Raw genomic sequence first — 72,089 nt, forward strand, 5'->3', positions numbered from 1 at the left:
ACTAATGGCTCATCAGGTCGAAGTGCGCCATTACTAGTTCTAACTAGTAATGGCGCACGAGGCAGACAGTGCGCCATTACTATAAAAAAAATTATTCTTTTTTTTGCAAAACTACTAATGGCGCACCGTTTCATAGTGCGCCATTACTAGTTTAAACTAGTAATGGCGCACTATTACCCGGTGCGCCATTAGTATATATTTTTTTTACTTTTTTGCAAAACTACTAATGGCGCACCACCTGCAAGTGCACCATTAGTAACCAGGGTTACTAATGGCGCATTTGCTGGTGGTGCGCCATTAGTAACCTGGGACCCCAACAAGATATTTTGGACAGCCCCACACCTACCCACTCACTTTCCCCACTTCATTCCCTCCACCTCCTTCTCCAAGATTTCAGCTGCCTCCTCCTCCTCACCTCATTTCCACCATAGATTCATCAAAATTAAGTGGTGAAATTACCTTTTTTGATAGGTAAGTAAGGGGAAAGCTATCTTCATGATGTAGATCTACTTTTTTTTCTCCCTAACTCGCTCCAACAATGTGCACATGCACTTTTTGTGGCCTAGCTAGATCTATGTATGTATGTGGTGTTGCATATATGTTTTGTTGGGGAACGTAGCAGAAATTCAAAATTTTCCTACGTGTCACCAACATCTATCTATGCAGAAACTAGCAACGAGGGGAAGAAGAGTGCATCTACATACCCTTGTAGATCGCTATGCGGAAGCGTTCAAGAGAACGGGGTTGAAGGAGTCGTACTCGTCGTGATCAAAATCACCGGAGATCCTAGTGCCGAACGGATGGCACCTCCGCGTTCAACACACGTACAGCCCGATGACGTCTCCCATGACTTGATCCAGCAAGGAGGGAGGGAGAGGTTGAGGAAGACTCCATCCAGCAGCAGCACAACGGCGTGGTGGTGGTGGAGGAGCATGGTACTCCAGCAGGGCTTCGCCAAGCACCGGAAGAGACGAGGAGGAGAGAGGTAGGGCTGCGCCAGGGAGAGATCAAATCGTCATGTGTTGGGCAGCCCTACCCTCAACTGTTTATAGGAGGAGGGTGTGCCCTCTCTAGGGTTCCCACCCCTAGAGGGGAGGCAGCCCTAGATGGGTTTGAGGGGGGCGGCCAAGAGGGGGAGAGGGGGGCGCGCCCTAGGGTGGGCCTTAGGCCCATCTGCGCCTAGGGTTTCCCCCTTCTCCTCCTAGCTGCACCTTGGGCCTTGTGGGAGGCGCACCAGCCCACTCAGGGCCTGGTCCCTTCTCACTCTTGGCCCATGCAAGCCTCCGGGGCTTGTGGCCCCACTTGGTGGACCCCCGGGACCCTCCCGGTGGTCCCGGTACGTTACCGATAAAACTCGAAACTTTTCCGGTGACCAAAACAGGACTTCCCATATATAAATCTTTACCTCCGGACCATTCTGGAACTCCTCGTGACGTCTGGGATCTCATCCGGGACTCCGAACAACATTCGGTAACCACATACAAACTTCCTTTATAACCCTTAGCGTCATCGAACCTTAAGTGTGTAGACCCTACGGGTTCGGGAACCATGCAGACATGACCGAGACGTTCTCCGGTCAATAACCAACAGCGGGATCTGGATACCCATGTTGGTTCCCACATGTTCCACGATGATCTCATCGGATGAACCACGATGTCGAGGATTCGATCAATCCCGTATACAATTCCCTTTGTCTAGCGGTACGATACTTGCCCGAGATTCGATCGTCGGTATCCCAATACCTTGTTCAATCTCGTTACTGGAAAGTCTCTTTACTCGTTCCATAACACATCATCCCGTGATAAACTCCTTGGTCACATTGTGCACATTATGATGATGTCCTACCGAGTGGGCCCAAAGATACCTCTCCGTTTACACGGAGTGACAAATCCCAGTCTCGATTCGTGCCAACCCAACAGACACTTTCGGAGATACCTGTAGTGTACCTTTATAGCCACCCAGTTACGTTGTGACGTTTGGCACACCCAAAGTATTCCTACGGTATCCGGGAGTTGCACAATCTCATGGTCTAAGGAAATGATACTTGACATTAGAAAAAGCTTTAGCATATGAACTACACGATCTTTGTGCTAGGCTTAAAATTGGGTCTTGTCCATCACATCATTCTCCCAATGATGTGATCCCGTTATCAACGACATCCAATGTCCATGGTTAGGAAACCGTAACCATCTATTGATCAATGAGCTAGTCAACTAGAGGCTTACTAGGGACATGGTGTTGTCTATGTATCCACACATGTATCTGAGTTTCCTATCAATATAATTCTAGCATGGATAATAAACGATTATCATGAACAAGGAAATATAATAATAACTAATTTATTATTGCCTCTAGGGCATATTTCCAACAGTCTCCCACTTGCACTAGAGTCAATAATCTAGTTCACATCGTCATGTGATTAACACTCACTGGTCACATCGCCATGTGACCAACATCCAAAGAGTTTACTAGTGTCACTAAACTAGTTCACATCATCATGTGATTAAGACTCAATGAGTTCTGGGTTTGATCATGTTTTGCTTGTGAGAGAGCTTTTAGTCAACGGTTCTGCAATATTCAGATCTGTATGTACTTCGCAAATCTCTAGGTCATATTATAAATGCTGCTTCCACGCTCCACTTGGAGCTATTCCAAATGGTTGCTCCACTATACGTATCCGGTTTGCTACTCAGAGTCATTCGGATAGGTGTTAAAGCTTGCATCGATGTAACCCTTTACGCCGAACTCTTTATCACCTCCATAATCGAGAAACATGTCCTTATTACTCCAAGGACAATTTTTGACCGCTATCTAGTGATCCACTCCTGGAGCACCTTTGTACTCTCTTGCCAGACATGTGGCAAGGCACACATCAGGAGCGGTACTCAGCATGGCATACCGTATAGAGCCTATGACAAAAGCATAGGGGACGACATTCGTCCTTTCTCTTTCTTCTGCCGTGGTCGAGCTTTAAGTCTTAACTTCATACCTTACAACTCAGGCAAGAACTCCTTCTTTGACTGATCCATCTTGAACACCTTCAAGATCATGTCAAGGTATGTGCTTATTTGAAAGTACCATTAAGCGTTTTGATCTATCCTTATAGATATTGATGCTCAATGTTCAAGTAGCTTAATCCAGGCTTTCCATTGAAAAACACTTTCCAAATAACCCTATATGCTTTCCAGAAATTCTACATCATTTCTGATCCACAATATGTCAACAACATATACTCATCAGAAATTCTATAGTGCTCCCACTCACTTCTTTGGAAATACAAGTTTCTCATAAACTTTGTATACACCCAAAATCTTTGATCATCTCATCAAAGCATACATTCCAACTCCGAGATGCTTACTCCAGTCCTTAGAAGGATTCCTAGAGCTTTGCATACTTATTAGCATCTTTCAGGATTGACAAAACCTTCCAGTTGTATCACATACAACCTTTCCTCAAGAAAATCGTCGAGGAAACAATGTTTTGACATCCTATCTGCAAGATTTCATAAATAATGCAGTAATCGCTAATATAATTCCAACAGACTCTTAGCATCGCTACGAGTGAGAAAGTCTCATCGTAGTCAACTCCTTGAACTTGTCGGAAAACATCTTAATGACAAGTCGAGCTTTCTTAATGGTGATACTTATCATCATTGTCCGTCTTCCTTCTAAATCCATATGTACTCAATAGCCTTACGACCATCGAGCCGTTCTACCAAAGTCTACACTTTGTTTTCATACATGGATCCTCTCTCAAATTTTATGGCCTCGAGCCATTTATCGGAATCCGGGCCCACCATCGCTTCTCCATTGCTCGTAGGTTCATTGTTGTCTAGCAACATGACTTCCAAGACAGGATTACATACCACTCTGAAGTAGTACACATCCTTGTCATCCTGCGAGGTTTGGGAGTGACTTTATCCGAAGTCTCATGAACAATATCATAAGCTTCCACTTCAATTGGTGTAGGTGCCACAGGAACAACTTCCTGTGCCCTGCCACACACTAGTTGAAGAGACGGTTCAACAACCTCATCAAGTCTCCACCATCCTCCCACTCAATTCTTTCGAGAGAAACTTTTCCTCGAGAAAGGACCCGATTCTAGAAACAATCCCTTATTGCTTTCGGATCTGAGACAGGAGGTATACCCAACTCTTTTTGGTGTCCTATGAAGATGCATTTATCCGCTTTGGGTTTGAGCTTATCTGCCTGAAACTTTTTCACATAAGCGTCGCAGCCCCAAACTTTTAAGAAATGACAGCTTAGGTTTCTCTAAACCATAGTTCATACGGTGTCATCTCATCGGAATTACATGGTGCCCTATTTAAAGTGAATGCAGTTGTCTCTAATGCCTAACCCATAAACTATTGTGGTAATTCGATAAGAGACATCATGGTATGCATCATATCCAATAGGGTGCAGTTATGATGTTCGGACACACCATCACACTATGGTGTTCCAGGCTGTATTAGTTGTGAAACAATTTCCACAATGTCTTAATTCTGTGCCAAACTCGTAATTCAGATATTCATCTCTATGATCATATCATAGATCTTCTATCCTCTTGTCACGACGATCTTTCAACTTCACCCTGAATTACTTGAACCTTTCAATAATTCAGACTCGTGATTCATCAAGTAAATATACTCAACATCTACTCAAATCATCTGTGAAGTAAGAACATAACGATATCCACTACATGCCTCAGCACTCATTGGACTGCACACATCAAAATGTATTACTTCCAACAAGTTGCTTTCTAGTTCCATTTGACTGAAAACGAGGCTTTCAGTCATCTTGCCCATGTGGTATGATTTGCATGTCTCAAGTGATTCAAAATCAAGTGAGTCCAAATGGTCCATTTGCATGGAGTTCCTTCATGCATATACACCAATAGACATGGTTCTCATGTCTCAAACTTTTCAAAAAACCGAGTGAGCCCAAAGATCCATCAACATGGAGCTTCTTCATGCGTTTTATACCGATATGACTTACGTGGCAGTGCCACAAGTAGGTGGTACTAACATTACTATCTTATATCTTTTGGCATGAACATGTGTATCACTACGATCGAGATTCAATAAACCATTCGTTTTTGGTGTAAGACCATTGAAGGTATTATTCAAATAAACAGAGTAACCATTATTCTCCTTAAATGAATAACCGTATTGCGATAGACATAATCCAATCATGTCTATGCTCAACGCAAACACCAATCTTGATGGTAGAGGGAGCGTACGATATTTGATCAACCTTGGAAATACTTCCAACACATATCGTCATCTCACCTTTTAGCTAGTCTCCGTTTATTCTGTAGGTTTTGTTTCGAGTTACTAACACTTAGTAACCGAACTGGTATCTAATACCCTGGTGCTACTAGGAGTACTAGTAAAGTACACATTAACATAATGCATATCCAATATACTTCTATTGACAGCCTTCTCATCTACCAAGTATCTAGGGTAATTCTGCTCCAGTGGCTGTTCCCCTTATTACAAAAGCACTTAGTCTCGGGTTTGGGTTCAACTTTGGGTTTGTTCACTAGAGCAGCAGCTGATTTGCTGATTCATGAAGTATCCCTTCTTGCCCTTGCCCTTCTTGAAACTAGTGGTTTCACCAACCATCAACAATTGATGCTCCTTCTTGATTTCTACTTTTGCGGTGTCAAACATCGCGAATATCTCAAGGCTCATCATATATGTCCCCGATACATTATAGTTCATCACGAAGCTCTAGCAGCTTGGTGGAAATGACTTCGGAGAAACATCACTATCTCATCTGGAAGATCAACTCCCACTTGATTCAAATGATTGTTGTACTCAGACAATCTGAGCACAAGCTCAACAATTGAACTTTTCTCCTTAGTTTGCAGGCTAAGAAAATCGTCGGAGGTCTCATACCTCTTGACGTGGGCACGAGCCTGAAATCCCAATTTTAGCCCTCGAAACATCTCATATGTTTCGCGACGTTTCAAAACGTCTTCGGTGCCTCAACTCTAAACCGTTTATCTGAACTATCACGTAGTTATCAAAATGTGTATGTCAGATGTTCGCAACATCCACAGATGACGTTCGAGGTTCAGCACACTGAGCGGTGCATTAAGGACATAAGCCTTCTATGAAGAAATGAGGACAATACTCAGTTTACGGACCTAGTCCGCATAATTGCTACTATCAACTTTCAACTAAATTTTCTCTAGGAACATATCTAAACAGTAGAACTGAAGCGCGAGCTACGACATAATTTGCGAAGACCTTTTGACTATGTTCAGGATAATTAAGTTCATCTTATGAACTCCCACTCAGATAGACATCCCTCTAGTCATCTAAGTGATTACATGATCCGAGTCAACTAGGCCGTGTCCGATCATCACGTGAGATGGACTAGTCAACATCGGTGAATATCTTCATGTTGATCATATCTACCATGCGACTCATGCTCGACCTTTCGGTCTCTTGTGTTCCGAGGCCATGTCTGTACATGCTAGGCTCGTCAAGTCAACCTAAGTGTTTCGCGTGTGTAAATCTGTCTTACACCCGTTGTATGTGAACGCTAGAATCTATCACACCCGATCATCACATGGTGCTTCGAAACAACAAACTGTCGCAACGGTGCACAGTTAGGGGGAACACTTTCTTGAAATTATTATGAGGGATCATCTTATTTACTACCGTCGTTCTAAGTAAACAAGATGCATAAACATGATAACCATCACATGCAATCAAATAATAGTGACATGATATGGCCAATATCATATAGCTCCTTTGATCTCCATCTTGGGGCTCCATGATCATCTTGTCACCGGCATGACACCATGATCTCCATCATCATGATCTCCATCATCGTGTCTCCATGAAGTTGCTCGCCAACTATTACTTCTACTACTATGGCTACCGGTTAGCAATAAAGTAAAGTAATTACATGGCGTTGTTCAATGACACGCAGGTCATACAATAAATAAAGACAACTCCTATGGCTCCTACCGGTTGTCATACTCATCGACATGCAAGTCGTGATTCCTATTACAAGAACATGATCAATCTCATACATCACATATATCATGCATCACATCCTTTTGGCCATATCACATCACATAGCATACCCTGCAAAAACAAGTTAGACGTCCTCTAATTGCTGTTTGCATTTTTTACGTGGTTGCTGTGGGTTTCTAGAAAGAACGTTTCTTACCTACGCAAAAACCACAATGTGCTATGCCAATTGCTATTTACCCTTCATAAGGACCCTTTTCATTGAATCCGATCCGACTAAAGTGGGAGAGACAGACACCCACTAGCCACCTTATGCAACTAGTGCATGTCAGTCGGTGGAACCAGTCTCACGTAAGAGTATGTGTAAGGTCGGTCCGGGCCGCTTCATCCCACAATACCGTCGAAACAAGATTGGACTAGTAACGGTAAGCATATTGAACAAAATCAACGCCCACAACTACTTTGTGTTCTACTCGTGCATAGAATCTATGCAATAGACCTAGCTCATGATGCCACTGTTGGGGAACGTAGCAGAAATTCAAAATTTTCCTACGTGTCACCAAGATCTATCTATGGAGAAACTAGCAACGAGGGGAAGAAGAGTGTATCTACATACCCTTGTAGATCGCTATGCGGAAGCATTCAAGAGAACAGGGTTGAAGGAGTCGTACTCGTCGTGATCCAAATCACTGGAGATCCTAGTGCCGAACGGACGGCACCTCCGCATTCAACACACGTACAGCCCAGTGACGTCTCCCATGCCTTGATCTAGCAAGGAGAGAGGGAGAGGTTGAGGAAGACTCCATCCAGCGGCAGCACAACGGCGTGGTGGTGGTGGAGGAGCGTGGTACTCCAGCAGGGCTTCGCCAAGCACCGCAAGAGACGAGGAGGAGAGAGGTAGGGCTGCGCCAGGGAGAGATCAAATCGTCATGTGTTGGGCAGCCCCAAACCTCAACTATTTATAGGAGGAGGGGAGGAGGGTGTGCCCCCTCTAGGGTTCCCACCCCTAGAGGGGCGGCAGCCCTAGATGGGTTTGAGGGGGGCGGCCAAGAGGGGGAGAGGGGGGCGCGCCCTAGGGTGGGCCTTAGGCCCATCTGCGCCTAGGGTTTCCCCCTTCTCCTCCTAGCTGCGCCTTGGGCCTTGTGGGAGGCGCACCAGCCCACTCAGGGGCTGGTCCCTTCCCACTCTTGGCCCATGCAAGCCTCCGGGGCTTGTGGCCCCACTTGGTGGACCCCGGGACCCTCCCGGTGGTCCCGGTACGTTACCGATAAAACCTGAAACTTTTTCGGTGACCAAAACAGGACTTCCCATATATAAATCTTTACCTCCGGACCATTCCGGAACTCCTCGTGATGTCCGGGATCTCATGCGGGACTCCGAACAACATTCGGTAACCACATACAAACTTCCTTTATAACCCTTAGCGTCATCGAACCTTAAGTGTGTAGACCCTACGGGTTCGGGAACCATGCAGACATGACCGAGACGTTCTCCGGTCAATAACCAACAGCGGGATCTGGATACCCATGTTGGTTCCCACATGTTCCACGATGATCTCATCGGATGAACCACGATGTCGAGGATTCGATCAATCCCGGATACAATTCCCTTTGTCTAGCGGTACGATACTTGCCCGAGATTCGATCGTCGGTATCCCGATACCTTGTTCAATCTCGTTACTGGCAAGTCTCTTTACTCGTTCGGTAACACATCATCCCGTGATCAACTCCTTGGTCACATTGTGCACATTATGATGATGTCCTACCGAGTGGGCCCAGAGATACCTCTCCGTTACACGGAGTGACAAATCCCAGTCTCGATTCGTGCCAACCCAACAGACACTTTCGGAGATACCTGTAGTGTACCTTTATAGCCACCCAGTTACGTTGTGACATTTGGCACACCCAAAGTATTGCTACGGTATCCGGGAGTTGCACAATCTCATGGTCTAAGGAAATGATACTTGACATTAGAAAAAGCTTTAGCATACGAACTACACGATCTTTGTGCTAGGCTTAGGATTGGGTCTTGTCCATCACATCATTCTCCCAATGATGTGATCCCGTTATCAATGACATCCAATGTCCATGGTCAGGAAACCGTAACCATCTATTGATCAACGAGCTAGTCAACTAGAGGCTTACTAGGGACATGGTGTTGTCTATGTATCCACACATGTATCTGAGTTTCCTATCAATACAATTCTAGCATGGATAATAAACGATTATCATGAACAAGGAAATATAATAATAAATAATTTATTATTGCCTCTAGGGCATATTTCCAACATGTTTGTGTTTGAAGGTACCGGTATTTGAAATGCGATAGTTGCCAATATTTTGCCGGAATGTTTTGATTCATTTCCGTTTTGGCGAGAATTTTGGCACTATGCATTCTTTCTGGTCCTATTTTTAGGGAAGGTCATGCCAAATTTTTTCTTGGTTCTGAAATATCGTTTTGCTCTACCCCGCAGGTGACCATGATCCGCATGATGACTGAAGGTGTCGTGAATAGGGTTTTGAGCTCCGTGAAGGCCGAGATGTTTCAAAAGAACGAGACAGAGATAAGATGTCCGTGTGGAAGATGCAAGCTGAAGAGCCTTATTGCGGACCCGGATTCCGGGCAGGTGCGGGATCACCTGCTCTTGCGTGGTTTCATGGATGGCTATCGGTGGTAAGGCGATGAAGATGACTATGAAGTCGTCCATGGGGGCCGGGCAAGAAATGAGGAAGGGCAACAAGACAAGTACCACCGCGTCGAGGGCGGGCGAGAACACGAAGAATCTCCAGGACATGATCACGACAGTGATGTTGTACACAGTCATCATGTAGAAGATGTCGTACATGATGATGAGGAAGATCAAGACGAAGGGCATGATCATGAAGATGAAGATGCCGGAGCAGACGATGATGGAGGCTGGGTGCAGGACCCTCATATTCAAGAGCTGCTTCTCAAGCAGACGGATAACGCAAGAGCTGCCGCCCGAGAGAAAGCCAAGTTGGATCAACTGGAGATAGACGCGGTTACTCCATTGTATTAAGGATGCAGGTCCGAGGATACCCGCCCGAAAGTAACACTCATGGCTTTGGAGATGAAGGTAAAACACAAAATGACCGACGCATGCTTCAACAAGAACATGTCATTCTGGCACGAACGTCTTCCCAAGGGGAACAAGTGCCCGACCAGTTTCGAGGAGGCGAAGAAAATCGTGTGTCCTCTGGATTTACTGCACGTGAAATACCATGTGTGCATGAACAATTGTATCATTTATCGGGACGAGCACGCGGAGTCTACCATATGTCCGGTGTGCGGCGTCACTCGATACAAGAAGAGGAAGAAAGCTCCTCGAAAATCGGTGTGGTACTTTCCGATCACTCCTCATCTCCAGCGGTATTTTACGGACCCTAAGGTAGCAAAGCTCCTGCGTTGGCACGCGGATAGGGAGGAGAAGAAGCGGGAAGATGACGGAAATGATCCGGAGATAAATAAAAAAGACAAGATGCTGAGTCACCCTAAGGATGCGAGCCAGTGGCAAGCGTTGAACTTCGAATACCCAGAATTTGGGAAGGATCCAAGGAACATCGTGCTGGGCGCGAGCACCGATGGAGTCAATCCGTTTGGCAGCCAGAGAAGCACACATAGCACCTGGCCTGTGTTTGTGTGGATGTACAACCTTCCCCCCTGGTTGTGCATGAAGAGGAAGTACATTCACATGAGTATGCTAATTGAAGGGCCGAAACAACCAGGGAACGACATCAATCTGTATCTGGGGCTGCTGAAGGAGGAGCTAGACACGCTGTGGAAAACGCCAGCCAATACGTGGGACGCCGCAGAGAAAGAATATTTCCCTATGAGAGCCGCACTGCTCACGATGGTGCACGACTATCTCGGTTACGGATATCTCCCGGGGCAGGTAGTCCACGGATTTTCTAGATGCGTAAGGTGCATGGATGACACAACGTATCGCCAGCTAGATAGAGATCCCGGGTCTTCGAAAACCGTGTTCATGGGACATCGAAGGTGGCTTCGCGACGATGACCCGTGGAGGAAACGCAAGGATCTGTTCGATGGTGAAAGCGAACCCCGAAAACGCCCGTGTACGAGGAGCGGCGAGGAAATAGACGAGTTGTTGAAAAATTGGAAAGACTGCCCACTGCCGAGAAAGAAGCAAAAGGCGCCAGAGCCGGGAAAGAAGCGAAAGGCGCCAGAGCCACTGCTGAAGGTATGGAAAAGGAGGTCTGTTTTCTAGGACTTGTCGTACTAGAAGATCCACCGTGTGCCTCACAACCTTGATGTCATGCATATCACGAAGAACGTGTGCGAGAGTCTGCTTGGTACCCTGCTCAACATGCCAGAGAGAACCAAAGATGGGCCGAAAGCAAGGGCAGACTTGAAATCAATGGGCATCAGGCAGGAGCTTCACGCTAATGATGATGATGATGATGATGATGAGGCGAAGCAGGACACAAAAAGTCGTCGCAAAGGCAAAAAGGCCAAGAAGACCGGAAATGACTACCCTCCCGCGTGCTTCACTCTAAGTCAGGAGGAGATCGAGCAGTTTTTCACCTACCTCCTAGGAGTAAAACTTCCTTACGGTTACACGGGGAAGATAAGCAGATACCTAGACCCAGCGAAGCAGAAGTTCAGCGGGATGAAGTCTCATGACTGTCACGTGCTGATGACGCAGATACTTCCAGTTGCAATCCGTGGGATCATGGATGCGCACGTCAGTGAAATGCTATTTGGCCTATGCAACTTTTTCGACGTCATCTCTCAGAAGTCGATTGGCGTGAGGCAACTCAGAAGGCTACAGGAAGAGATCATGGTGATACTATGCGAGCTTGAGATGTACTTCCCGCCCGCATTCTTCGATGTTATGGTGCATCTGCTGGTCCATATCATGGAGGATATCATCCAACTCGGGCCGACGTTCCTGCACAGCATGATGCCGTTCGAAAGGATGAATGGTGTCGTCAAAGGATACGTTCGCAACATGTCACGTCCAGAGGGAAGTATATCCAGGGGCTTTCTGACCGAAGAGTGCATCTCCTACTGCACGAATTATCTAGGCATTGAGAACCCCGTTGGTCTGCCCGTCAACAGGCACCTCGGCAAGCTCGCTGGATGGGGTCACCGTGAGGGTCGCCGCGAAATGCATGTCGACTTCGAGGGTCGACTCGCCGACTTTGAAAGAGCAAACCTAGTCGCGCTACAACACATAGACGTGGTCGATCCTTGGGTGGTAGAGCACAAAACCTTTATTGAGAAGATGTACAATGACCGAGGCCAACAGAGGACGGACGGAGATATACTCAAAGAGCACAACTCATGTTTCACGTGTTGGTTCAAGCAGAAGCTTCTGTCGTACCCTTTACATGAGGATTCTTCCGCAGAAGAACAACTCATATTCGCCTTGTCACAGGGCGCCGAGCACAACCTGATGACCTATGAGGCGTACGATATCAACGGCTACACATTCTACACCGAGGACAAGGACATGAAGAGCGATGGTTATCAGAACTCCGGGGTAACGATGGAATCCTACACCGGTAACGACAAGGACAGATACTATGGAAGGATCGAGGAGATCTGGGAGCTGAGCTACGCTGGAGAGAAGGTCCCGATGTTCCGTGTCAGATGGCCAAGAGCGTCCTAAAAGAAGACCGGTATTTCACCACCATGGTTATACCCGAAGCCAAATCCAATACCGCGGGCGCAAACGTCACCGCGAAAAATGAGCCATGGGTACTGGCTTCCCAAGTGGACCAATGCTTCTTCATTACCGACCCGTCAAAGCCCAGTCGTGTTGTCGTGAGGAGAGGCAAAAGGAAGATCATCGGAATGGATGGAGTAGCCAATGAGCAAGACTTCGACAAGTACGGCAACCCAAAGATCGAACATGACGACGACGATGAAGTAGCAGCACACACCACAAGAAGAAGCAGGACCACCCTACCTAAAGGACGTCCGTTCCATAAAAGAACTCCATTTGCGAAAAAGAAGGGCAAGAAGATTGTGAACAGATAGCTAGCTAAGATCGATTGTATTTAAATCGTAGTCTTCATTTCTCGATTGTATTTCATGGGCACTTCTTGATATCATGAATATTTTTAAATTTCATGGGAACTTTTTGAATTCATGAGGACACTTGATCTCGATCCCCCTCCATCTCGATCTCGATTCCCCCTCCATCTCGATCTCGATCCCCCTCCATCTCGATCCCACCCCACCCTCCCCCGCTAGCTCCACCGCCGCCGACAACCCACCGCAACCCTCCCCCGCTCCACCGCCGCCGACGAGCACCCGCCCCCCCGCACCCTCCCCCGCTCCATCGCCACCAACGGGCACCCCCCGCACCCTCCCCCGCTCCACTGCCGCCGCCGATGATATTTTCAAGTAACAAATTTGAACATATTTTTTAAAAAAATTATTATTGTTTTTATAAAAAAATATTACTGTTATGATTTAAACAAGTTTGAACATATTTAAACACAAATAAATATAAAAAACAGCATTTAAAATGCATAAAAAATATTGGGGAGCCTGGGAATCAAACCCAGGACCTCTTGGTGTGTGTGCTGCGTGCTGACCAGTCGGGCTAGTGGGTGGGTTCTGTTGTAGATAGGGTTAGGTTGTAGATATGGCTAGTGGGCTAGATTAAAACAAAATTCTAATGGCGCACCGAGGGGTGGTGCGCCATTAGAATAGTCGTACTTATGGCGCACGAGGGGGTGGTGCGCCATTAGAAAGCTTCCCCCCACACTAAATCCCCAATCTCTCTAATCTCTCCCATGCCTCATCGATCTCACCCGCTGCCCCCCGTGTTTGCCGTCCCCCTCGCCGCCCCCTCGCCTCCTTCATCGTCCCCGAGCAGCATGGCCAGTCCGGACCAGGGAGGAGTGCCCCGACGGGCTGGGAAGCTGCTGCTGCCAAGTGACTCTCGGGCCGGGAGGACCGCCGCCGCAGATCGAGGAGGACCGACACCGTAGATCGAGGACCGCCGCACCGACCAACCTCCTTGCTCACGCCACCTGAACCCTCCCGCCTCTCCCCGACGCCAGCGCGCTAGCCAGTAGGTGAGTGAGGCGACCCTACCCCAATCCCATCTCCTCCCACCGGCAATCCCCATATCCTCGGCACCAGCCGGCGGCATGGTTCTTAGTGGAGCGCCATCGATGGTTCTTTATACAGATAGTGGAACTGCATGACCCATATTTGATTCTCATATTTGATTCCCTGAGATTGAACTGTACTAAGAATTTTTCCCATTGAAATTCAGTACTGTGAAATCTGAAGAAAATTTCAGTGACAAGTATCTTGTTGTCTCTTAATAAGAAATCTGAAGAGAATTGTATTGTGAAAGCATGGAACTGCATTTTCTTTGTTTAGCTATGTTGGATGGATGCCCAGGGCCTCTTTTGCTTCATGCAACAATATTCCAGTGAATTTGGATTCATGCAACAATATGAAACATGTAAGAAGTCCATAATGATAGATGTAACATGTAAGAAGTCCATAATTGATTAATGGATCTGTTAGTTTGATAGTTTTTTTAGTGTTGCACCTTTTCCTTCTACAACTTGCAGATGTGCACACGGTTTTTTTGTGTTCAGTTTAGGAGTTGGTCCTTGGGAAGCATAAATAAAACATTATTGGCAAGTGCAGTCTTGTTACTCCTAGGTATCTACAAATGAGTAGATGAATATTTGTTACTCCAAGAATGTGAACACTTGGTCCATATTCATTTGCAGTGAACATACATTTTCACTGTTCTTATATTATTTGCTTGATGTCAGATTATGCTATGAGGATATTAGTCTAAGCCCAGTCTTGGATGCATTGTTTTATCCTGCGGTGGTTAAACCGGTTCTGAAAATTATCTAGTTTGACCTGTACTTGTCCAGCTATCATAATCTATTCTTTGACCATGGCAGTAGCTGGCATTTTGTTATGATAATTTCAGTATATATCTTACTGTCCTTTGCTGATCTCGTTGTATTTTCAATTCACAGGCAACTCTCCGACGAAGTCTCCTCCAGGTAATATATGTCTCATGCTTTCTAAAGAGTACTAGTATACTGACTAAACTATCCACTTGCTATGCTTAGCTGCTCTGTTGTCTGAATCGTGACACTTTGCCAGCTGAAACTTGCCTATCACACTGTCGCTGCATTGCTCAACTAAAAACACAAATATTTGTAGTTTTTGCCTGTCATAATGCAACTAAGCATACTAGTCTCAACTAAGCATACTAGTTTTTTGTAGTGAGACAGTAAGATAGTGAGACAGTAAGAAGGAAACTTCCCAGATTATGTAGAAAGAAAATACTTGGTTTGACAGCAAGTACCATGACATGAATCAAAAAACATATACGGTGGGAAAAATAAAATGGCAGAAACCTGGGAGGTTCTGGTTTGCTGTATCTCCACCAGTTTGGGTTGGTGAATGTGGATGATTTTTTTATCCTGTGAACTCATTGTACTGCTACAAGAATTTGGTATCATCATGGTGTAATTTTGTTAACATTCTGGTTTTGTTAGATAGTGGCTACACTAATCTAGAGTGATACAATTTTCCTTCCCATTTGGTATCATCATGTTCAGTGTATACAGTTATAACATCATGTGGGTTTTTTAAGTCTGTTTACAGCTCATGTGGGTTTTAACATCATGTGGGTTGGTGAATGTGGATGATTTTTTTATCCTGTGAACTTGAATGTTGCAATGCTGTTTTCTTCAGAGGCTACTGTCAAAAACTTGAGCTACTGTCTTGCAAAGATGATGATCATCTTGCTAGTTTGCTGGGTTTTGTCTCCGACCATTGTGTCGTGATGAATTTGCAGGTACCCCGAGTTGCCCTTGAGTTTGCCGGAATGTCGATTAACTTCCGTTCCGGCAAATTCGGGTACTCCATATGTCCTATTTTCAGCAAAGGTCATGCTAAAATTTTCCGTGAATTTTAGCATGACTTTGCTAAAAATAGGACATATGGGGTACTTGCGACTAATGCATGGGCCGGGGTATCTTAGTACTTAGTTAAGTAGGATCAACTGCCCTGCCATTCTTGCTGCATTAAACCATAGGTGGCAATAGAGCCAAGTTATTAGGCCCAACTTAGAATTCTCCTTAGCATCGATAAACCCTAGATGATAAACCCAACATAGGTGGCAATAGAGCCAAGTGATTAGTGCCAAGTGATTAGGCCCAACCTAGGGTGCCTCGGCATCGATAAACCCTAAATGATGAAAACTTAACTTGGCTGCCCCGGATGCCTCGGTGTCGATGAGAACCTAAATGATGTACGCTTAGGCTTTTAGGGTGCCTCGGCGTCGACAAACCCTAAATGATGAAAGCTTAGGCTTTTAGGGTGCCTCGGTGTCGACAAACCCTAAATGATGAGACCATGATCTTGTTCCTTGACAATAACCAACTTTTTGACCAAACTTTTTTCCTATTTAGAGCGAAACATGGCCCACAACGATGAGGCCGGTGGTTCGGGCGGCAAGCAATTCTGGGAGCTGTCCCAGGAGATGGAGGAACAACCTCACCGCTATGAGGACGCCGCGGAAGACACCGATCCTGATTACACAACCCCTAGTGGCGTCGGGGATGACACCACTGATGGTGCCGCCGAGGATGCCACCACTGATGATGGCGGCGCACACACAGATGGCAGCCAACCGAAGAAGCAAAGGAAGGACCGGCGCCCGAATGCGCTCCGCACCCTCAAGGAGGAATTCACTCAAGTGGACTCCGACGGGAATCCAACGGAGCCCAAACATATAGTCAAGGGGTACTCGGTTCAGCTCGGGTGCATTCTCCGGAGCACCGTCTCGATCAACACCGAGAACCTTAGGCATAAGGACCGAGGGAATTTGCGCAACCTCCTCTTCACGAAGCTGCACGAACGATACAAGTTCCCCGCCGAATTTGAAAACACACGCCTCTCAGGGAATAAAGTGAACAGTGCCGCCCTCACGAAGATGAGCACGGCCCTGTCTACTTGGAGAAGCGCGGTGAAGAGAATGATTGATAAAGGTGATAGTTATGAGAAGATCAAGGCGAAATATCCTTTGATGAGCGAAGATGAGTACAAGGAGTTCAAGATCAAGTGCGAGAGCAGTGCAACCTCCGAATCAAGTCAGTGGGGGAAAGAAATGCGGGAGTTGAACTTAGGGGAACACAAACTCGGTCCCGGCGGTTACAGAGTGGCGGAGCCTATATGGGACAAGGAGGACGCGGAGCGTGCCGAGCAAGGCCTACCGCCCCGCTTCGAGAAATACAGCGGTGACAAGCAGACCAGGAACTATGTCAGGGCCCGGTACAAGGAGGACCCGATAACAAAGGAGCTTACCACGGATCCGAAGACCAGGGCGCTTGAGCTTCTTCTGGTAAGGAATACACCCCCGCGTAATTAGCTCCATATGGTTGCACTCTAATTAATCCCCAATATTTCTAAATGGTTCACGTTCCTTTCGCAGGACACTGAAAGCAGTAGCGCGGGGTCGTCTAAGAGCTCCCCTTTCGACACCCCATTAAATAGGGCGTTGAACGTAATGAAAAACAAGGATAAGCTCACTAAGCCGACGTCAGCTGGTCGTGTGGCCGGCAAAGGCCTGTCCACAAAATGGGGGTCATACTATACCGCTGGTGTGCGGAAGGAGAAAAAGACCAGCTCGAAAGCCAGACGCGCGAGGTTGAAGAACTCAAGGCACAAGTGGCGCGGATTCCGGAGCTTGTCCAAGAGCAAGTGCAACAACAACTTGGAACGACGCTCAACGACATGGTGCCTACATTGATTCATGGGCTGACGACGTGGATTGCGGGCGGCCAACAGGGTCCTCCCCCGGTTCCCAGCTTCACGGTCAGCAACTCGCACAGCGCGCAGGCGGCGCCATTGGTGTCTCCGGCGGCGGCGCCATTGGTGTCTCCGGCGGAGGCGGTATTCGTGTCTCGGGCGCCGGCACGGGCATTGGAGCTTAATACACCCGAGTGTACGCCGGCCGGCACCTCGCCAACAAGCGTCCCCTCCGTCAGTTGCACGCCCGCCGTTGGCGGTGCCTCGACATTAGCCGAGCTCGATGGCATCATGGTAACTAAGCCTCTCGACCGATGACTTCATCTCCTTGCCTTTGACTGGGCATCCCTGACGCCATGTACATGTTTTCGCAGGGCACCGCCGACGTTCCGTGCACTCTTCTGCACTTCGTGGGCGCTGAGTTGGTCGATGTCGCCAAGGGCAGAATCGTTCAACCGGGCAACCCCATGTTCCACGGTAATCCGATGCCACCCACAATGTATAGGGTTGAAGTGGTTCGGGTGCTGCCAGGCTGCGACGAGCTGTTACCTCCGATTCGACCCGCTGGGGCCGACGAAGAAGATGAGATGACCCTCAGCGCCTGCGTAAACTGGCCCCTGCTTTGGCCGAAGAGCCAGATTCGTTTGGGGGCGAGGGACACCACCCCACAGACAAGACCGCCAGTCGTGCCGGCGCCAAGCCATGGCAAGAACGCCGCAACGCTACCGGACCTGCCGGACATCCCTATGGCACAGGATCCGGACAGCCCTATGGCACAGGATCCGGACGGCGACGACAACGACGACGGTACATTTACCAACGTTGATAAGTACTTTGCCGAACATGGGTACGCTGACGAGTTCTGCGGGCCTCTTTCTCAAGAACCCAACCAAGACCACCGCGATCTAGCTGGTACGGCGGAGAAATCCAATTGCAACAGGCGTCGTCTGGCGTTCAGTTCTCAGGACACGCCTCCAGCTCCCGCCTTCACCGAGCCTCAGATAGCTGAGGTGCGAAATATTATCAGCCCCAACACGCTCAAGAAGGCGGTCTGTGAGCAGAACTCGGTCCCATTACAGGAGATCAAGAAGAAGGGACGGAAACGAAAGACTAACAAGGGCGCCGGTGCGAGCCAGCCGGCACCGAGTTCGATCCGTGCTCAGGACGGGCCACCTTCACCTAAGGATATCTCGAGGAGGGTGCATGTGGCGGGTAGGGCGATGCTACCGCCAAATATGCTGAATGCTGCAACCGGTGCTATGCGGAGTCTGCACGACAGTGTTCTTTCTTTGGAGAAGCGGCGTCTCAGAGAGAAGGATGTGGCATACCCGGTTTTCGTGGCCAAGGTGCCAGAGGGCAAGGGCTTTGTGGATGGCGACATCGGGGGTACGATCGTCCTGCGGTTTGATGACATCTTTGCTATGTTTAACCTTCATCCGCTGCACTACACCTTCGTTCGGCTGTTTTCGCTGAGTATGGAGATGCGGATCATTAGAGACAAGACCCCGGACATCGTGATAGTCGACCCCTTCTACATGCGTGCCAAGCACTTGAGCAGCGCTGGGGACCGCCAAGTTGCGAGTTCACACCTCGAAGGCGTCATTCTGGCAAACCCAGATAAGGATAACTTCCTTGTGGCTTACTTTCCCGAGTAAGTCATCCCTTAACCGCCCCGTAACATATGATTTCTTAGATTTCGATCGTTCTTTTTTTTCTAACATTCCGTGTTCTGTGCAGTGACACACATTGCACACTCATCCTCTTAAGCCCGAAATATTCCATGGCCACGTATTTCGACCCGAACCGTAACTCCAACATAGACTACACAAATGTCAAGAAAGTTCTTGATGATGTTCTCCCCGGCTACACCAAATCTGGAGGCACCTTCACCAGGGCAGTTCGTAAGTACGGCAAGCACATGTTCTCACACAATACGAAGTTCTGCTGCGTCAAGCAGCCGCCTGGCGGTCAGAAGGATGCCTACTACGCCCTCCATCACATGCGGGCGATCGTAAGGGACCATCATCAACTTCTGCTACCAGATAATCTCAAAGATTGGGCCGCGAGCTTGTCGGCAGTCCAGGACGCGGACCTCAGACAAGAATTCTTTCACATCCAGTCGGAGTTTGCGGACATCATCCATCAAGATGTCCTTCATACCTCGGGGCAGTTCTTCCTCAGATATCAACCGTCCAACAGTGAGATAGATGAAACGCTACAAATGCAGGGTGACAACGACCGCGATTTCATGACCATCACGATAGACGGCGGCTTCATCCACGCTCCTGTCCGATGAGTCGAGTCGAAAGTAGTGATGTGTAGTTCTGAAACATTGATTGGCTCATGTTGTAATTATACTTTAATGAATTCGTATGTCTCTTTGGTTTGGACAGTCGTTCAACTTAGATGTAATCGATGCTATTTATTAGTAGGACCATGAATCGTGCTATTAATGTCTTGCTTTTCTCTTCCAATCCTTTTGTTGCATACTTACATATTGCTTATGTATTGTCTGTTGTTTGGCTTGTGCATAGAGATGCCGTCGTATGTCGTGTACAAGGGTAAGGTTCCCGGAGTCTACGACGACTGGGAGGAGTGTCGGAGACAGGTTCACCGTTTCAGCGGTAACAGTTACAAAGGGTACACCACTAGGGCGGAGGCCGAATGTAGATACGCCCGCTATCTAGCGGGAGAGAGGAGGGAGCGTTGGAGGAACCGGATGAAGACCAGTTTGATCGCGATGATGCTCATCGTGATGACCACAGCTCTCTTCTATGTGATGGTAGTTTAGATGATCGATATCGACTTGTAATGTGAAGGCAAACTCGATACTCGCGGTCTTGAGACTTGTAATGTTTTATCTTTGTTCGGTCTTTTGAATTCGGAGACTAATATGATGAATTGTATTCGGAGACTAATCTTCTATTGTATTCGATGAATCTGATGTTGCTGTGTGCTGCTGTCTATATTCTGTCCAATAATATATTTTGTAACCTGTGCAAAAATCAGAAAAGCAAAAAAAAAAACCTAATATTCATACTAATGGCGCACCACACAAGACACTAATGGCGCACTGTGATCATCACACTAATGGCGCATTAACTGCTGGTGCGCCATTAGAATGCCAAAGCACATGGGTACATATGGCCCCCTGGGAGGCATTCTAATGGCGCACTGCAGGCTATACTAATGGCGCACTACGTGGTGCGCCATTAGAACACCAGATACTAATGGCGCACCGGTGGTGCGCCATTAGAATTTAATTCTAATGGCGTGATGCCAGTGGCGCACCGGTAGTGCGCCATTAGAAGGCAAATTCGGTGCGCCACTAGCATGCCTTTTCCTAGTAGTGTAATAAAGATCTTCGTAGAATATGTAGGAACCAATATGAGCATCTAGGTTCCACTATTAGTTATTGACTGGAAGTGAGTCTTGGTCATGTCTACATAGTTCTCGAACCCGTAGGGTCCACATGGTTAACGTTCGATGACGATCGGTATTATGAGTTTATGTGTTTTGATGTACCGAAGGTAGTTCCGAGTCCCGGATGTGATCACGGACATGACGAGGAGTCTCGAAATGGTCGAGACATAAAGATTGATATATTGGAAGGCTATGTTTGGACACCGGAATGGTTCCGTATGAGTTCGGGCATTTACCGGAGTACCGGGAGGTTATCGGAATCCCCAGGGGCTTAATGGGCCTACATGGGCTTTATTGGAAGAGAGAGGAGAAGGCCAAGAGGAGGGGCGCCCTGTAACACCCCGGATATGACTTACCCAATTTGTAATACAACTCTTGCCGTTTCCGGCCTTAAGTTATTTTATTTTCTCGGGTTCGGGTCTTTGTCTCCGTGTGTTGTTATCGTTGTCATGCATCTCATATCATGTCATCATGTGCATTGCATTTGCATACGTGTTCATCTCATGCATTCGAGCATTTTCCTCGTTGTCCGTTTTGCATTCCGGCGCTTCGTTCTCCTCCGGTGGTCATTTCTACCTTTCTTTCGTGTGTGGGGATTAAACATTTCTGGATTGGACAGAGACTTGCCAAGCGGCCTTGGTTTACTACCGGTAGACCGCCTATCAAGTTTCGTACCATTTGGACTTCGTTTGATACTCCAACGGTTAACCGAGGGACCGAAAAGGCCTCGTGTGTGTTGCAGCCCAACACCCTTCCAATTTGGCCCCAAACCCACCTAAACCTTCTCCATCATCTAGAGCGTTCGATCACGATCGCGTGGCCGTAAACCGCACCTCATTTGGACTCTCCTAGCTCCCTCTATGGCTATAAATAGAACCCCCCCCCCCCGAAATCCGGATCTCCTTCTCCCCCGAAACCCTAAAATCGCCCCGCCGCCGACGGACATGTCCGCCGCCTAAATCGGACACATCGTCGCTGCCGCCCGCAGCCAACCGGGGGCCGCCACGTGGCGCGCCGCCACCCGCAGCCACGCCGGCCCGCGCGGTCCGCCGCGAGCCCCCGTGGCCCAGAGGAGCCGCCGTCGCCCGCGCCCTTCTCCTCCCCGACGCCCCTCGCCGTGCCGCCGCCTCCACCCGTCTCCGGCGCCGACCCGCTCCGGCTACCACCTCGTCGCTGGGCCACCTCAGCCACCGCTCCGGCGACCTCACCAGCCGGTGCCGCGAGACGCCGCGCCGCCACCTCGCCTCTTGCCGGCGCCGCCAAGTCCGGTGCCGCGCCACCCGCCGCCGTCCGGCGACCCCCCTCGGCTTCCGCGCCACTCCGGCGACACCCCCCTCCGGCGTCTACAGCTCTGGCGAGCTTAGATCCGCCGCCACCTCGGTTTCCGTGCAAAACCCTAGATCTGTTTTCAGAGGGTATATTTTTTCCTAAGTCCCCGTTTTCCCAGAACCATATGCTCATGTTCATGGCATCGTAACTCCTCATCCGTAACTCCGTTTTGGGCATATAGCATATCAAAATGTTCGCCTCAGAGAGTACATCATTTCATTACATTGCATCATTTTCATTTGAGTTCATCTTGATGCCCGAAATGCTGTTCGAAGGGTGCTAGTTGAGATAATTGTCAGATCTGCTGCTCCATTTAGATATTTGTCATTTTTTGCCATGATTATTGTGTGCGTGATATGTCCATCAGCTCTACATGTGTTTTGTTAAGGGTTTTGCCATCTATCCAGAGGTGCAACCCATGTATTTTTGTGATGTGTGTGGTGACTAGCACAAGCTTGCAAAGTGAGGCACTTGGTAATGCTGATTTCAGGGACTTAGCATTTTCACTAAGTCCTTAAGCTGTTTGTTTCATATGGCCATATGTTCATATTGTTTCCTAGTGATCCGTGCATCTTTTGAGGATGATCAGTAAAGATGTTTTGTTAATCTTGTAGTTCTCTATCCATCCATATCTTTGTTTGCAATTATGGAGCACCCTAGCTTGAGTCAATCGAGCTCTATTTTTGCTACTTCGTGAATCTGGGCAGATTGTCTACTTGTTAGCGATTTTGCCTAGGATGTTGTAGTTGGTCCGTGCATGCTATGCTATTGTTCTTGCCATGTCTAGCTTGAATTTTGTGTATTCTTGATGGGTGTATGCTTAGCTTGTCATGACTTGCTTTGTAGTGAGTGCATCGAGCTTGTAAACATGCCTACTTGATATCTGTTTCAGCATGTTCCAGTTTTCACAAAGTCTGAGAACTGATTATGCTTTTGCTATGTTCACATGCTTGCTAATATGTTTTCTGATCCCTTTTGGCTCATGGTCACTAAGGGACTTTTGTTAAGCTTTTTGAGTAGCTCCATGCCATGTTTTACTTTGCCATGTTCAGGTCCTGTAGCATGTAGTTTTGTTGCTCCAAAGAGTGCTACCTGATCTGAAATTTCAGACAAGTGCTAATTTCACCAAGTCTGAAATCTGTTTACCATATGCATTTTTGTCATGCTTGTTTGAACCTGTTAATGGATGATTTGGCCGTAGCTCAGTGCTAGAATTTTGTTAAGCATCTTGAATGCATCCCTTCCATGTATTTTGTTGTCATGTTTGAGTGTTGTAGCATGTTCATCTCATTGCATTTAGATGGCTACTTGCTGTAAATCGCAGACCATGGTCATATTTGAATCGCTAGCCATTTCCAAACCGTAACTCCGATTCCGGCGTTCTTTATATCGTTTTCAAGCGATTTCATCTCATCTTTCCAGTGGCACACTTGGATTTCCAAGTTGAGGCTATGTTCATGCATCCCTTGTCAAATCTTGCATATGCATCCCGCATTGCATCCCGCATAGCATACCATCTTTGAATCATATTGTTTGAGCTTTGCACGTGGTTGATTGTGTTCCGTCTATTTGTTTGTCTTGTTTGGGTAGAGCCAGGAGACGAGTTCGCTAACGAGGAGCCCGTTGAGTTTGATTTCAAGGATCCAGTCAACTCTTGACAACTTTGCAGACAAGATGATCATAGCCTCGAAATCACTACTATCTTTGCTATGCTAGATGCTCGCTCTTTTGCTATGCCAATGCTACGATGCCTACCACTTGCTTTCAAGCCTCCCAAATTTCCATGTCAAACCTCTAACCCACCATGTCCTAGCAAACCGTTGATTGGCTATGTTACCGCTTTGCTCAGCCCCTCTTATAGTGTTGCTAGTTGCAGGTGAAGATTGGAGACCGTTCCTTGTTGGAACATTATTTACATGTTGGGATATCATTATATTGCCATGTTATCTTAATGCATCTATATACTTGGTAAAGGGTGGAAGGCTCGGCCTCTCGCCTAGTGTTTTGTTCCACTCTTGCCGCCCTAGTTTCCGTCATATCGGTGTTATGTTCCCGGATTTTGCGTTCCTTACGCGGTTGGGTTATAATGGGAACCCCTTGATAGTTCGCCTTGATTAAAGCTTTTCCAGCAATGCCCAACCTTGGTTTTACCATTTGCCACCTAGCCTCTTTTCCCTTGGGTTTCCGGAGCCCGAGGGTCATCTTATTTTAACCCCCCCCCCCCGGGCCAGTGCTCCTCTGAGTGTTGGTCCACCTGTCAGCTGCCGGTGGCCACCAGGGGCAACTCTGGGCTGGCCTACCCGTACCTAAGACAATCTGAGTGTGCCCTGAGAACGAGATATGTGCAGCTCCTATCGGGATTTGTCGGCACATTCGGGCGGTGTTGCTGGTCTTGTTTTAACCTGTCGAAGTGTCTTGAAGAACCGAGGTACCGAGTCTGATCGGAACGTCTCGGGAGGAGGTCTATTCCTTCATTGACCGTGAGAGCTTGTCATGGGCTAAGTTGGGACTCCCCTGCAGGGATTTGAACTTTCGAAAGCCTTGCCCGCGGTTATGGGCAGATGGGAATTTGTTAATGTCCGGTTGTAGATAACTTGAACCTTAACTTAATTAAAATGAATCAACCGTGTGAGTTACCGTGATGGCCTCTTTTCGGCGGAGTCCGGGAAGTGGACACGGTGTTGGAGTAATGCTTGCCGCAGGTTTGCCCTCTTAGTTCTCGCTCGCGCTTTGCCTCCTCTTCTCGCTCTCTTTTGCGAACAGGATAGCCACCATATATGCTAGTCGCTTGCCGCAGCTCCACATATATTTACCTTGCCTTACCTATTAAGCTTAAATAGTCTTGATCGCGAGGGTGCGAGATTGCTGAGTCCCTGTGGCTCACAGATTACTATTACACCAGATGCAGGGCCTGATGATTCCGCTCCAGGTGACGCGCTCGAGCTCAAGTGGGAGTTCGACGAGGACTCTCAACGATACTATGTTTCTTTCCTGATGATCAGTAGTGGTGCCCAGTTGGGGGTGATCGGGACCGTGTCGCATGTTGGGTTATCTTTTATTTTGGCGCCGTAGTCGGGCCATGAGTGTTTGAATGATGTAATGTTATTTATGTACTTGATTGACGTGGCGAGTGTAAGCCAACTATGTTATCTCCCCTTTTATTATCTATATTACATGGGATGTTGTGAAGATTGCCTAACTTGCGACATATGCCTTCAATGCGATTATGCCTCTAAGTCGTGCCTCGACACGTGGGAGATATAGTCGCATCGAGGGTGTTACAAGTTGGTAATCAGAGCCTTCCCCGACCTTAGGAGCCCCATTGCTTGATCGTTTCTAGCGGCCGAGTTGTGTCTAGAAAAAAGTTTTGAGTCATTTAGGAATTATATATCGGAGAGTTTAGGAATTCTTTTTACTTCCCAGTCTCCTCATCGCTCTGGTAAGGCATCCTGACGTAGAGTTTTGACTCTTCTCTTCTCAAATTTCACTAAAAAATTTTAGGATCACGCGGGTATCTTGGAATCGTTCCGATGGTTTTATGACGAGAACATTGTCTTGGTGCCTCCTGTCAGGGGTTTTGTGGAAGTGTCCCGGGGAGTTGAGCTCTGAGGTGTTGTCGTCATAATTTTATCATTGCAGTTCTGGAATACCTGAGTTTAGTACGCCGACATCGAAAATCTCTTTTATGCAGTTCGTTGGTGAGATAACCTCGACGCCACCCAGTACTGGGGCGGGAGTTCGGGAGTATCGCCATAACTTGTATAACGGATGCTTTTCGAAGGTTGAGGTAGATGGTTTCCGAAGTTTTTCTCGGTTATGTGTTGAAGGATGGATACAGCTGGATGTAGGATTTGCTAGATTTGGGTGAGATATTATGCTTCCCCTGTATCCCCAACACCTGATTGCATAACCGGAAAGGTTCGGAGTTTCATAGGTGGGAATTCTCGTAGCTCTAGTTCTTCTTCCACGGATATTTGGTTTGAGATTGGGATTTCTTACCGAGTATTCGTTCTTGATCCGTACCTTGTTGATTTATTTCTCTACCTAATTCTACGTGGCTTCTCAATTTATGGATATGTGACCATTTCAAGAGGAATGCATTCGTTCATTTTGTTCGGATGTGAAGACTATATGTTGCAATTTTCATTCCGTTGGATTCAGCTTCATTTTATCTGTCTATGTGCTAACAGTGGTCAACCTCTTCAGGATGGCTCCCACTAAGAGCACCAATCAAAATCAGAATCAAGATCCGCCACCACCTCCACCTCCTCCGGAGGCATGGCAAGCTGTGATGGCCGCAACCAATGCAAACACACAGTTGATCATGCAAATTCTTCCAAGAGCGCAATCAAGGCAACCAAGGGAACCAAGGCAACAATCAGAATCACTTTGCTACACTCAACCAGTTCCTTGCTAATGGGCCAAAGACTTTCAGCAATTGTGTTGAGGCAACCGATGCTGACGATTGGCTCGTGGATCTGTGCAAGCATTTCGAGTGCAGTAATGTCAGGCCTGAGGACTTTGTCAAGTTCGCTTCCTTCCAACTCAAAGATCAAGCTGCAGAATGGTTCCAGCAGTACAAGGATTCCAGAGGTGGACGTGTGATTACCTGGGATGAATTCCGTCAAGATTTCAGAGCTCACCATATCCCTCAGAGCGTGGTTGAAAGCAAGCGTGAGGAATTCCGCAACCTGAAGCAAGGCTCTTTGTCTGTCTATGACTACAACAAGTTGTTTCAGAAGCTCGCCCGCTTTGCCAAGCAGGACGTTCCTGATGAGAAGAGCATGATATACCAGTTCAGGGGTGGTCTCAGAGAAGAAATCCAGCTAGCTCTTGTTCTCTTTGAGCCCTTGAGGTACGATGAGTTCTACAACATGGCACTGAAGCAAGAGGCCGCTCAACTGAGGTGTGATGCTTCCAAGAAGCGAGTCAGAGATGCTACTCCTTCTTCCTCTACTCAAGTGGCCAAGCAGCAGAAGTATTGGCTTCCTCCTCCTCCGTTCCGTCAGCCGTATCAGCAGAAGAGCAAAGGTGGCAGTGGTTCTTCCCACCCACCCAACCCTGGCTTTCAGAACAAGACTTCGTCTCAAGCTCCAAGATCGAGTGCTCCGTACCACCGTCCGCTTTCAGAGGTCACGTGCAACAAGTGCCAACAGAAGGGTCACTATGCCAACAAATGCTTCAATCAGAGGCGTCTTCCTCCTCCTCCTCCTGTCAGATCGGCAAGTACAGCTATGGTCAAGCATAACACCAAGTCCGCCAAGGTTAACTTGCTGAATGCAGCTCAGGCAGAGGACTCGCCAGATGTGATTATGGGTAACCTTCCTGTTAATGACATTCCCGCAAGAGTTCTTTTTGACACTGGTGCATCTTTATCATTTTTATCGAAGCCTTTTGCATCCATGCATGATGTGCATACTATTGATTTTCCTAAGCCGATAGCGGTTTCTTCTCCGGGTTTGTTCATGAACACTAAAATGATGGCTCCAGACGTTACTATCACCTTGGGTGACTACAAGTTTCTGGCTTCTCGAACGGTTCTTGGTGACTCGGATATTGATCTTATTCTCGGGATGGATTGGCTGTCTAAGCACAAGGCACATCTTGATTGTGCAGCCAGGAAGATTCAATTGACTCATTCGTCTGAGGATGTAATTGTCTTTGCCGCTCGGGATAATATTATCCGTCTGTTTTCTCTCAATGAGAAGGGTGAACTGGATGCTATCTCGCAAATTCCAGTCGTTTGCGAATATCAAGACGTCTTTCCAGAAGAGCTTCCAGGAATGCCTCCGCACCAGCCAGTTGAATTCGTTATTGATCTTGAGCCTGGTACGGAACCTGTGTGCAAGCGTCCTTACAAGCTCGGACCTGAAGAGTTGAAGGAGCTGAAGAAGCAACTCGATATTCAAGAAAGAATGGGTCTCATCCGGCCTAGTTCTTCTCCGTGGGGTTGTGGTATTCTTTTTGTGAAGAAGAAGGATGGAACGGACCGACTTTGTGTTGATTACCGTCCATTGAACAAGAAGACCATCAAGAAAAAATACCCACTTCCCAACATCAACGAGCTGTTCGAACAACACAAAGGTGCCCAAGTATTCTCCAAGCTTGATCTCCGTATGGGTTATCATCAGATTCGAATCCGTGAGCAAGATATTCCCAAGACGGCTTTCAGGACAAGCTATGGTTCATATGAATACACTGTCATGTCTTTTGGCCTCGTCAACGCTCCTCCGACGTTCTCTCGCATGATGAACTTCATCTTCAACGCCTACACCAATGACTTCGTTTTGGTCTATCTCGACGACATTCTGGTTTTCTCGAAGAACAAGGAAGATCATGCCAAGCACTTGCGTTTGGTACTCGATAAGCTGAGGGAACACCAGTTCTACGCCAAGTTCTCCAAGTGCGAATTTTGGCTCGATGAGGTTCTTTATCTTGGTCATATCATCTCTGCCAAGGGCATTGCGGTGAATCCTGAGAAGGTGTCTGCAATTGTGAATTGGGAACCTCCTCAGAACGTGAAGCAACTCCGTAGCTTCCTCGGTCTCGCAAGCTACTGTCGAAGATTCGTTGAAAACTTTTCTAAGATCGCGAAGCCTCTCTCAAATCTTCTCCAGAAGCACGTCAAGTACGTTTGGTCTCCGGAGTGTGACATTGCTTTCAACACTTTGAAAGAGAAATTGATCACTGCTCCAGTTCTGACTCCGCCTGATGAATCCAAGCCGTACGAGGTCTTTTGTGATGCCTCTCTCCAAGGTCTTGGCGCAGTGTTGATGCAAGAGAAGAAAGTTGTTGCTTATACCTCTCGCCAGTTGAAGCCCAATGAGAAGAACTACCCCACTCATGATCTCGAGTTGGCGGCAGTTGTGCATGCTCTTTTGACTTGGAGACATCTCTTATTGGGAAGAAAAGTGGACATTTTCACTGATCACAAGAGTCTCAAGTACATCTTCACTCAGCCTAATCTCAACCTCAGGCAAACTCGATGGGTCGAAATGATTCAAGAGTATAATCCGAGTATCGAGTATACTCCAGGCAAGGCCAATGTGATTGCTGACGCATTGAGCAGGAAGGCTTACTGCAACAGTCTGATTCTCAAGCCTTATCAACCCGAGCTTTGTGAAGCTTTCCGCAAACTTAATCTGCAAGTTGTTCCTCAAGGTTTCCTCGCCAACCTTCAAGTCTCTCCTACCTTGGAAGACCAGATTCGCCAAGCCCAGCTTCTTGATGCTATGGTGAAAAAGGTGAAGATTGGGATTGCCAAGAGTCAACCCAAGTACAAGTGCTACCGCCTTGATGACAAGGATACTCTCTTCTTCGAGGATCGTATTATTGTGCCCAAAGGTGAACTTCGTAAAGTGATCATGAACGAGGCTCACAATTCTCTCCTCTCCATCCACCCTGGGAGCACGAAGATGTATCAGGACCTCAAGCAGGCTTATTGGTGGACTCGAATGAAGCGCGAGATTGCTCAGTTCGTGAATGAATGTGATGTCTGCAGAAGAGTGAAGGCAGAACACCAAAGGCGAGCTGGTCTCCTCCAACCTCTTGCCATTCCAGAATGGAAGTTTGACCACATTGAAATGGACTTCGTGACTGGGTTTCCAAAGTCCAAGCGTGGCAATGATGCTATATTCGTTGTCATCGACAAACTCACTAAAGTGGCTCACTTTCTGCCTATCAAAGAGTCAATCACTGCAACTCAATTGGCGGAACTCTATACCTCACGTATTGTCTCTCTGCACGGTATTCCACAAGTGATCTCTTCAGACCATGCCAGCATCTTTACCTCCAAGTTTTGGGATTCTTTTCAGAAGGCCATGGGCACCAACATCCGCTTCAGCACAGCTTTCCATCCTCAAACTAGCGGTCAAGTCAAGCGTGTCAATCAGATTCTTGAGGATATGCTTAGGGCTTGTGTGATCTCCTTCGGCATGAAGTGGGAGGATTGTCTTCCTTATGCTGAATTCTCCTACAACAACAGTTTTCAAGCAAGTTCGGGCAAGGCCCCATTTGAAATTCTGTATGGCAGGAAGTGCCGTACCCCTCTCAACTGGTCTGAAACCGGTGAACGTCAGCTTTTGGGAATGACTTAATCACAGAGGCAGAGGAAATGTGCAAAGTCATTCGAGATAACCTCAAAGCAGCCCAATCCCGCCAGAAGAGCTACTATGATAGTAAGCACCGTGATTTGGCTTTCGAGATCGGAGATCATGTTTACCTCCGCGTCTCTCCTATGAAAGGTACTCGTCGCTTCGGTATCAAAGGGAAGCTTGCCCCTAGATACGTGGGACCTTTCAAGATTGTCAGCAAGAGAGGCGATCTCGCCTATCAACTCGAGCTTCCTTCAAACTTTGCAAATGTTCATGACGTGTTCCATGTCTCTCAGCTCCGAAAGTGCTTCAAGACTCCTAACCGCACCGTCAACTTCGAGGACATTGAGCTCCAAGAAGATCTCTCTTATCGTGAGCACCCAGTTGCTATTCTTGAAGAGACCGAACGCAAGACTGGCAACAAGTCAATCAAATTCCTCAAAGTCAAGTGGTCACACCATTCCGACCGTGAAGCTACCTGGGAACGCGAGGATCACCTCTGTTCTGAGTACCCGGCGTTCTTTCAGTCCTAGATCTCGGGACGAGATCCTTTCATAGTGGTGGAGTGTTGTAACACCCCGGATATGACTTACCCAATTTGTAATCCAACTCTTGCCGTTTCCGGCCTTAAGTTATTTTATTTTCTCGGGTTCGGGTCTTTGTCTCCGTGTGTTGTTATCGTTGTCATGCATCTCATATCATGTCATCATGTGCATTGCATTTGCATACGTGTTCATCTCATGCATTCGAGCATTTTCCCCGTTGTCCGTTTTGCATTCCGGCGCTTCGTTCTCCTCCGGTGGTCATTTCTACCTTTCTTTCGTGTGTGGGGATTAAACATTTCCGGATTGGACCGAGACTTGCCAAGCGGCCTTGGTTTACTACCGGTAGACCGCCTGTCAAGTTTCGTACCATTTGGACTTCGTTTGATACTCCAACGGTTAACCGAGGGACCGAAAAGGCCTCGTGTGTGTTCTAGCCCAACACCCTTCCAATTTGGCCCAAAACCCACCTAAACCTTCTCCATCATCTAGAGCATTCGATCACGATCGCGTGGCCGAAAACCGCACCTCATTTGGACTCTCCTAGCTCCCTCTATGGCTATAAATAGAACCCCCCCCCCCCCCCGAAATCCGGATCTCCTTCTCCCCCGAAACCCTAAAATCGCCCCGTCGTAGACGGACATGTCCGCCGCCTAAATCGGACACATCGCCGCCGCCGCCCGCAGCCAACCGAGGGTCGCCACGTGGCGCACCGCCACCCGCAGCCATGCCGGCCCGCGCGGCCCGCCGCCCGCACCCTTCTCCTCCCCGACGCCCCTCGCCGCGCCGCCGCCTCCACCCGTCTCCGGCGCCGACCCGCGCCGGCTACCACCTCATCGCCGGGCCACCTCAGCCACCGCTCTGGCGACCTCGCCGGCCGGTGCCACGACACGTCGCGCCGCCACCTCGCCTCTTGCCGGTGCCGCCAAGTTCGGAGCTGCGCCACCCGCCGCCGTCCGGCGACCCCCCTCGGCTTCTGCGCCACTCCAGCAACCCCCCCCCCTCTGGCGTCTACAGCTCCGGCGAGCTCAGATCCACCGCCACCTCGGTTTCCGTGCAAAACCCTAGATCTGTTTTCAGAGGGTATATTTTTCCTAAGTCTCCGTTTTCCCAGATCCATATGCTCATGTTCATGGCATCGTAACTCCTCATCCGTAACTCCGTTTTGGGCATATAGCATATTAAAATGTTCGCCTCAGAGAGTACATCATTTCATTCCATTGCATCATTTTCATTTGAGTTCATCTTGATCCCTGAAATGCTGTTGGGAGGGTGCTACTTGAGATAATTGTCAGATCTGCTGCTCCATTTAGATATTTGTCATTTTTTGCCATGATTATTGTGTGCATGATATGCCCATGAGCTCTACATGTGTTTTGTTAAAGGTTTTGCCATCTATTCAGAGGTGCAACCCATGTATTTTTGTGATGTGTGTCGTGACTAGCACAAGGTTGCAAAGTGAGGTACTTGGTAATGCTGATTTCAGGGACTTAGCATTTTCACTAAGTCCTTGACCTGTTTGTTTCATATGGCCATATGTTCATGTTGTTTCCTAGTGATCCGTGCCTCTTTTGAGGATGATCAGTAAGGATGTTTTGTTAATCTTGTAGTGCTCTATCCATCCATGTCATTGTTTGCAATTATGGAGCACCCTAGCTTGAGTCAATCGAGCTCTATTTTTGCTACTTCGTGAATCTGGGCAGATTGTCTACTTGTTAGCGATTTTGCCGTGGATGTTGTAGTTGGTCCGTGCATGCTATGCTATTGTTCTTGCCATGTCTAGCTTGCATTTTGTGTATTCTTGATGGTTGTATGCTTAGCTTCTCATGACTTGCTCTGTAGTGAGTGCATCGAGCTCGTAAACATGCCTACTTGATATCTGTTTCAGCATGTTCCAGTTTTCACCAAGTCTGAGAACTGATTATGCTTTTGCTATGTTCACATGCTTGCTAATATGTTTTCTGATCCCTTTTGGCTCAAGGTCATTAAGGGACTTTTGTTAAGATTTTTGAGTAGCTCCATGCCATGTTTAATTTGCCATGTTCAGGTCTTGTAGCATGTAGTTTTGTTGCTCCAAAGAGTGCTACCTGATCTGAGATTTCAGACAAGTGTTAATTTCACCAAGTGTGAAATCTGTTTACCATATGCATTTTTGTCATGCTTGTTTGAACCTGTTAATGGATGATTTGGCCGTAGCTCAGTGCTAGAATTTTGTTAAGCATCTTGAATGCATCCCTTCCATGTATTTTGTTGTCATGTTTGAGTGCTGTAGCATGTTCATCTCATTGCATTACTTGCCGTAAATCGCAGACCGTGGTCATATTTGAATCGCTAGTCATTTCCAAACCGTAACTCCGATTCCGGTGTTTTTTATATCGTTTTCAAGCGATTTAATCTCATATTTCAAGTGGCACACTTGGATTTCCATGTTGAGGCCAGGTTCATGCATCCCTTGTCAAATCTTGCATATGCATCCCGCATTGCATCCCGCATAGCATACCATCTTTGCATCATATTGTTTGAGCTTTGCACGTGGTTTATTGTGTTCCGTTTGTTTGTTTGTCTTGTTTGGGTAGAGCCAGGAGACGAGTTCGCTAACGAGGAGCCCGTTGAGTTTGATTTCGAGGATCCAGTCAACTCTAACAACTTTGCAGGCAAGATGATCATACCCTTGAAATCACTACTATCTTTGCTATGCTAGATGCTCGCTCTTTTGCTATGCCAATGCTACGATGCCTACCACTTGCTTTCAAGCCTCCCAAATTGCCATGTCAAACCTCTAACCCACCATGTCCTAGCAAACCGTTGATTGGCTATGTTACCGCTTTGCTCAGCCCCTCTTATAGCGTTGCTAGTTGCACGTGAAGATTGGAGACCGTTCCTTCTTGGAACATTATTTACTTGTTGGGATATCATTATATTGCCATGTTATCTTAATGCATCTATATACTTGGTAAAGGGTGGAAGGCTCGGCCTCTCGCCTAGTGTTTTGTTCCACTCTTGCCGCCCTAGTTTCCGTCATATCGGTGTTATGTTCCCGGATTTTGCGTTCCTTACGCGGTTGGGTTATAATGGGAACCCCTTGATAGTTCGCCTTGATTAAAGCTTTTCCAGCAATGCCCAACCTTGGTTTTACCATTTGCCACCTAGCCTCTTTTCCCTTGGGTTTCCGGAGCCCGAGGGTCATCTTATTTTAACCACCCCCCCCCCGGGTCAGTGCTCCTCTGAGTGTTGGTCCACCTGTCAGCTGCCGGTGGCCACCAGGGGCAACTCTGGGCTGGCCTACCCGTACCTAAGACAATCTGAGTGTGCCCTGAGAACGAGATATGTGTAGCTCCTATCGGGATTTGTCGGCACATTCGGGCGGTGTTGCTGGTCTTGTTTTAACCTGTCGAAGTGTCTTGAAGAACCGAGGTACCGAGTCTGGTCGGAACGTCTCGTGAGGAGGTCCATTCCTTCATTGACTGTGAGAGCTTGTCATGGGCTAAGTTGGGACTCCCCTACAGGGATTTGAACTTTTGAAAGCCTTGCCCGCGGTTATGGGCAGATGGGAATTTGTTAATGTCCGGTTGTAGATAACTTGAACCTTAACTTAATTAAAATGAATCAACCGTGTGAGTTACCGTGATGGCCTCTTTTCGGCGGAGTCCGGGAAGTGGACACGGTGTTGGAGTAATGCTTGCCGCAGGTTTGCCCTCTTTAGTTATGCGTTCGCGCTTTGCCTTCTCTTCTCGCTCTCTTTTGCGAACAGGATAGCCACCATATATGCTAGTCGCTTGTCGCAGCTCCACATATATTTACCTTGCCATACCTATTAAGCTTAAATAGTCTTGATCGCGAGGGTGCGAGATTGCTTAGTCCCTGTGGCTCACAGATTACTATTACACCAGATGCAGGGCCTGATGATTCCGCTCCAGGTGACGCGCTTGAGCTCAAGTGGGAGTTCGACGAGGACTCTCAACGATACTATGTTTCTTTCCCTGATGATCAGTAGTGGTGCCCAGTTGGGGGTGATCGGGACCGTGTCGCATGTTGGGTTATCTTTTATTTTGGCGCCGTAGTCGGGCCATGAGTGTTTGAATGATGTAATGTTATTTATGTACTTGATTGACGTGGCGAGTGTAAGCCAACTATGTTATCTCTCCCCTTTTATTATCTATATTACATGGGATGTTGTGAAGATTGCCTGACTTGCGACATATGCCTTCAATGCGATTATGCCTCTAAGTCGTGCCTCGACACATGGGAGATGTAGTTGCATCGAGGGTGTTATACTCCCCCAAGCCCAATCCGAATTGGGAAGGGGGCCGGCTCCCCTTTGCTTCCTCCCCTCTCTCGCTTCCTCCCCCCTCCTAGTAGGACTAGGAAAGGGGGGAACCTACTCCTAGTAGGAGTAGGATTCCCCCTTGGGGGTGCGCCCAAGGTGGCCGGCCGGCCCCCTCCTCCACCCCTTTATATACGGGGGAGGGGGGCACCCCATAGACACACAAGTTGATTGTTTAGCCATGTGCAGTGCCCCCCTCCACGGAATTCCACCTCGGTCATATCGTTGTAGTGCTTAGGCGGAGCCCCGCGTCGGTAACTTCATCATCACCGTCATCACGCCGTCGTGCTGACGAAACTCTCCCTCGACCTCAACTGGATCAAGAGTACGAGGGACGTCACCGAGCTGAACGTGTGCAGATCGCGGAGGTATCGTGCGTTAGGTACTTGATCGGTTGGATCGCGAAGACGTTCGACTACATCAACCGTGTTTCATAACGCTTCCGCTTTCGATCTACGAGGGTACGTAGACATACTCTCCCCCTCTCGTTGCTTTGCATCTCTTAGATAGATCTTGTGTGATCATAGGAAATTTTTTGAAATACTGCATTCCCCAACATAGACGCCATCCCGAAGAGCAGAGCAACGCTGCCGCCAGCAAACACCTTGCCACGAGACCACAACCTCACCCTCCGTTGAACAATGCCTCCAAGGAGGACCGAGACGCCACATCGCCACCGCCGTTTGGCCAGCAAGACCAAGGCTTTCACCCGGGATCATGGGAGAGGAGGAGGGAGGTGGTGAAGAAGCCCGACACACGCTTAGGAGGGAGATCGACACCTAAGCGCCGCCATCGTCGAGGTCGACGGGAGGTCGACCAGGGGTTTCCCCCGTTCTAGGACGACCACCACCCACCCTCATCTGCAAGATCTGGCAGCCCGGAGGAGCAGCGCCCAGAGCGGCGAGGGAGGACCATAATGAAGGAGCGGAGACAGGGAAGCAAAGCAGTCGAGGACGACGATGCAACCCGCGGCAGCGACGAGCCTCCATCACCCACCGCCGCCCACATGACCAATGGGGACGGCCAGCACCGGTGGCTCCATCTGCCGGACGAGATCGATGCGCCCTCGCCAATCAGGGCCGCCACCCTGAGATCCAAGGCCACCTGGAGCGCGGAGCAGCATAGCCTCGCTGCCACCTTCATCGACAGACGCATAACAACGCAGACGAGTGCCTCAGGTGGCGGTCGGGAGGGGGGAGGAGGGAGGGGGTGGCGAAGCTAGGGTTTGGTTGCTCTCGTGTCACCTGAGAGGGACGACGTGAGAGCCGAGAACTGCACTGGAATGCCACCAAATATAGTTTAGTTGTGAAAATAACAAGAGTAAAGAAGAAAAAGAACTGAGGTAACGTCATTGGACGACTGTCGCACGAAGAACCTTCAAGAAAGCCACCATAGCTACGCTGGATAGGAGGCAAGTTGGTAAAATCTAGTCAAATGCATGGTGAACTTGAATTGTTTTTCTTAGATATGGCGTTTGGTTGTGAATTTTCAAAGATGGTCATTTGATCGATATGAGATACTTCAACAATTTTTACCGGTTTGTAGAATGTGTATAGTACGAAATTTATCAAAAGAATGAAATTTCTTCCAATTAGAACTTGAATGGGTTTTTAATTATAATTAGCTTTGTGGAAAATTGGGAATTCGAGATAGACATGAACTAAGATGGTCACAAGAGTTTACATAGTTGTTTGATAATCAAAATTTGAAGACTGCGTGTTACAAAGGAATGTTCACACTCACATTTGAATTTCCATGTTGAATTCTGTAGTGGCATGAAACTTCAAAATTGGCATAGATATGGTAAGCTTCAGACAATGTGCTGAGGGGCATTTAGAGGGAAAGGGAACTAGGTGTGTAGGAGGCAAATTGGTGATTCTAGTCAAATACACGGAGAACTTGAGTTACAATTCTTTTGAGATCTGGGTTGAGGCTAAGAATTTCGAGGACGATCACTTGATGGATATGAGATACTTTGAAATTTCTAATCGGCTTATATAATTTATATAGTATGAAATTTGTGCAATGGATGAAATTACTTCAAATTCAAACTTGAATGATTTTTGTAACTAGAATTAGCTTAGTGGACAATTGAGAATTCGGGATTGGTGAATTAAGATGACCATACAAATTTACATTTAAGTTCACATTTTTTTGATAATTTGAATTTGGATCATGTGATAGGAAAAAGTTTTCACACTAATTAACATTGGACCTATCTCCAAGTTGAATTCTAAAGTGTCATGAAACTTATAAAATGGCATGTATACGGTATGCTTTCCACAGTTTGTTGCGCAATATGGAGCGGGAAAAGGCACTAAGTATAGGAGGCGAGTTCGTGAAATCTAGTCAAATGCGTGGTGAACTTGAGTTGTAATACTTTCAGAATCTGTGGTTGTGGCCTAAATTTTTTAGGATGATCATTTGACGGATATGAGATACTTTGACAATTTTAATTTCTTTTTATAATGTATATAATGTGAAATTTATCCAAAGAATGAAATTACTTCAAACGAGAACTCAAATGAATTTTCAATTTGAAAATGCTTGGTGGAAAATTGAGAATTTGGTACATAGATGAATTAAGATGATTATACAAGTTTACAAAATATTTTTACAATAAAAATTTGAACGCTCTCCAGGTTGAATCTGCGGTCGCATGAAACGCCAAAATTGACATGTATGGGGTACTAATGGGCTTCTGTTACATTTGTAGGATAATATGGGCAGCGAATAAGTGAACTAGAGCTATAATTTTATAATCGACTTCAATTGGATTTTGAAGCAAATTTGAATTTTATATAAGGATTTGAACTAAAGGACAGGTTCAAAGTTCACAAACAAGTTTCAAAACATTCAAAAAGGATCTCGCAAGTTGTGGAGATTTTCCGAAGTAGTAAAGTTGGTTGCAAAGTATATAATTATATTTGAGAAGGCGAGTGGAAGCATAGATGTGTGTTCAAGCTTTTCTCGATCACCCTCCCTTTTCCGTTCTTGTCTTGATATAATTAAATTGAGAGATGTAATTCGACGTGCATCGGGAGATGGGATCAACATTTAAATCGGGAGATGAACTAACTTAATTATATGGGGATAAAATCAAATCGGCATTTAAATCAAGAGACCCCGTGCAATATTATGGCAAATTCATAGTCAATTTTTTAATTATGGAAAATATATCTCTCGCATTTATTAAGCATGGTCCCTTGGCCTCGCTGAAATAGCCCGCTGACCTAATAAATGTGTACAAAGGGTGTAGTATATTTCTAACTACTTTTTTTGAATGGAGATGATAGGTATTATCAGAAAGGGGGACGAATGAGTTCTTCCAATTTGAGGTATTTCAAGCTAAGACTGAAATAGTAATTTCCATTGAAATGCACCATCATTTTAAGACAAGTACCGAAGGCAAGTGTTGCCCAATTCTTTTGGGAATAATTTCAGTTCCAACTTCATACAAGAGCAATTCAGAGGGATGTGACAAAATTGAAAATAGTAGGCAGCAAAACTATAAATAATAGAAGAGTTATAAAGATTTAATTAATTAATTTTTAATATTAATGATATATATTAAAAATAAAAATGCTAAAGATTTGTGCAAGAACATATATTTTAGTAAATATATACATTACTTTCTAGTGAATCACAATTAAATGGTTCTAATGTTCAATAATTTGCATTTTAAGAAAACATTTATTTAATGCTATTTTTTGTCAATTAAGTTTTCAATGGGCGTAGGCTATATAAGAATGTGGTCTAATATGTTGAAGCAGTGTCAGACTGAAGTTCAGAATTTGGTTAGGCAGCAAGCACATAGATCTCTTAACCAATCCAGCTAGCAATGACTTTTAGTTTGAAGCCATGGGCTCTCCTCCTCGTCCTCCTCCTCTTCGTTGGACTTAGCCTTGGAGGACCAGCGACGGTGTTCAATGAGAACTTCGTGCCGGTATGGTGTGCTGATGGTTATCACCTAGCCAATCATGGGACACAGGTTTCCCTCACCATGGATAGAAACTCCGGTACATATGATCATTTTTTGCACATATATGGTTCTTTACACACTTTTTGCTAAATTGACTCGAATTGAATAACATTAATAGTTTTTCATTTGTCTTTCGGCTGATGCAGGGGCGGGATTTAGCTCCAAAATGATGTATGGCTCAGGGTTGTTCCACATGAGGATCAAGATACCCGCCGGGTATACTGCCGGAGTTGTAACGGCCTTCTATGTGAGTGTTGACACATCTTGTATGCTCCAGCCATTTCCTTTGACTTGATGAAAAGCAGAAGTCAGATATACATTCTTGTATGCACACATCTAGCTCACGACGCAGCCCGAGTACGGTGACCATGACGAGGTGGATTTCGAGTTCTTGGGCAACGTCGATGGCAAGCCAGTGGCTCTCCAGACCAACATCTTCCTAAACGGCCAGGGCTACAGGGAGCAGAAGTTCTACCTCTGGTTCGATCCATCAGCAGCTGTCCATGACTACAAGATACTCTGGAACCAACACCAGCTCGTGTAAGTACATCATCTATCCCCTGACCCCTTTCCCATCTGCTCAGAAGATAAATGCACATAATATATCAGGTGCACATCAATCACAAGATGCTCGTCGACGAAACGCCCATACGGGTGCTGAAGAACCTACCGGGGCGCACGCCGGGCTACCAGTTCCCATCGAGGCCGATGAAAATCCGGGCGAGCATTTGGGACGGCTCTTCCTGGGCGACAGACAACGGCAATATCAGGGTTGACTGGAACCGTGCGCCGTTTACCTCCGCATTCCAGAGGTTCAATGTAGACGCATGCCCGGCCACTAGAGGTGCACCGTGTGGCTCACCGAACCTATGGTGGAACAAGTTCCACGACCTAACGCCCGTGCAGAAGGAAGCGTACAAAAACGTCAAGAGCAAGTATATGACCTACAACTACTGTGACGACAAGGGAAGGTCCAACCTCCATCTGCCAGGAGAGTGCATCTACAACTAACTAGCTTTCTCTAATATCTAGATGCTCACCGACCAAGAATGTACTTCAACCGATTCTAGTACTATGTAGCGGTCGAAGTAGATTCTTCTTTTCTCTATAAAATTCCTCTTCCCAAACTGTACAAGCTTCTAGATATTAAATAAAAGGAATATACTATCAGTTCTTCATTATTGCTAAAAAAGACTCGGGCCTTTTTTGGTTTAGAGGAATTTCATAGGATTCTAGAGGATAGGATTTTTATAGGATTTTTTCCTTTAGAACCCTTTGGTTCATAGGAATGGATTCCTATTCCCACATAGGATTGGTTCCTATCCTCCACATTTCATAGAAAAATAAAAAAGAGTCTAGACTCAATGAAAAAATTCCTTTGGTATCAACCAAATGACATCTTATTTTCTATTCCTACTCATAGGATTTGAGATACATGTCATCTCATTTTCTACAAGATTTCTATTCCTATGATAATCTTATCCTATGAACCAAAAGAGGCCTTGACTTTTATGAAAGAAGTAAACAAATTTTGCTATCCATTACTGTATATATAAGGGTTCACATCACACCTACTTAGAAGTAATTAATTACGGTGGGAGGGGAAGAAGTACTCGGCCATGGGCCATCCAGCTTCCACACTCGTCGGGATGTCTCCGTGTGCTTCCGCAATCGGGGACTATACAGAGGACAGGTTCCACCAAGTGGAGATCACCAATATCGGGGCATCCAGCTTCCACACTCCGCATGACGACGCCACGCCCTTACGCTTCAACCTCACCATGCGCGTCGTCAGCCGCCACCAGCTGCATGAGATGTGCGTGACTCAATGCGAGGCCGACGTGTGGGACGACGGGACACCCCTTGGAAAGGCCAACTTCCCCAAGACCTGCTTGGAGAAGATGACCCAAGTGGCGGCAACGCCGACGACGTCAACCAAGTTGGTCGTGCTAAGAGCATCTCCACTCGTGCCCCCAACAACCCCCCCCCCCCCCTCCTCCCCTCCCCGTCCCTCTTTTAGCGCCCGCTCAAAAAAATTGGCCCAGTCGCGTCTCTCAGGAGTCCAAATTTCGCCGTTTAAGGCCGAAAATGGCGTCGACGGACCGAGGCCGAATCCGGCGCGCTCGGGGACGCCCGGGGTGAAGGAAACTGTGGTACATATCATCGTATTTTGCACCATATATGGTACTTCACACACTTTCTCCTAGGCATAGACGATCAGAAGATTGTGATGTCTACTCCACAAGAATAAAGCAGTTGCAATGGGGGGCGGGGGAGGGTGTTTTTGTACTTTTCCATCAAAGATTTAATGAGTGGGTGTTGATGTTGGGATTGCCAAATTTAAACGGATGTTTGACCAACCTGCGTCTGGTGCTACCAGTTCAAGTATATTCGTTTGTGTTCAGGCTGATTTGCATATGGCCACATGTATGAAACATCGTACACCTCATCCTTTAGAAAAATATGATCGCCTGAAATGAATTAGGAATAGCTTCAGTATTTTCAATATTGGGAAGCAACTTAAGTTCATCAGATACTTATTGTGTACTTGCTGTTGACATTTGTTTTCTGCAGCTCTTGCGCGTAAGCAAATTGAAGATGAAACTGATAGATTGTTGGGGAGCTCAAAACAAATATCTCCTGTCCCTATTCATCTCAGCATATACTCACCACACGATATTATACCCTGGGCATATGTACATAACTTAGTGGTACACTGAAGGAGAATATTGGTGCTAGTTTTTACTAAATACAAATTTCCAGTTCCATTTTTACACTGGCGGCCAAGGTGGGGCGGGGTCGAGTTGCTATGTTACACGGCGGCGTTGAGTTGCTGCCGTGGTGGCGACGGGCGTCAGAGATTGTGGTGTGAGGGTTGAGGGGTGCGTAGGCCGATTCACGATCATGATTGACCATCGGTCGATGGCGTCCTGAATGTACCTGCTAGAGGAGGTTTGCACAGACTAAACCGGGTGGTGGCTCGTAAGTACTACTCTCTCTGTAAACTAATATAAAAATGTTTAGATCACTACTTTAGTTTATGGAGGAGTACCTACGATCATGCATGGACGAAGACGGAGCGAAAGCAGATCGGCTGGTACCGGCCAGAACCTTACTTTGCTTTTGCAGCTTGATACAAGGCGAACATTCTGTTCCTAAGTAGGAATACACCCTTATTAATAAATCAAGTGCCAATATGCAATAATTATGGAGGTATAGTGATCCTCAAGAAAAAAAACTAGTCCGCTAGAGGGCCACCATATATATCAAACTCATATCACTGCGTTTTCGGAGGAAAAAGGAACCTTCTATCACTAGTCTCTTGCTGAGTCAATTTTTTTTATTTTTTTTAGAATGGGAGGAGGACCCACAGCCTCTGCATCTGGACCAGCCACTTTATTAATTATTCATATAAGAACTTATAAAGTCATACAAAAGTAAGTCGAAGCCACCGTCTAGGCAATAAAAGTGTCGCTACTCCTATCCAAATAATGAAGGGATGCTGATAGTCTGGGCCTAATACCAAACAGACCTCGCAGCCATACCTAACATCTAAGACCTGAGGTCCCAACCAGGACGTCTGCCGGGTATGGGCACCCACTAGTCCGGCGAGCTCCTCAACCAGGACGCCTGCCGGGTATGAGGCCGTCGCAGCCACCTGCCACCAATCCATCTTCAAAGCTGTACTGTTGCATGAACCTTGCCCGGTCTAGCTGCCGCCAACGCCACCACGACGCCAGACAGCATCGACCTCCTGCGCGAGTCCATCATCGCATATCAGACGCCTAATCTTCATAGCGCCGTGCCATCCAGATCCGACACCATCAATGTGTGTGATGAAGCACCGCTCCTCCTCTTGTCACCTCCATCCATCACTTGCTCCAAAACGATGCCCCGTGAGGGAAAGCGCTATTAAGAACGCCATCATCGTCCGATCCGGGAGACCCGGATCTAGGGTTTTCCTCGGAGCAGCCCGAGCCTGATGAAGCAAACAGCAACGACGATGCCTCGACAAGGGAACGGCATCTAAGACGCTGCCATCGTCCGCCATGACCGTAGTCGACGCGATTTTCATCGGCAGTTGCTCCACCAGACGTGCGCCGCCAGCGTCGTTGATCCCTTCAACCAGGGTAAGCTCCAAAACGATGCCCTGAAGAGGGGTTATGACGCAAAAGCACTGCCATCGATCCCAAGGAGATCTAGGGTTTCCCCTGGAGTTGCCCGTGCTGTCAAGGACCAGACAAGGGAAGAATCTCTACGGATCCGCCCAGCTGCCGACGAGCCGCACCCACCAACGTGCCGACGGCAATCCAGTGACCAAGGCCCACTAGACCTAGATCCGCCCGTGCCGCCGCGAACCCATCTGGTCACGCCGCCGCCGTCCCTGGCGGCCGCGATGCACCAGACCATGAAGCCGCCTGTCGCGGGGGAAGAGAACCGCCGAAGCACCGCCACCACCCGCTGTGGCGTCCGGCCCGACGCCACGCTCCGGCCCGGGGGCGCCAGCCCGCTCCAGCCCCACAAGCGGGAGGACCACGAGTCCCTGCCGCCGCCGGCAACGGCAAGGCTTCGCCTGGCCGTGCCCTTGGGCGGCGGCGAGGGAGGAGGAGGAGGAGATGTGGAGACCAGCGGCGATGGGATCTGGGAGCCAGCCGGCCGCCACGCGGGGGGCACGCGATTCAAATGGTAGATGTGGCAGGGTTTGGCGTCGTTCTGCGGAGACTGGTGTGATTGGCCACCCAACGTGGCCTTGCACCACAGCCAGTGGTACATTGTTTCACCGATTGTTGTCCCACGATCATCATCATACTACAGCAAACTGGTAGCCTGTGTCATCTCGACCTGAAGCATCCCTGGTAACGTCCCGTTGGTCATGCTTAGTAGCCCGACCAAGTCGGTCGACGTCGTTGCCGTTGCCGCCGCTTGGGTCATCTTCTCCAGGCAGGTCTTGGGGAAGTAGGCCTTGTCAAGGGGTATCCTGTCGAGCTAGACGTCAGCCTCCCAGTCAGTCACGCACATCTCGTGCAGCTGGTGGCGGCTGATGACGCATGCGGTGAGGTTGAAGCGCAAGGGCGTCGCGTCGTCATGTGGAGTCTGGAAGCTCGACAACCCAATGCTGGTGATCTCCACCTGGTGCAACCTTTCCTCCATATGGTTTGGTGTGAATGTGATGGCCTGCTCCACGAGAGGAACCGCAACCTCGAGTATGAGGAGGTGAAGCAAGGCGACGGAGAACACGGCGGCAAGGCAGAGCAGCAGGTTTTTGACGGTCTGCAAAACCAATGCGGTCGTTGTTGGAAATTTCATGTTTTGTGTAATACCTAAGTAAGGAATAAAAATAAAATTAGGTTGCCTCCCAACAAGCGCTATCGTTTAACGCCCTTAGCTGGGCATAAAAAGTAAGGATAGATCTAGTTATTGTCATATTTGTTAGGCAATCCATAAGTCGCTCTCATAATAGATTCATAAGGTAATTTAATTTTCTTTTTAGAAAAGTGTTCCATGCCTTTCCTTAACGGAAATTGGAATTTAATATTTCTTTCCTTCATATCAACAATTGCACCAATCGTTCTAAGAAAAGGTCTACCAAGAATAATAGGACATGAAGGATTGCAATCTATATCAAGAACGATAAAATTTACGAGCACATAATTCCTATTTGCAACAATAAGAACATCATTAATTCTTCCTATAGGTTTCCTAATAATGGAATCCGCAAGGTGCAAGTTTAGAGAGCAATCATCAAAATCACGAAAACCTAACAAATCACACAAAGTCTTTGAAATCGTGGAAACACTAGCACCCAAATCACACAAAGCATAGCATTCATGATCTTTAATTTTAATTTTAATAGTTGATTCTCACTCATCATAAAGTTTTCTAGGGATAGAAACTTCTCCGTGAGCGCCCATTCCTAAGAATTCGCATGGAAGGTGTTGATAGTACTGAGGAAATCCATCATCCCCACCGTGCCCCGAAACCCCTATGTACCAGCACCTCATAGAAACGGCTGGCGGGGGCCGATCAAGACACACGGCAGTGGCGCCAGCCTAATGCCGCGTGCATACTCGGTGTGTTGTTTGCTCTGTGCAAGGCTGCAAGCGTCTAGCGTGCACGCATTTCCTCTCTCTTCATGTACGTCTTTGCTCATTGGATCATCCGTGCATACTCGGTGCATTGCTTTGCTCGTCCATATCTCCGGTATACTCATCATCCCGTGTCTTTTGAATTGATTCAATCAATCGAGCAGGGTCTCGTCACAAGACGTGTAAATGTGAAAAATGTCTTCTTTAATGGTGCTCAATTCCGGTGACGTGACCCCTTACGCCGCGGTGGCGATCCCGTACATCGGCGGCAGCGAGATAGCACGAGATCCGGCTGCATCTTTTCTGTGAGGTCGGCGGCGGCATCCCGTGCGTCTGTGTCAGGAAGATTGCATGACGAGGCGACGTTTACTCAAGGGGATCAAGAGGAGCGTCGTTTCGTGCGGGGTGGGTTTTTTTGGGTGCGTGCGTGGAGGTGAGGGGTGGGGGAGGGGGTCAAAAAAACACGGATAAAAATGGGGAATAAAAAGATACGGAGGCAATTCTACCAACTTCTTCATTAGGAGTAGAGATTAGGGATACAACAATTTCACAGTCTCTTTTGCTACTGGCTCGGATTTATTTTTTTTTGACCTAGTTGGATGAAGGTTTTCGGCCGTTTGAGCTCTATATATAAAGTTGAAAGAAAGCCTGTTTCAAGAAACACCATACAAATGCAACACGGTAAGCAAACTAACTGCTCAAAAGACCAACATCTCAACTATACATACGTGCACAAGCATAACAACATGCTTAATCAACAATCGCAGGTATGTAGCGCTACATTAACACGTGTATATCCAGTTATTGCTCCCTGGTTCTGCAACTTGCAAGCTTTCTACGTATAAACCAACAAAGAAAAAGGAATGACAAAACGTTAATCTCATAGGTCAACAAGAAAAGAGAACCTTCTATATATCGCTAGTCTCCGCACGCGTGAGGTGGTAGATGCGGCAGGGGGAAGCAGGTGACTGTTGAGATTGCCCACCCAACGTGGCCTCGCACCATAGCCAGTGCCATCCTGTTTGGCCCCTATGATCACCAAACAGCAGATTGGTACGCTGTGTCATCTCGATCTGAACCGTCCCTGATGTTGCGTTGGCCATGCTTATGCTTAGCCCGGCCAACTCGGTTGACGTCGTCGCCGTCGCCGCCGCTTCTGTCATCTTCTCCAGGCATGTATCGGGGAAGTAAGCCTTGCCAAGGTGTGTCCCGTCGTGCCACACGTCAGCCTCCCAGTTGGCCACGCACATCTCGTGGCGCTTGTAGCGGCTGATCACGCGCGCGCCGAGGTTGAAGCGCAAGCGCGTCGCGTCGTCTTGCAGAGTTGATGCCTCGACGCCGGTGATCTCCACTTGGTGGTGCCCTTCCTCCACAAACTCTGCTTGGATGATCTCAGACAGGTGAGGGGATGCAAGCTCGAACACGAGCAGGAGGAACAAGGCGAGAGACAAGACGAGGGCAAGCAAGAGCAGCGGCTTTTTGGCTTTCTCCCAAAGCCAAACCAATGCGTTCGCAGACGGAAGTACCATGTTTTCCTTCCGTAATCTCTACTTTTAATGTCTCAGTTGGTAGGTCGCGTTCCGGGTTTTATTTTCGTCCCACCTCACCCGGTCTTTTTTGGTACTTCTTTGGTACTTCCTCCCACCTCCCACCCGTTTTATTTCGCTGGGTTTTTTTCGTTCCTCCCCCACCCCACCGGTTTAGTTTCGCGTCACCCTCTCACACAACGAAAAAAATCTTAACGGATCATAACTTTCCATGCTGGTGCAAGTTATTTTTAGTAATGTCTTTATGTGAAAGAATCAATCACGATCAATCTCTAAATATCAAATCTAAATTAATTAACCTTACCTTAAATTGCTCAATCACATTAATTAGGAAACAAAATAACCGATTTTAAGAAAATATCTACTCTTAATGGAGGGTATTACATACCAAACATAGGTACGTCATTAGCTCGCTTCCTTCCCTTCTCTTCCCTTCGTCCCTCAGTCCCATGCTCGTGGCGCTGAAGTGGCATCGACAGGCGATGGCGGCGAGGACAGCACGTGGCAGCCCCTGAAGCACGAACACGACTGCACCTCGGGTCTGCCGTCTCCCAAGATATGGGTGAGTTCTCGTGATGCCCACCCTAAACCCTCACGTCCTACAAATTCCTCAACCTCTACCATCTCGATTTCGTCCATGCTCTGATCCAAATGACGATGCAGCTCCGGCCGATTGACAATGGAGGTTTGCCATCCTTCCTCTCAGCACCCACTCCTGGAGGAACGACACGCCATGCCGATCGAACCCGGTCGAGATCACTCACCAAGATTGCTATTCGGAAGTTTTTTGTCAAAAAGTGAAGAGTGGGACGGGATCTGCACTTTTGTTAATATCTCTACTCCTAATGTCTCAGTTGGTAGGTCGCGTTCCGGGTTTTATTTTCGTCCCACCTCACCCGGTCTTTTTTGGTACTTCTTTGGTACTTGCTCCCACCTCCCGCTCAGCCGAGACGGTTTATTTTCGTACTCCCTCCCACCTCCCAGGTAGTTCCCTCCACGCAAAAAAAATCGAACCAACCAATCTCTACTCCTAATGGAGCAGTTGGTAGTCTTCGCCGGTCAATTTTCGTCCCACCACTTTCGTCCGGTTTTTTTCGTAGGTTAACTGTCGTAGATTTTTTTCGTCGCCTCCCCCACTTCATCGGTTTATTTTCACTTCACCCTCTCACACAACGAAAAAAACTGAACGGATCAGAACTTTCCATACTGACGCAAATTATTTAGTAATGTCTTTATGTAAAAGAATCAATCACAATCAATCTCTAAAGATCAAATCTAAATTAATTAATCTTCATAACGTTTGTTTCCTTTCGAATCACGTCCATAACTTTCCTTCCTTGTTTGGGCAGAAACTGTTTGGTAGCAGAGATTAGGAAGCTTCCTATGAGTGTAGTAATAGGAAGTATTCTTTTTCTTGATGATTCGTTTCCATGCATGATGATAGTAAATTATGCCAACATTCACCACTATTTATCAATGTCATCAATCGTATCCATTTCTACCAGTTTTAAGGGAATCTGCTCGCTATGTCTTTTTTAAGGGGATCCGCTCGCTAAGTCGTCGTCGCATGTTATTTTCACAAACAATCTCTACTCCTAATGGAGCAGTTGGTAGCCTCGTACGGTTTATTTTTGTCCTCCTCCCACCTCCCCTGGTTTTTTTCATCCTCTCTCCCACCTCCCAATTTCGTTGGTTTTTTTCGTCGGTTTTTACTCGCCCCCTCCCACCTCCCAATTTCGTCCGGTTTTTATTCGTCCCACCTCCCACCACCCCCTCGTACTGGTTCTTTTTCTCTCCACTCTTTCCTTGCAAACCAATAATTTCCTAACATACAAAAGATCACGAATCTATCTTTCCTTACCCGAACCAATCGCGCCCTACATCAGTGCATTTCTTTATTAAGAAAACTAACACGTAAATCTTAACGCATTGCAAACAAATCCCGTTATGGACCTAATTAATTTATTATGGAATCTATACGTGGTCGCATTGGTTCTTTTTCTCTCCACTCTTTCCTTGCAAACCACTAATTTCCTAACATACAAAAGATCACGAATCTATCTTTCCTTATCCGAATCAATCGATCCCTACATCAGTGCATTTCTTTATTAAGAAAACTAACACGTAAATCTTAACGCATTGTAAAGAAATCCCGTTATGGACCTAATTAATTTATTATGGAATCTGTACGTGGTCGCATCTCTCCCCTCGTGAAAAAATCGCATCCATCTCCCGTTAAAAAGGAAAAGAGAACATGAACGATCAATCCCACACCCTGCATCTCAGTAGCAAAAAATCGCCCCCGCCTCTGCTACTGCGCCTCGCCGTGTGCCCGGCTCGACCCATGCCTCGCCTGCATGGCTGGACGCCGCCGTCTCCACCGCCACGTACAAGAAAACGGTGGGCAGAACCATCCATTCAAATCGCACACCCCCACCCTCCTCCGCAATCCCTAGCCCCGCATCACCCTATCGCTTTCTCGCCTCTCTTTCCCCTCGATGTAGATGGTGCCGAGCGGCGGCCTCGAGCACCGGCAGTGCCGCCCTCTCTATCTTCGCTGCGTCGAGAGATGGGCCGAGGCTATCGTCGGTTCGCCGCCCACGATTGGGCCGCCTCCGGTTGTCGCGCACCACCGGCTCCACCTAACGTGCCCGACCCTCTCCGCTTTCGACCTTCCGGTGACCACATCCCTCCGCGCCTCCATCCATCATCCACAAGGCCACTCCCTGCACCCACCCTCCTAAATTCTCCATACCGGCGGACAATCACCGAAGATCCAAGTTGGCCCGATATCAATTTTCTTACATGCTTTCTTTATCAGTTGGTGATGGGAATGGGTTCCAATTTCTCTCTCTGACTGTGGATTCGCAGGCAAGAAGCGCTTGTACATGCATCCTCCTGTCGGTCCCTAAAGTACCAAGGTAAATGGTTGATGTTGCGTTTGTCTAGGATGATATATGTTGGCTCTGTTCCGGTTCATCCGAGCAGTTTGGTGACTAATTTATTGATAATTTAATTATATTAATTAAATGAGTCGGGTGTATCATCGTGCATTTATCTTGCCAGTAATGTTCTGTGATGCTCTGATGCACTTTGGGAATTAGTTATCTTGTCTTCAGTGCAGAACATTTGTTTATTAATGCATGAGAAGAATCCTTGTTACTACCTTGAACCTGTTTTAGAATCCATATTGTTATGCACTAGCGCGTGTGCGTGTGAAATAGATGGATTATGGTCCCGCACCCAATAAGATGGATATGTGTGTGTGTTAGAGAGAGAGAGAGGGAGAGGGGGAGAGAGAGTGAGGAGGAGGGAGGGAGAGAGTGTGTGTGTGAGAATTTGATGGTAAAAAGGTCGTCAATGTCACTTGATATGTATGAGAATATTAAATTTAATATTAACATAATTGATATTGAACTCTTAAAATTAATGTGGCCCCGTTGCAACGCACGGGTGTTCTTCTAGTTATACCTAACCAAGGGGTGTCCAGGTTTATCGACGGACGGACCTCTTGTATATATATATATATACACACACATACGCAGGCGAGACGAGACGAGTCGACCAGCCAGGTGCAGAATCGATGTCGGTTCAGATCAATGCCTTGCAGTCCGATCGCATCAGGACGATGTATGTTGTCGGTTCAGACTTCCGACTCGAATTTGAATCAATCCCCCGCTGCCCGTGTCGAATCCTGCGCCTCTTTGGGGTGGACTCGGACACAGAAAAACCTCTCAAGTGATCAAGTCCTCCTATATATAGATGTAAAGCCGCAGACCCTAGCTTGCCCTTGAGATCTGCGAGCGTTCATCATGACAGTACCCATGGCAGAAGAACCGGGCAACTACGGCGACTACTACGTCCTCACCATTGAACCTGAACCAGATCAGCCTGCCGCCGCCGCCGCCGGCGAAGATCAGGCGGCCCTTTGGCTTTACACGCTGGCGATGTTGGTCTTGCTGGCGATTTCTCTAGGCTTGGCCTTCTACATCTGCCACCTGACCCGAGTTCTGGAGCCTGGGTACTCGGTACAGTTCACAGGCGTCCAGGGACTCGACCCCTCGCAGAACCCTGTCCCCTCGCCGGCCTTCAACCTCACCGTCCACGTTAGCAACAAGCAGCACGTGCGACGAGTCTGCCAGGAGGAGAACACCGTGATCGTCTACTACGACGAGGGCGGTAACTCCACAACCAGAAGCATCGGATGGGGCAAGATGCCTGCCTTCTGCGTGGATAGGTGGTCGACGACGGACCTCGACGTGTCCTTGTCTAATCAGGGCCTGTTCCTCTCTCAGAGGTTGCGGGAGAAGATGGAGGCCGACCGGCAAAGCCAACAAATTGACATAAGCGTCGAGATCAAGCCAACTCATCCGGAGAAGTCCTCTAGGCCATGCCTCAACTTGTGTGGGGGCGAGTTGATCGGCCAGTCCTTCCCATCCGCGTCAGCGATGCCGTGCAGCACACTATGCGCGACAGAAAGGAAGTATATTTACTATAGGGATCATCAACGGCGCCCTCCCAGTCACCAAAGCTATTCCCCTCTCTACTTCTAGTTCTAGTTCCTACATTGGGCTTCATCGTTCTGAGTAGAATCGTATGTCTACAATATGACCGAGTTCTGTAAGTAGTATATATATATATATATATATATATATATATATATATATATATATATATATATATATATATATATATATATATATATATATATATATATATAGCAGATATTTCAGTTGTACTGGATGAAAGAAGATTATTCACATCGGTTTCTACACATGTACAAATTCTTTTATTAGTCTATTTAATAATTTTGTCATTATGGCTTGGAGAATGTGCTTAACCAATTTTTTCGTGCTTAATAAATCCATTGGAAAGGTCGGCTACTAACACATGATGGTCCCTTGATCTTACCATCGTAGTCGTGTAAGAATGTACAGAGGGGGTGGTGCCCAAAGGGATCTCGTCGGCTATGATGGTGACACAACAGTTGTTGTCAGGTTCAAGCCCCTAATGGGTAAATTGGCATATACATCCTACCTAACTATCATTATTGATGAACACGAGTGATTACAATGGAGTTCTATTATCTACCGACCTAGTGTATGGGTTTGTGCTCCGGTGTGGTGTGTCTTCCGCCTTTGGCAAAGACGGGTATCGCCCTTATAGTGGTAGTCTTCAGCCGCTATTTGGTACTCCCTGCTTATTTTTTGAGGAATCGGTACAATTAGGAGATCCCGTGATTCGTGATTGGGAAGATCATTTTTAAGCACTGTTGTCGATCTTGCAATCAAGCGGCTCATGTACTAACTCATTTTTGTTATTGTAACAAGACTTTTTTTAGTTGGTTGGACGAGCTTCCTGACATTGTTGTCAGCAAGCTTGTACGATGTAAACCTGTTTTAAGTTTCACATCAGTTTCTACACATGTACAAATTCTTCTATTAGTCTATTTAGTATTTTTGTCATTATGGCTTGGAGATGTGCTTAACCAATCTTTTCGTGCTTAAACCCATTGGAAAGGTCGGCTACTAACACATGATAGTCCTTCGATCTTACCTTCTACTCCCTCCGTTCCGAATTACTTGTCTTAGATTTGTCTAGATACGGATGTATCTAGCACTAAAATGAGTCTAGATACATCCGTATCTAGACAAATCCAAGACAAGTAATTCAGAACGGAGGGAGTATAAGTAGTAGTAATGTAGAGAGGAACCTTTACGCTGCCCATCGACGCTCCGACAGCCGCGTGGCCGCCAAAGAGGTTGTTGAAGCAGCCGCCGCCCACCCCAGAACCTTTATGCTGCCCATCGAGCTCTGACCCGCCGTCGGCCGGTTTCTACCTATGAAGCACCGATACGCCAGAAACTGGAGTATCGGATACGGCCGGGAATACGGGTATCGACAGAAGTATCCTATTTTCTGATTTATAAAAAGAAAAGAAAAAATGTCAATACATCATGTGCATCGTCTACGATACAGAAGCGATACGGCAGCCCACTGGAAGGCCCATGGCTAACCCTAGCATCTGCGCGCTCCCTCTCTTTTGTTTTGTTCGCACAACAGGACCTTGCACGAGGGAGCCGTCGTCGCTGGACAAGCCTCCCCGCCGGCCGCCGCCGCTGACTGGAGTGGCTCACCGGCGCCGCCTGGAATTGCCTCGCTGCCGTCTCAACTCGCACCCACCGGGGGAATCACCTCTCCGCGTGAATCTTCTGTTCTTCTCCACCACCCTCGCAACTCACAAGGTAAACATCAATTACCCCGAGCCCCTAGTGATGTACTGATGGGTGCTTGATCTTGATGCATACTTGGCTGCTTGCTGGCTTCCATAGACCGTAGTAGCAGACTCTCTCATTAGGTAGTAGTAGTACTATACTAATTTGAATCTGACTAGTACAAATGCCTGTGCGTAGCAACGGGCCAAAAAATAACAAAATCTGTTTTCTGTGTGCCATTGCACACACATTTCTTATATTCAATCCTAATTATCTCTTTTCAGAGTATGAAGTGTGGATTTGAAGAAGTCACCTTAACATCCTTCATGTGATGAAAGAGTAGTTGTGCATGGAAAAGTTTGTCAATTGGCTTTTTACCTTTTGAGAGAACATGAATATCTAACTTTTAAAAAGTAATATTTTTGTTTTTTCTGATCATTTTCATAAAAATGGAAGAAAAATATCAAGATTCACATTTTTAACACAAGATTTTTTAAAACAATCTTGATTTATTATTTTTAGAATATTTTTAAATGCAAACCTTTAAAAAATCGGTACATTTTTTGGAAATATTGAATATAAAAATAGTCTCAAGCAGCCCCACACGCAATCATAAAGCAGCAAATACAGTGATACCATCAACAGAGAAATAGCCCAACTTTTTCTAAGCATGCAGATGTATACAGAGGAAAAATAGCCCTAGTAGGTACCAAACAATCATATCACTTCATAAAAGCAGACCATGGTAAGCATAACATTCTTCAAGTGGCAGCAATACAGGGAAACTGTCCTAGCATGGAGTAGGCAGAGAAAGAAATTGAACACTGCCTGATAACAAGAAATCCGACCACTGGATTCCAGTGTCATCCTCATCTAGCCTGACTACCCTCTCGGTAGTTATACAATTTGAAATTCACTAGTTTTGCACCAATCGACAATCCGTATTGCAGTAAGAACTAAGAACCAAACATTACTTGTTTGTACATCATGACCATCAAACTATGTTATAGAGAGGAGAATTGCTTAGCAATACCAGTAAACGGCACATACTTCCCCCACATGCTTGGCATCACCGAGCATGCAGACCCGCATCTTGGGGGGCGGGACGCCGGACTGCCTTGCCTGCATATATGAGCATATAGGTTAATTAAAATAAACCATTTGATGTGGACATTTATGTGCTTAATTACTAGATGGATGTCAAAGTTAGATCAAATCTGCTTGTTATCCAAGAAATGCTATACTGGACTGTTGAACGCATTCTGAATTCTGACTATGTAAGGGCATCGGTTGATTTGCCAGATGAGATAAACACTATCAAGTCTTAACAGTTTACAATCATAAAGAAATTCCTGCACTTTTGGCCCTTAATCACATATCAAGATCACAATTCATATGAAAAGAAAAATTGTAGTTCGGTGTAGATATCAGTGTGATGTTACAGAAAGGGTAAGAATACTCAAAAGCAGAAAATGCTACCCCTTCCCGTCCCATAATATAAGAGTGTTTTTTACACTAGTGTACTGTCAAAAAGGCTCATATATTATGGGGCGGAGGGAGTACTGGACAAGTAACAACAGATGGGCTGGCACGCGCAGGAAAAAAGAGGTCAATGGGGTGTAACTGATCATCAAGTGCGACAGAGATTATAAAGCATTTTACAAGCAAATAGACATGCTGGGTTTCCCTACTCAATTTAACTTCTATCGTTGCAGGACTCAATGTGACATACTGTTGCCACGGCTCGATGGCCATGGGCACACAAAGCATAAGAGAGGGCAGAGGAACAGGAACCGAGTGGTTATGTATGCATGAGGAAGTAGTGGCTTGAGGCAGCCAGTAAGAGCATACATGTGGATAAGCTCTTGGCAGACATTAGGAGCAGTAGGCGTTGGTGAGCACCACCTGGTCAACCGCCTGGCACTCGTGAACCAGCTTCTGCTCCGGGCTGCAAGCACACAACTACAGAGTCATATCACCAGCTAAAGCACCAACTCACGACAGAATTCAAACATCAAGACAAGGTAAAATCTAAGGGATCAAAAGCTGAAGAAAAATATAAGATTTACCATCTTCCAGACATAGGTTGCAATCTTTGTTTCTCTCCAATTTAACAACAAATCTAATCAGTCAGCAGGATGGTATGAAAGTAGCATCCTAGCGAACTTCCAGTATTTTGCATCATATCTAATCAGTCATCACACATAAAACATAAATAAGGCAATCAACGTCTAAAGTTGGTAACAAGTTTACTTTTTTACTTCGAATGCCTTCAGACTATGCTTACAGTCTTCACCACAGCAAGATTGTTTGCTATACACACACGCATCTGATCATTAAGGGTTACAAAGATTTTTCTGGTTCTAAAAGCAAATAGACATGCCGGGTTGGCCTAATTACTTTAACTTCTATATATGGTTGCAGTACTCAACCCATGACGTACTCCTGCCATGGCTCGATGGCCATGGGCACACAGAGGATAAGAGAGAGCAGAGGAAGAGGAACCGAGTGGTTATGTATGTGTGGTAGCAGCTGGAGGCAGCCAATAAAAGCATACATGTGGATGCGCTCTTGGGAGCCAGTAGAAGTTGTAGGCATTGGTGAGCACCCCCAGGCCAGCCACCTGGCACTCGACAATCAGCTTCTTCGTCGGGCTGCAAACACACAAGGACAGAGTCATATCACCAGCGGAAGCGCCAAATCACGGCAGAATCCAAACATCAAGACAAAGTAAAATCTAAGGTATCACATGTTGAAGAAAAATGTAAGATTTGCAATCTTCCCGCATAACATAGGTTGCAATCTTTCTTTCTCTCCAATTTAACAAGAAATCTGGTCGGTCAGATGGTATGAAAGTAGCATCCTACCGAAATTCCAGTATTTTGCAGCCAGCCACAACCAGTCATCACACATAATAAAACATCCCATAAATAAGACAATCAACATCTAAAGTTGGTAGAGGTTTATTTGAACTATGATTGTGCCTTGAGACTATGCTTATAGTTCTCACAATAGCAGGATTGTTTGCTATACATTACACACACACATTCGACAGGAAGGGGAAGGAAGGAGAGGGGAGTGGATACCTCACCCAGGACCTGCAGCTTGTGCCAGTCGGAGATGCTGCGGGAGGCCGAGGCGACCAGCAGTCCGCCAGCAAGAGGGCGCAGGTGGAGCCCATGAAGGCCCTTGTGGTCTACCTCGCCGGCTTCCTGCTCGCCGCCGTCAAGGCCCACCGCAGCAGCGAGCTTTCCAGCATGCGCCGCGCCGAGAGAAGGGGGTGGATCGGAATCGAGCACGAGAGAGAAACAGAGACACCGGATCCAGCACGCGTCGATGGCCTTGCTCAGCGGTTCCTCGATGAATCGCTCCTCGCAGGCGCAGGAGGTGGGGGTGGGAGAGGGGAGAAAGTGGTTTGGATGTGTGGGAGATTGCGGGAGGGGCGTGGTCGGCGAGGAGGAGGCGGAGGCAGAGGCGGAAGGGGCGCCGTCGCTGGAGCGGGAGACCTGACGGCTGTGTGACGGGGAAGGAGAAGGGGAAAGGGAGGGAATATGTTTTGCGTGGGTCGGGCCTGATTTTCTTTTTGTTTTTCTTTTTCCTATTTTGGGCCGAAATTTTTGAACAAGAGGGACGCCATTGAAGGACGCGGACCAAAATTTCAAGACGTTAATAAAGGTCTGAATAACATCTTTATTGTTAGTATTAAAGATAAGCTTTTTTAATAAAAGTCTGAATAACATCTTTATTGTTAGTATTAAAGATAAGCTTTTTTAATAAAGCATTTCAAGGTGGCAAACCACTTTGTCCCGCATCATGTCGGATAATCGCAGATGAATATACCTTCTTGGGGAAAACCACTTTGCCCCGATCGTGACGGACAACTCAAAGGCCTTCTCTCTCTCTCACGCACACACAAAAGCACACAGTTGTCCTTCCAAGTCAACAGGATTGATCATGCTTTCAAAACTGACCTGGCGCCTTTGAGATTTGGTCATGCGCCACATGGTTCTGGAGCGTCATCTTCTGCTGAGGATACAGGCAAGGCACTACCTGTGCTTCCGACTTTCCCTGTAGTGCCAGCAACCACACCTTCTACATTACCTTTGGATGAGGCATGCATGATGTTGTTGCTTGATGTTCAGTTTACTTCGCATGATCTTACGGTTATACTAAATAATATTGTACTATATAAGTTTCATAGCTGAACACTCCTATCTCTGCCTTCAAAAGGAAAAGTGAGGCTCATATGCCTAAAACACCTAGGCACCAACCCCTCCTTTGTCCTTTGCTATGTTTTCTAGGCTCTCTTTCGTTACAAATGTCTGATGCACTTCCACATGTCAATGTAGCAAATCACCATGCCTCAAGAATGCCCGTCGCAAGCTCTTTACCTCAACTTCTAAGGACAAAGCTGCTCAGCTGCCTTTCCACATGTTTTCAAAAAAGATGCTCAGCTGCCTGGGTCTGTGCCCAAGCTTTGTTGAGGCCGAAGAAACTACATCTTCTGCAAATGTTGAAAATCATGCGTCCAAACCAAATGTAGGTGCCTACATTCATAATGTACTTTATTTCCTGCTCTGTGCGCTATCCATCCTTGGATTCATGGTTATCTCAATGCAGAAAACTAAACAGGTTACTGAGGAAGCTCTTGCTGCACCTCTTGATGATCCAAAGAATGTTGTTTCGGACCACGGTAAACCCAATAGGTATGTGCTCATAGCCAGTGCCATTAACCAGTTTCTAGTAAAATGTATGTCTGCTGCTCCACTTGGTGTAGGAAGTGTTCTTGTTCCTTTAGCTTGTATGTTTTATACTCCAGGGCACGACCTTTTCCTTTCTCGCAATAATGATCTCATTTATCTTATGTTTTCCTACTTATAGCTAATGTATGTTGGCTGATTAGCAGCGCAATTAAATGAAGCGATATACCTTTTTTATGTTGTCTTACCAAGCTCTTATATTCATGTTTCCTTTATTCCACTTTACGCCTCTAGGTTAATTATACAAAAAACAAAAATATAGGTTGCCATGTATTTCTGCTGATAATTCTGTCTCAGGGTCAGTGCTTGTGGAAAAGGCAACACTGCTCCAAAGAAACCAAAGTGTCATGCGCCACATGGTTCTGGAGCGTCATCTTCTGTTGAGGATACAGGCAAGGCACTACCTGTGCTTCCGACTTTCCCTGTAGTGCCAGCAACCACACCTTCTACATTACCTTTGGATGAGGTATGCATGATGTTGTTGCTTGATGTTCAGTTTACTTCGCATGATCTAACTTTTATACTAAATAATATTGTACTATATAAGTTTCATAGCTGAACACTCCTATCTCTGCCTTCAAAGGGAAAGGTGAGGCTCATATGCCTAAAACACCCAGGCACCAACCCCTCATTTGTCCTTTGCTATGTTTTCTAGGCTCTCTTTCTTTACAAATGTCTGATGCACTTCCACATGTCAATGTAGAAAATCTCGCAATAATGATCTCATTTATCTTATGTTTTCCTACTTATAGCTAATGTATGTTGGCTGATTAGCAGTGCAATTAAATGAAGCGATATACCTTTTTTATGTTGTCTTACCAAGCTCTTATATTCATGTTTCCTTTATTCCACTTTATGCCTCTAGGTTAATTATACAAAAAAAATATAGGTTGCCATGTATTTCTGCTGATAATTCTGTCTCAGGGTCAGTGCTTGTGGAAAAGGCAATACTGCTCCAAAGAAACCAAAGCAGTAGCACTTCTATGCCCTAGGATGGACGTGTACGTATGGTATGGTCATCACTGCCTAAGCTCTCTCTCTCTCTCTCTCTCTCTCTCTATATATATATATATATATATATATATATATATATATATATATATATATCATTGCTCTTTGTACTAATATATCACCTCCTTGTGGTAGAAGTTCAAAATGTTCATCTACTATGAGAAAAGTTTCTCCGAAATTGACACAATTTAGGTCGTAATCTCACCTCTCAATTGGAAAAGGCCACCACAACTCCTATCCACCCCTTATCCCTCAAACCAAACACATAAATGGCTATCTCTACCTAGTTGAGATCCATTCGAACCCCATGGGCGTTGTAGCTTGTAAGCTCTTCCTTCAAGAACCTTAGCGAGAAGAACGAGTATTGGGAATCTAAAGGTCCTTAATAAGCCCAAAATGCACAGGAAAAAGTAGAGTAAATAGAAACATACATCAAGTGCATTTGTTCCCTTGTCCATCAAATCAAGCTTAGTCAAGACGGCAAAGGTCCTTTCACCTAAGAAGAATAAAATGATCCCTCGGGCTACAAATATGGTAGGTGCATCAAACAGTTATAATTTTGTCACTGTCGGGAGCATATTCTAATCAAATATGAACTAGCCATAATGTTTGAGAAATGAGAACTAGTAGTCTAAGTCATTGGAGTGAATGTACATATGGTACATGGCTCAGTATTTATTATTGAGCACAATAATCTAGAGTTAGAGCCAAGCACTTGCTGAATTGTGCATGGGTTTCTCCTAAAAGATATTTTGTCACAAAAGTACATACTAATTATTTAACATCATATTGAAGGATGGTATTATCACTTATCAGATAAAAGAATTAGTACATTGCAGCAAAATAAGTGCAGAATTTTGGTTCATACCAGTTGGATCAGCATCCTGAGCAAGCTTAATGGTATCCGATGTTGCTCTATATCTTGATTAGCAGGAGATGTAGCAAGTATAATGCAGTTTGGCTACAAAAGAAGATAGAAATGTGTCACTCCATAGGTAAATATCAACATGCACATCATATCCCCATTGAGGAAATAGCAGTACCTTCTTAATGTATAAGCACATCATATTTTCAATATCCTAGGCAATGTTTTCAAGCTGCCAACTCTGGAAAAGATGGCAACGTGGTGAATGAGAATTGCTGTGAACATTGCCTAAATTAGAAAATGTGGGAAAATAGACACTCCCATACCTATCGCCACCTTAGTTAGACCCCACAGACCAATCAATGTTAAGTGGACAACTGCAAATAGTCAGCTGAATGCAAAATATGACTTGTCAAGAAGATTCGGAAGTAAGGCCTCTCCAGAAAAAAAATTAAGATACAAGAAGATGCAGGAGCTGCATGAATGCTATTGTCTATAAATTAAGATCTTTATATAAACACCACCATAAAAAAATGAAATCAGATATACAAGGCTACTTATATAAAATGGAACTGGAAAAAACTAGCACCAATATTCTCCTTCAATGTACTACTAAGGTACGTACATATGCCCAGGGTATAATACCGTGTGGTGAGTATATGCTGAGATGAACAGGGACTGGAGATATTTGTTTTGACCTCCCCGTCAATCTATCAGTTTCATCTTCAATTTCCTTATGCGCAAGAGCTGCAGAAAACAAATGTCAACAGCAAGTACGCAATAAGTATCTGATGAACTTAAGTCGCTTCCCAGAATTGAAAATACTGAAGCTATTCCAAATTCATTTCAGGGGATCATATTTTTCTATTTTTATACATGTGGCCATATGCAAATCAGCCTGAACACAAACACATATACTTAAACTGGTAGCACCAGACGCAGGTTGGTCAAACATCCGTTTAAATTTGGCAATCCCAGCATCAACACCTACTCATTAAATCATTGATGGAAAAGTACTAAAACACCCTCCCCCCACCCCCCACCCCCACCCCCCATTGCAACTGCTTTATTCTTGTGGAGTAGACATCACAATCCCCATCGATAAGAAATAGCAAAACTGCACATATTTTTAGTATAACATTCTCCCAGCCTCAACGTCATCAAGTGCACACGTCCTGAATATTATTGAACTTGTAAGACAATACTGTTTCCGTTGCTGGCGCAAATATGAATATCAATTCACTACACTTGCTAATAGCACGGCAAATCACAGTAGACACTGAAAAATCAGGTCACTGCAAATCACGGTAGTACCCAGCTAGGCCCAAAAAATGTGCAAATAACTTTGAAAAAAATGAACAAACAATGAAAGACAAACGATTAAAGTATTCGACACAAATGGCTTGGTCCCAAATAAAAGCAGAACAGGTCCCCTGCTTGGATGCTGTGGTACCCAAGAAACCTAGAGCACTACTCGCCATGGAACAAGTCTTTCTTGACCCTTTCTTCACATTTTGCCTCGAAGCACACAATGTCGTCAGTCGCATAGTTGAAAAGATCCCTTGCACATCAAGGGATAATCGAGCGGCGATAAACAAAAAGATAAAAACAAACATGATTAAAAGTATCTGATAGATGACTAAACATGACTAATAAGTAATGATTGAACTGGTAACAAAGAGAATATAGACTGATCAACTAGAAAATGAAAGACTAAACACGAACATACTGATATATGAATGATGACCAGTGATCTAAATTTTTGGAAGTTGTGTTGCAAGAGAGATATTTGGTACTAACTGAAACCTGAACACTGATGGATGGAAAAACATGGGGAAAGATGACTAAGAAAACACACTTAATCGTAATGAGGAAAGATATTGGAGAATAGACTAAACACAAACATAGTGATAAAAGAATGATGACCAATGATCTAAAAATAATACCGAGAATGACTCTAAAGAAAAGAAATAAAACTGTAGAGAGCCCGAAGGTTTCATGTGAAGAAGCATGACTCAAGAGAAAAGTAATGATGAGTGAACAATTAATACTAAAAATAAGTTGTTGTCGTCCTACAAGAACTGTGCAGACTTAGAACCAAGGAATTAATAACTAAGAAATGAACAAGTAATATTGAATCACAGGGAAGAGAACGCATTGCCTAATAACTGAAACAAGAGTAAAGACTGAGATACAATTATTAAAAACAATAGTAAAGACTGAGATACAATTATTAAGAATGAGTGTAGTGTTTTTGAAGGCCTCGACAAACCAAATCTTAAACGTAATACTGAAGCAAAGCAGAATGTCGTATGTAACACATGTGTTGAAACAACATTTCAGTGTAGGTCAAACATCGAATTATCAGGAACCTCACATGTCCAGATAGTACTAGGCGGTTGTTAATTACATTTAGATGAAAAAACTAGATCAAACAACAACATTGAATAGCAGTTGCACTAAACCAAAAGTAAGTATATGCTCTCTTAGAAGACTTCATGGCCTATTGCCTCGATTATACATATATATTACTGGAAAGATTCACCACATTTGTTACAGGTTTAAAATCAAGAGATGTGGTGATAGTAAAGCATGTTTACACATGAAAGGAAGTGTCGAACAGATGTTGATGCATATAAGTGTTTCCCACTAACCCACTTTCATCTGAACGGAACGACATAGCACAACCATCGTCTGTTGGCTGCACAATGTACTTGTAGTGGATGAAGCGATATGTTGCGTTGGGGAGAAAGGGGGAGGTGGTGGATCTTAGCCCACGCGGGAGGAGCAATGTGTGGGCGCGGTATCGAGAGGCAAGAGCACAAGGGCGGCCATTTATAGAGTCTTTCTTGACCATTTCTAAAAGTTTTGCCTCTGTACACACAGAATGTCGTCGGTCACATAGTTGAAAAAAATCATGAGAAAAGACAATATAGCAGCGAGAAACAAAAAAAAACAAAGCCTGGCGGCAACAAATAAAATGAGTAAAAATATTTGATAGATGACTTAACATGACTAATAACTAATTGTTGAACCGGTAATAAAGACAATATAGACTGATCAGAAGAAGATGGAAGACTAAACACAAACACACTATCAAATGATGACCACTGATATAAAAATTTGGAAGCTGCTTTGAAAGAGAGATATTTGGTACTAAATTAAAACCTGAACACCTATGGACTGAAAAACAGGGAGAAAGATGACTAAAAACACAGACCAATATCGTAATGAGAAAAGACATTAGAGACTAGATTAAACACAAACATACTAATATAAGAATGATAACCAATGATCTAAAAATAATACCGACAATGACACTAGAGAAAAGAAATAAAACTGAAGAAAGTGAGAAGGTGTCCATACGCACAAGCAAAAATGAAGGGGAAAAGTAATGATGAATGAACAATGAATACTGAAAATAAGTTGCTAGAACTATGCAAACATACCTCCTCTAGTTTGTAACAAAGGTAAAAAAACATTGCCTACCCAACAACACACTTTGTAGACGAGAGAAATAAAAGATCCCTTTGATTTGTAGTAGGAGAAGTGCATTGAAGAATATAGGGGGAAATTAATGACTAAATAATGAACAATAAACAAGAGAACAAAAAGAACACTTAAGTGATTGCTGACTGTTGTTAAATATTGACAGACTGAAAAGCAATTTCTTGCCTTGTACATGCAAAGGGTTCTTGTGGCTCCTGGCCACAAACACAAAACCCGACACAAAAATAAATATAGGTTCATTTGCCAAGTAGAATATTTTTGGAATAACGAAAAGAAAAAGAAACTTGTAAACAACAACAAATTAGGACCATATGAACTTCTCACGGCTCATGGAAGGCGACTATCATCTCCAGCAAGTTGCCGAAGTTGGTTTCAAATGTCATGAGTACATCCTTACAAACATCGAGTCATCTTCTTGGTGGAGTAGCAATGGATCACACAACTTGATGATCTGGTCATCCTTTAGATGGACAGAGCTAGTGAGGAAGTGGTTTAAAAGTAATGATGAGGCCATGGAATAACTTTGCAAAAAATGTGTAAACAACTTTGAAAATAAAAAAAGAATAATGAACAAACCATGATAGACAAACCATCAAAGTATTCGAGAGAAATGGATTAGTGAACACAGTTCAATCCAAGGCTTCATCAAACCAGATCTTTGTCGTTGCAATTTATATATGCAAGGGACACATTTGGCGATAAACCTAGACCTAGTATGCATGCCTTGGTCTCCAATAAAAGAAGATCATGTCCACTGCTTGCATGTTGTGGTACCCAATAAACCTATAACAATTTTCACCATGAGTACGAGTCTTTCTTGACCCTTTCTTCAGGATTTGCCTCATAGCACGCAGAATGTTGCCGGGCACGGTGTTTAAAGAATACCTTGCATATCAGGGTGAAATTTGGTGGCAACAAACAAAAAGATAAAAACAAACATGGGTAAAAGTTGATTGAAAACCCATGAGAAGTTTCCGAAAAAATGAATGTGGCAAATGTCATGGATGCTTGATGGAAAAGTAAAATGTTACCAATGATGTTATGAAGCCACGTCTTAGGGAAACACAGAATGATAAATTAAAAGGAGAGTAATGATATGGACATCATAAGGAACGCAAAAAAGCATTGATAACTGATACTGATTAATGATGCAAGACAAACAAAAAAACGAATACCAAAGAAACTGGACTAATAATCTGAACACAATGAACTAACTAAAGATATTGATAGATGACCAAACATGATCGGTACTAATGAATGAATTGTTAAGAAGGCAATATGTACTGATCAACTAGAAGATGGAAGACCGAAAATAAATACAATGATAACCTATACAATGATAGATTAAACACCAACATACTGATATCTAAATGATTACCAATGATCTAAAAATTTGGAAAGCTGCATTAAAAGAGAGATACTTGATACTAAACTGAAATCTAAAGACCGATGTACTAAAAACAGGGAGACTAAACTGAAATCTGACGAGTAAGGAAAACACACTAAATCATAACGACAAAAGACATTGGGACTAGACTAAACACAAACATACCGGTATGTGAATGATAACCAATGATCTGGAAATAATACCGAAAATGACTCTAAAGAAAAGAAGTAACACCAAAGAAACTGAGAAGGATACCATACGCACAAGCACAAATTAAGGAAATAAAGTAATGGTGAATGAGCAATCAATACTGAAAAATAAACACTTAAAGGTCAAACAAGAACTGTGCAAGCTTAAAGGTCAAGGAACTGATAACTAAGACATGAACAAGTAGTCCTGAATAACTGGAAAGAAAAATCAGGTCATGTACAAGGGCATGAAAACGCACTGCCTAATAACTGAAACAAGAGTCAAGACTAAGATATAGTTATAAAAAATGAACCCAAAATAAGTACATGTCCTATTATACATATTACTGGAAAAAATCGCCACGCTGTTACAAGTTTAAATCAAGAGATGTAGTGATAAAAAAGCATGTTTGCACATGAAAGGCAGCATCAAACAGATGTTGATGCATATATACATTTTATAGTAACCTGCTTTCATCTGAATCCGAACTGCATGTCACAACCTTTGGCTGTAGATGAAGCGATATGGTTGAGAAAGGAGGGGGTAGAGGATCTTAGCAGATGCAGAATGAGCAATGTGTGGGCGTGGCAGATGGAGAGGCGAGAGCAAAGGGCGGGCATTTATAGAGGAGAGCTCGTATCCTGTCTAGCAATGAGCGAGCTAGGAGCGCAGTGTAACGCCCTCGATGCGGCTATATCTCCTACGTGTCGAAGCACGACTTAGAGCATAATCGCATTGAAAGCAATGTCGCAAGTAAGATAATCTTCACAACAACCCATGTAAATAGATAATAAGGTGAAAGGTACATAGTTGGCTTACACTCGCCACGTCACACAAAGGACATAAATAGCATTACAATCATCCAATACACTCATGGTCCGACTATGGTACCAAAATAAAAGATCAACCCCAACAAGCGATACGGTCCCGATCGCCCCAACTGGGCACCACTACTGATCATCTGGGAAAGACACATAGTAACGACGGGAGGCTTTATCGAACTCCCACTTGAGCTCAAGCGCATCATCTGGAACGGATTCAACGGGCCTTGCATCTGGTTTGGAAGTAATCTGTGAGCCACAGGGACTCAGCAATCTCGCACCCTCGCGATCAAGACTATTTAAGCTTATAGGTAAGGCAAGGTAATATGTGGAGCTGCAGCAAGCGACTAGCATATATGGTGGCTAACCTGTTCGCAAAAGAGAGCGAGAAGAGAAGGCAAAGCACGAACGAAGAACTATAGAACAACCTACGACAAACATTACTCCAACACCGTGTTCACTTCCCGGACTCCGCCGAGAAGAGACCATCACGGTTACACACACAGTTGATTCATTTTAATTAAGTTAAGGTTCAAGTTATCTACAACCGGACATTAACAAATTCCCATCTGCCCATAACCGCGGGCATGACTTTTGAAAGTTCAAATCCCTGCAGGGGAGTCCCAACTTAGCCCATCACAAGCTCTCACGGTCAACGAAGGATAAACCTTCTCCCGAGACATTTCGATCAGACTCGGTATCCCGGTTCTACAAGACAACTTCGACAAGGGTAAAACTAAACCAGCAACACCACCCAGATGTGCCGACAAATCCCGATAGGAGCTGCACATATCTCGTTCTCAAGGCACACCGGATGAGCAAGACGTCGGGTAGGCCAGCCCAGAGTTGCCCCTGGTAGCCCCGGACATCGCTCAGTTGGACCAACACTTAGAGAAGCACTGGTCCGGGGGGTTAAAATAAAGATGACCCTTGAGTCTGCGAAACCCAAGGGAAAAAGGCTAGGTGGCAAATGGTAAAACCAATGTTGGGCATTGCTGGAAGAGTTTTATTCAAGGCGAACTGTCAAGGGGTTCCCATTATCACCCAACCGCGTAAGGAACGCAAAATCCGGGAACATAACACCGATATGACGGAAACTAGGGCGGCAAGAGTGGAACAAAACACTAGGCAAGAAGGCCGAGCCTTCCACCCTTTACCAAATATATAGATGCATTAAGATAACAAGTATAATGATATCCCAATAATAATCAATGTTCCAACAAGGAACGATCTCCAAACTTCACCTGCAACTAGCAACGCTATAAGAGGGGCTGAGCAAAGCGGTAACATAGCCAATCAACCATTTGCTAGGACATGGTGAGTTAGAGGTTTGACATGGCAATTTGGGAGGCATGATAAGCAAGTGGTAGGCATTGTAGCATAGGCATAGCAAAAGAGCGAGCATCTAGCAAGCAAAGATAGAAGTGATTTCGAGGGTATGATCATCTTGCCTGCAAAGTTGTTAGAGTTGACTGGATCCTCGAAAGCAAACTCAACGGGCTCCTCGTTAGCGAACTCGTCTCCCGGCTCTACCCAAACAAGACAAACAAGCAAAAAGACCACAATCAACCACGTGCAAAGCTCAAACAACATGATGCAAACATGGTATGCTATGCGGGATGCGGAAAGTGATGCATATGCAAGATTTGACAAAGAATGATTGAACCTGTCCTCAACTTGGAAATCCAAGAGTGCCACTGGAAAGATGAGGTGATTTCGGTTGAAATCGATATAAAGATCACCGGAATCGGATGCACGGTTTGGAAATGGCAAGCAAAACAAATATGGCACCGGTCTGCGATAAACAGCAAGTAGCCATCTAAATGCATCAAGATAATTATGCTACAGCACTCAAACAAGACAACAAAATACATGGCAGGGATCCACTCATAATGCTTGACAAAAGATGAACACTGAGCTATGGCCAATTCATCTATTAACAGGTTCAAACAAGCATGGCAAAAGTGCAAATGATAAACAGGTTTCAGACTTAGTGAAATTAACACAAGCCTGGAATTTCATATCAGGTAGCACACTTTGGAGCATGAAAACTATATGCTACAGGAACTTAACATGGTAAAGCAAGGCATGGCATGGAGCTACTCAAATAGCTTAACAAAAGTCTCTTAGTGACCTTAAGCCAAAAGGGATCAGAGAATACAATTGCAAGCATGTGAACATGGCAAAGACATAATCAGATCTCAGACTTAGAGAAAAACTGGAGCATGCAAATATGTTAACGAGTAGGCATGTTAACGAGCTCGATGCACTCACTACAGAGCATGGCATGACAATCTAAGCATACACCCATCAAGAATACACATTATATAAGCTAGACATGGCAAGAACAACAAAATAGCATGCATTGATCAACAACAACGTCCTCGGCAAAATTGCTAACAAGTAGACAATCTGCCAGGATTCACGAAATAGTAAAAGAACAGCTCGATTGACTCAAGCTAGGGTGCTCCATAATTGCAAACAAAGAGATGGATGGATAGAGCACCACAATATTAACAAATCATCCTTACTGATCATCCCCAAAAGAGGCACGGATCACTAGGAAACAACATGAAATAATTGGACGTTAAGTCAGCATGACGAGATCACCTAGTTATTCGACCGGCTCACTGCCGGCTCTATGCAGGTGACACCGTCTACTGTCTCGCATGAAGCGAGACACAGACGCGGCCCAGTGCACTTTAAGCCGACCAGTGTTCGGAGTGGGACGCCCCTTTTTTTTGTTTTTTCTTCCTTTCTTTCTCTCACGTTTCTTTTCTTTTTACTGTTCACGAATTTCAAATTCAAGGATTCCAAAAAATGTTCTGAAATTCCAAAAAAACTATCAAGAAATAAAAAAGTTTTAAATTTCAATAAAAATTACGAATTTGAGAAAGAGTCACAGATGACGAAAACTGTGCTGATTTAGATAAAAACATGAATTTGAAAAAAAAAATCCAAATTAAATTTTTTTCTGGATTTTAAGAAATCTTCATGAATTTCAAAAAATATACCTGAATTTCAAAAAATGTTCATGAATTTTGAGAAAATATTCGTGAATACAAACAGTTGATAGAGAATTCGAGAACAAATCAAGGATTTAAAAAATGTTCTAGGGCAATACAGATGCATTTGTGGGGATCTTCAACTTGTTCGAGTGCGGCTCAGAGCTGCGATGGTCACCCCCTGGACAAGGAAGCAGAGCTCTAGAGCTGCGATGGTAACCCTTTTGTGTGCAACAAGAGCAATGACTTGCCATCCTCAAGGAAGAAGCCCGAGTCAGCTTACGATTGCGGACTAGGGGGGGCAATGAGTTCAAAATTGGGAGCATTGCTGTTGAGAAAAACCGCTCTTAAATTGCATGTGACAGAACTGGCAATTTCCATGATCCAATCTAACGGAGGCCAACGAGCATGCATGCATGGGACTGAACGTCTGAACCATCCTCCATCGGGACAATCATGTGACCATGATTCTTGGACTGTACTCGTGCAGGTGGAACTGAGTCAATTGACTGACAGCGCCATCTCATTCTTGTGACGGCTGCGTGCTACGGCGGAGCGGTGGTGCATCGGCTGCGTGCTACGGCGGAGTGGTATTACTTGGTTGGCCATATCGATACCGTGCCTAGGGGAAACGGGAAGCGTGTCGTATCATACGGGATGATGAAGGAGCACCTCGCTGTCGCTGGCGCCGGCGACCTCACCGGCTGTTCGGGATGGTGCTGCGTGCAGCGTGCTGGTCACTGGTCAGGCCCTACCGCAAGCAGGAGTGCCTGAGGCTGTTGTTCCGAAATGCTCGGTGCAGTGTGGGTTGGGACCCAGTCACGCTCGCACACGTTGACCGTCCCTAAAATTGAATCCTACTCGTCCATCCATCGCTGGCCGCCTCCTACTCCCGTTGCGTATCTTTCCAATCCATATATGCCCTCTCCAACAACCAACCAAAGAGCCACACAAGCCAACTTTACTTTTCGCCGTTGGAGCTAAATTCGCGCGCCGGCCATCCTAGACGCAAGTCGGCGATCAGCCCGTCAGGAACTCGCCGTAGTGCCGTGCCGTGCCGTGTTCTGATAGCTTGAACCGTGGAGGGTACTTCTGGCATGGAACCACGTCAGCCCGAGTTCGAGGAGTTCTCCACTGCCACTGCGGCCGACGTGCTCAAACCAGTGGAGGCGCCATCTGGCGGTGAAGGATGCCCCATATGCTTGGGTCAAGAGGAGGCCACAGAGACATCCCTTTGAATTGATGCACGGTGCGTGGAGAAGTGGCTCAAGATGAAGAGAAGTTGCCCCATGTGCCGGTGCCAGCTTTCGATACCTCATGTTGATGCAAAACAAGATGTTCCATTTATACATCCCTTTGAATTGATGATGATAGAGTCAATGTGGAGGTTTCCTCACATATTCCCAGATCCAGATGGATATTTCTCAATATATACGCAAGATATGTTTGAAGGCCATTGAAGATGATGTTGCCATGTACATTATGCTTTTGGTAGCTTTATATATGAGACCGGTGCTAAGAATGTTATGTAAAGTATGGATATCTTCACTTTCAAACAAATAGAACACGTGCTTTCCGAATGCATCAGAACTTTCACGTGAGAATCCTATATACCTAAAAAAACATCCCACTATCTTTTTTCTCTTGACAGACAGCTTATCCACATCAGCAACACTACCACATCGGCGCTTTATTGGAGCCTTACATGCGGGACCCACCACTATACAAAACAACCATGTTAGCTTTCAGTTATTGCCGGTAGGACCCACGAGAGAGGCTACCCATGGACGTATCTTTCCGTCATCGAGCTCAGCCCATCGCCCCACTTTCCTCTCTCTATATTCTGGCGCACCGTCCCACCCAAGATCCCGTCTCAAACCCCATGCAGGACCGGTGGGTCGGCTCCTCTGTGTTCGCTACACTCTAATTTGAAACCGATGTTTGTAGTTACTGTGTTCACTCTTATTTGATTCTTATGTCAGCTGCTTCCAGGGGCGAATCTACAGTACAGGCTTTAACAGGCTTAAGTCTGCCCTCTAACTGGATAAATTAGGCCTTTGTTGCTCATGATACAAGGCCCAACCCAACAAATTGGCTGCTTTTTGGCCCATCTCAGTGCCTCCTCGCTTGTTTGAGCCTGCCCTACAATTACGCTCTAGATTCGCTGTTGGCTGCTTCCCTGTTGTTTGTGATTTCTGTCCAACCATCATCCCGCTGTGATTTCAGAGGTGTAGATGTAAAAGATGCAACGGCGCGCGGTAAATATATAGTACAGCATGCATATGCATGGCCTCGATGGAGCCGAAACGTGACGCTAGGGGTACGTTGGTGTTTATGGAAGCGCACTTTTGGCTTCGGGCGGCGCGCGCCCCTTGTATCTTGACGGTGCAGGATGTCTTTAAGATGTGTGGTTAAGGTGAGTTATTTACCCAAAACCACCACATTATGGGCTAGGGTAACAGATCGGTACCACATTTCAGGCAGGTCACACAAAACCACCAACAATGGGTCTAATTTGTAACGCGGAGCACTGACGCTGCGTTTTAGCCCCAAAAACAGCGAATCCGACAGGTTGGTCCCGCATGTCGGGCTGACGTGGCGCGTGTTGACGGACGCCGTTAGACGGCGAGAGACGGCCGTTTCGGCGCGCCCGTCTACGAGGTCAAGCCGTTCCCTTCCCCCGCTCGATTCAATCCAGTCGATTCAGTCCTTCCCCGCTCCGCTCCGATGGCGACCAGCTCCGGCGGCGACGGCGCACACAGAGTCGACGGAAGCGGCGACGCCGCACTCAGCGGCGAGGGCCTTGGTACTACTTCAGGGCAGAAGCTGTTGCGCTCGCAATGCGGGATCATCGGCCCCCACACTGATGGCGGCTGCGACCTAGATCCAGAGTCTGCCGCGGCGGCGGGCCTGTCGCCGGAGCATGGTACCAAGGAAGCAGCTTCGCAGATTGGTCCCGCGGATGTGCTCCCGTTCGTCCCATCTTCAGCTAGGTAATCTGAATCTTTCAAAATCTGTTCTTACTGCAGGATCATTTGGCCATGTTTATCGACTACAGGATCATCCCATCGTCACCGGGCTTCAATCTTTCCTCCTTACTGCAGGATCTGTTTTAAACATTGATTTGTTAGTCATTTAGAAGTGATTGTAGTCCTGAATTTTTGTCGACTATCACATCTTTAGTTAGGGTTCAGTTATCTTAGTAGTACTGTATG

The 72,089-nt window shown here is 46.0% G+C and overlaps 1 protein-coding gene and 1 pseudogene across 1 annotated transcript; one reads left to right on the top strand and one right to left on the bottom strand.

Moving 5' to 3' along the window:
* Positions 1 to 39,337: 39,337 nt before the first annotated feature.
* LOC123058078 (xyloglucan endotransglucosylase/hydrolase protein 2-like) lies at positions 39,338 to 40,489 on the top strand (annotated as a pseudogene).
* A 13,580-nt stretch (positions 40,490 to 54,069) lies between these two features.
* LOC123056837 (uncharacterized) lies at positions 54,070 to 57,330 on the bottom strand. Its single transcript, XM_044480090.1, has 5 exons — positions 57,298 to 57,330; positions 56,413 to 57,003; positions 55,884 to 55,980; positions 55,178 to 55,274; positions 54,070 to 54,448 (listed from the first exon to the last, which is right to left on the bottom strand). Exons 1-5 carry the CDS (start codon positions 57,328 to 57,330, stop codon positions 54,331 to 54,333), a joined length of 936 nt encoding a protein of 311 aa, XP_044336025.1. The 3' UTR covers positions 54,070 to 54,330.
* Between the last annotated feature and the right edge of the window lie 14,759 nt (positions 57,331 to 72,089).

Source organism: Triticum aestivum, chromosome 3A, assembly GCF_018294505.1.
Source record: "Triticum aestivum cultivar Chinese Spring chromosome 3A, IWGSC CS RefSeq v2.1, whole genome shotgun sequence".
Lineage (NCBI taxonomy): Eukaryota > Viridiplantae > Streptophyta > Magnoliopsida > Poales > Poaceae > Triticum > Triticum aestivum.

Bases quoted from the DNA above. Each gene is read 5' to 3' on its own strand.
- LOC123056837 (XM_044480090.1), bottom strand. From the start codon at position 57,330: ATGTGGCGCATGACCAAATCTCAAAGGCGCCAG. The intron at 57,004-57,297 runs GTCAGTTTTGAA...GATGTTATTCAG, and splicing joins CCAAATCTCAAAGGCGCCAG to ACCTTTATTAACGTCTTGAA. The intron at 55,275-55,883 runs GTATGCTTTTAT...GTGTGCTTGCAG, and splicing joins TCCCAAGAGCGCATCCACAT to CCCGGAGCAGAAGCTGGTTC.